Raw genomic sequence first — 72,089 nt, 5'->3', positions numbered from 1 at the left:
CGACCATGATAGAAGCACAATGAGACAAACATAGACACATAAAGCAAAAGTCAAACCCTAAATGTAAATGTAATAAAGCTAAATTTCACAGCAAGCTTTTAAACTAAAAATACAAGAAATAGACATAAAATACCAAGAAGCCATAGCCAAGGTGGCTTGGGAAGAAATGGTATTACCAATGTTGGTTGAGAATCAAATGATGAGAGGCTGCAACAAGGTATGCACCCCAAGCTATGGTGGCCAAGAGTATTCACCCTCTTAGATGGTGGGAGGTCGAGACCTCAAACAAGTAATGTTTGTAAAATGGCAAAAAGATGCTACACATGTTACACCTCCACCTTTTATACTTATCCCAGACTAAGGCATTTCTGCTTTATTACAAGCCATCCCGGCCTAAAAGAGCTTTGTCCTTAAAGTTGGAATTGGGACAATTGATGAAGAAAGATTACAAGGATAGCTTTGTAAGTGATGAATCCATATTGTAATGAAACTCCAAGCTAAAGAAGATCTCATATATCAATGAAGTATAGGTATGAAATTTGAATATATTGCTGGAAACTGTCCAAAACAGGTTGCTGCACAAGAATGGCCATAACTTGAAGAAGGAATGTCCAATTATCATGTATGAGCTATAGAAATGTAGAGGACAATCCCTAGTATCCAACGATGCCATAAACATTCAATTTTGATGACTGTAGAGCAATTATTTTTATGACAGAAATTTAATACAGCAAGCTGTCGTATTTAGATATTACTCTGTTTCCTACAAAAGCCATGGAAAAGAATCAAGTTGTGATGATGGTTTCCAAGTAGACTTCTCCATGGGCAAACCTCGCCATTTAATAAGATACTCCAGTAGCGAACGGCTCCTTAAAACTTTTTTTCTTTTGCCAATAACCTTTTCAGGCTCATAAATGATAAGACCATCTTCATCCATGGGAGGTAACTCTTCTAAAACCTTTATGGATGGACCCATATATTTCTTAAGTTGGAAAACATGGAAGGTAGAACGAATCCTTGTTGAAGAAGGCAAATCAAGCTTGTATGCAAGCTCACCAACTCATTTGAGAATTTGATAAGACCCATAGTAACGATGAGCTAACTTATTATGACTGCCTTTGAGAGAAGCATGCCTAGATTTAGGCACTTTGAGGAATACCCAATCTCCTTCTTCAAACGCCAAAGGTCTCCGCTTTTCATCATCATAAGTCTTCATAACATCTTGTGCCTTTCGAATGTTTTCGTTGCATTGATACAAAAGAGCTTCCATTTTCTCAACTTCAACCTTGGCTTGTGGATTCACGTCTTCATGAAAAAGGGCTGAAGGTATTTGTACTTTATAGCCATAGTAACGATGAGCTAACTTATTATGACTGCCTTTGAGAGAAGCATGCCTAGATTTAGGCACTTTGAGGAATACCCAATCTCCTTCTTCAAACGCCAAAGGTCTCCGCTTTTCATCATCATAAGTCTTCATAACATCTTGTGCCTTTCGAATGTTTTCGTTGCATTGATACAAAAGAGCTTCCATTTTCTCAACTTCAACCTTGGCTTGTGGATTCACGTCTTCATGAAAAAGGGCTGAAGGTATTTGTACTTTATAGCCATAAAGTGCTTCAAATGGTGACATGCCAATGCTCATATGATGAGTGTTATTATAACAGAATTCAACAAGATGTAACCAATGATCCCACAAAGCTTGAGTGTCATGGCAAAAATGACGAAGATAGGCTTTCAACCATTTATTGACACGCTCTGTCTGGCCATCGGTTTGGGGATGATATGCCGTGTTAGGAGTTAAAATTGTTTCCGTAGAAGTGAATAAACTCCTCCAAAAGCTTCCCATGAACTTAGTATCATGATCGGATACTATTTTCAATGGCATACCATGAAGCTTAAAAACACATTCAATGTACTGTTTAGCCACTTGCTTTGCTGTAAATTGAGCTTTGGTAAGAATAAAATGAGCTGATTTAGTCAATCGGTTCACCACCACATAAATGCTATTTCATCCATGCTTTGTTGTACGTAAGCCCACAATAAAATCCATTGTAATATCAGTCCACTTGCCTTGGGGAATAGGAAGTGGGTGAAGTAAACCATCGGGTAGAAGAGAGGAATCTTTATTTTGCTGACACGGAAGACATTGCATAACATAATCCTTAATATCCCTCCAAATGTCATTCCACTAGAAACTCTTATGGATATTGTCAAACGTTTTGAACAACCCATGGTGTCCTGCTAAGGGTGAAGAGTGCATCTCATGCAAGATACGGTCTTTGAAAGAAGATTGTAGTGTCAAGAATACTCTACCACGATACTATAAAAGATCGTTGTGCCATTTGAAATTTGGATACTCTTCTTCTTTGCCTTGCTGAAATTTCTTCATTATCTTTGATGCTTGCTCATCAATCAAATATTCCTCTTGAATATCATGGATCCAATCCTTATGCACGGTTGAAATGGTAGAAATGGAACATGCCTACATTCTTGATAAGGCATCCGTCACCACATTGCCTTTTTCAGTCATATAAGATATTTCAAAGTCATATCCTTGAAGAGTAGCTAACCATCTTCGTTGCTTGGGAGATAAATTTGGTTGTGAAAGAAAATATTTCAGTACACGATGATTGCTTTCGACCTTGAAATGGCTGCCATATAATGATGCCACTTTGATAGCATGCAATATTGCTAACATCTCTTGCTCATAAACATGTAATTGACGCTCCTTGTCATGAAGCTTTCGGCTTTCATAAGCAATGACTCCATGATCTTGACATAAAACAGCCCCAATTCCTCTTCTACTAGTATTCGTACATATGATAAACTCCTTAGAGAAATCTGGACATATAAGGATAGGTGTTGAAATTAGAAGAGATTTCAGCTCATTGAAACTTTGATCGGCAATGGAGTTCTAAAAGAAAGCTTCCTTTGTTAGCCTATCCGTCAATGGAGCCGCCACATGAGCATAATTCTTGATGAACCTTCTATAGAAGGATGACAATCCAAGGAATCCTCTCAAAGCGGTTGCATTTGTAGGAGCAGGCCATTCTTTGACACTTTTTATCTTATTGGGGTCCACTCTAATCCCCTGTTCTCCCATAACATGACCTAAGTATTTAACTTCATCTTCCATGAAAAACACTTCGTCATCTTGGCAAAGAGTGTGTGTCTTCGTAAAGTGTCAAAGACCTCTCTCATATGCTTCAAATGCTCATCCTTGGATTTACTATAGATTAGGATATTATCAAAGAAAACAAGAATTGTTTTGAAAACAAGAAGGGCTGCAATATTTTATTCACGAGGGCTTGAAAAGTAGCGGGTGCATTGGAAAGTCCAAATGGCATAACCAAGAAGTGGTATAACCCTCTTTCAGTCTTGAAGGCTATTTTAAACTCATCTCCTTCTTTCATTCGAATTTGATGATAACTTGATCGAAGATCTATTTTGGTGAAGACTTTTGCGTCTTTAAGCTTATCCAAAAGATCATCAATTCGGGGAATAGGATATCTATTCTTGACCATTGACTTGTTCAAATCCCGATAATCAATACACATGCGAAATGATCCATCATTCTTTTTGACTAAGAGCACAGGAGAGGCAAACGGTGATTGACTTTGCTGAATTAAACCCATTTGCAGCAATTTCTTGACTTGACGCTCCACTTCCTCCCTTTCAAACTTGGACAAGCGATAGGGAGGTCTGTTGATAGGTTTTGGATTGGGCAACAAGTCAATAGGATGGTCAACCTCTCGCTTTGGAGGTAAAGATGATGGTGGCTGAAATAAATCCTTATATTTCTCCAATAGCTCTTCTAATCTTGGATCTCTTTTCTTTGAAGAAGAAGATGGCTGATTTGTTGATTGTCCTTCATCTACTTTCGCAAGCAAAAGAGTGAAGATGCACGACTTTGCATTGATTTCTTTTCGCAATTTCTTCATGGAGATGAGTTCTATTTGTTTGTGGTCTATGCCTTTTAACTCTATATGGTGTCCTTGCCAATTAAATTCCATTTGCATTTGCTTCAAGTCCAAGGTAAAATTGCCAAGTGTTTTCAGCCAATTACAACCAATGACAATGTCAATAGGCCCCATATCCTAAGTGATCAAGTCTACTTTTATTGTGCAAGAGGGCGATAACTCAATTGAAGTACATGGACACACTTCTTTACTAGACTCATATGTACCATTGGCAACTTGTATCTGGAAGGAAGAATCCATATCAATGGATAGTAACTTCAGCTCATTCAAAAATTTGGTGTTGACGAAGCTATGAGTGCTGCCCATATCCACTAGAATATGTGCAACCTTACCATTAATGAAACCTTTGAGTCTAAGTGTATTTTCCCTTTGCAACCGGTCCATGCATCATATGAGATGGTATACAAGGAAACATGAGAATCATGATTATCACCTGGATCAAAAGGAAATCCATCCATGGGATCATAGAATCCTTTGTTGGTGGCATGCTCTTCTTCATGAATCTCTTCAACCATTGGATATGTATCAACATGCAGCAAATTTTTCTCTTGATCTTCTTCTTCTTCAACTTCCACTTCCTGAGTGATCACCATGTTGATTTTTGAGTTCTTAGCTTTACACTTCAGCTTATGAACTTGTGACCACTTCTCCCCACACTTGAAGCATAATCCTTTTGCATGCATTTCCCGAAGTTTGTCGTGAGGAAGTTGTTGTTAGAACTGTTTTGGGGCAGTTTCGGAGCATTTTCAGCTCTTGAAAAAGTACTTCTTGGCTCAGCCACATTTCTAAAAGTTTGCCCCTGTTTTTGTACAAAATTTTCATTCTGTTTAGAGGCATAAACAGTGGGAAATGTTGGCACTTTGCTGTTATAACTGTTTGGACTGTTATAACCTCTGTTTTCTTGTCTAAAAGAGTCTCTTGATTGGCTGAAAACTTGCCTATACTTTGTAGGTTGATTGAAAATATTATTGCCCATACTTCTTTGCTGAAAACTTCCTGCATCTCTTTTGTACTTCAAAGAGTATCTTTCAGCCAATTGTATGGCCTCATGTAATGTTTTTGGTTGTTGAGCTTCTATCTCCGATGATAGGGCAGGGTCAAGACAAAAAATGTATTTATTCAGCTTAGCAAAATCTGAAATACCTTCAACATACATGAAAAGATTCAAGTAGGCATTGGAATAGTCTCTAACGGACATTCCCCTTTGAGCGCAGGCATACCATCTTCTTTGAAGCTTTTATTTTTCCAAAGGAGATACAAAGACATCAATCATTGCTTGCTTGAACTTCTCCCAAGAGTCAAAATTTTACCCAATCTTTTGCATGTAACGCCACCAAGTATAGGCATAACCTTCAAGATGAAGAGCTGCAAAATTAATTTTGGCCTCTTCACTTCTAGGGTAAAGGGTGAAGTACAATTCAAGCTTATTGATCCACTCCTCCCATTCCGAAGGTGAAGCATTATCTCCTTTGAAATTAGTGATATTGATCTTCTCTTTATATCCTTTTTCATTGTAAGATGGATGCCCATGAGATTGTTGTCTCCATGAATCTTTATTCCATGAATTTTGTCTAAAAGTAAGTGGCCTAAAACCATGAGATGAGGGTTATCCATTTGAAACATGCTCTTGGTTTGGGATGTCATGGGTTGATAGCTAATGATAAAAATTCTTGTAGAAGGGGTCACATCCATAATAATCACTGTCCCATCGAGTGTTAGTCATGTTCCCCTTCATGTCTATGATTATCCTTTGGATTGCTAAACTGAGGCCTTGGGGTATGAATACCGTGAATTTGTGAAGGATGATGGTTGCCTCTCACTCTAGATGGCTCTCCCCTTTCAAAAGTATGCATTATTGGCTAAGACTTTTCTTTGCTTGGATGGGAAGGATTACAAAGGGAATTGCATGGGAGTCTTCAATATTTTGGGGCTCTCTTTGTGGTTTGCTTCCGATTCCTTTTATGGTTGAGATGAGCTCTTGGAATAAGGATTTATTGCTTTGCTGCAATTTAGAGATTCCTTGGTTTACTTGTGCCATCCCTTGCAACAAACCTTGATTCATATGGGTTAAACCTTCAATCAAAGCCTTCAAATCCTTAGAAAGGTCTTCATTGACATGTCCCAGCTCTTTTGACACTAGGAGATAATCATTCCCTGCATGCTCTTCATGTATGTCTTGTTGTCTTTGATGTGTGCTATAAGCAATCCCAATGCTTAATTCTTCATCTACTTGATTAACATTATGGCCTTCAGTTGTGTAATTTTGATCCTTTTGGAAGTCTCTGACACTATTATTCAATGCCTCAGTAATAGGGTCTTTCTTCTTATTCCTGGCCATTAAGAAACTATACAGTAGTAGTAGATAGTGTGTCACTTAACCCCTTGTTTCTCTCGGAATATGGCACCAATTCCAATGCTTAATAGCTCTATGGAAAGATTATTATATGGGGATATACCAGATTTATTAATATCTCAGCTTGCAATAAGGTATATGGGTAGAATGAACTCAAACAATGTATTCTAGACAGCTTGTTTAGGTGTAGTCCACTAGACCCCCTGTTAGTAAATTGGCCATAACTTTTGCTCCCAACTTTTTGATTTAAATCGGAGCTTAGGATCCCCTTTTCAAATCAAGCTATTAAGATCCCAAATCAGATCACTCTGTAATAGGAACTGTGTACTTGTCCAGAGAATTCCTGTAACCTGTTAACACCCTGTGGAAACCCTGTTTGACCTTGTGGGAATACCCTGAGTGAAGGAAACCCTTATAAACCATCGTAGCAACCAGGAAAGGATTATGGGGTACTTGTAGGGCTCAAGAACAACCTGTAGATGGGTATATACTTGCTGTTTTATGTGTCAAACACCTATAGGTGTCCTGAAAATAGGAGATGCTCTATCCCTCTTCCAATGGTTCACCAATCACTTGTGGAACCCTGATTATTGTTGATCAATGCTGTACTTGTGTCAAACTTTGATAATGGAAATGTACCTGCACCTAAATTTGAAAATAGCATGGGCTCTGAGACAAGGGGGGTGTGCAAAGTTTCACCTCAAGCCGGGTTGTGCACCCCTTTAGGGTCTTAATCGGGAAGAAAGGGTCACCTCTCTTTTGTCTTCCCGACTTGCCTGGCATCTGCTTTTCCTCGCGGGAACCAACATGGCAAGTACATTCTAATGGCTAATTAAACAAGAATGCTATGCATTGACTGAAAAAGCCTTTGAACTTTTAATGAAATGCAAGTGGGTATTGGGAATTGACTGAATTGAAAAGGGTTATGGATAGGGCATTATCCTTTTGCAGTGACTCACTGCTTTTACAATGTTCCCACTTACCCTTTTCATCATTGTTTCAGTCCTATAGCATCAATACTCAACCATCCAACAAAAATCCAAGTCAAGTAGGCAGTGAGTAGCATTTATGCAATCAATTGAGCTTCAACATTTGAATGGGCAGAAAAGAACTCATCAAGTAATCATAATCAGTCCTGGGTTGAATTCTACATGCTTTCAATAGGAATTAAGAGGTTTTACTACACTTAATCTCTCTTATGAACTATAGGACTGGTTCAACAATTGGATAAAAGAGAGATTAAGCTGAAAGTACTAGAATTACCTCTTTAATGCTGATGGAAAGTAGTGGATGAATCCAATCAATCAACCTTTAGCATAAGACACCATCAATAGACCAAGATTTAAATCAATAAGACCAATCTTCAAGAAGGATTTGTTCAATATGATTGCTCCCAAGTAATCTTCAGCTCTCGATCGATAAGATTACTCCAATGCAATCAAAAGAAGTCAATGGCTTGATCGAAATCCACAATAGCTTGTTGGAGAAGATCCTTTGAGCTTTGATGCATGTAATTTCTCATTAGAATCATGGATTCCATGAATTTTTAGACATTGCCATGTTCAAGGGGCTGAAAATGCTTTCAAACGTTAAGAATTCCTTCCATGTAAACCAAATCGTTGAAGAATACCTTCAATTGCACCTTTCCGGGGTTGTAGACAACAAAAGCCCCATGAAATTGAAGGAGATAATTCAAGAATTGGATTCTTGAAGCTTGCTGCCCTGTTTTGACTCCATAGCCACCATATTTTGAAGCTTCACGTCCAAGAAGGCTTCAATGTCAGTCCCTTGAGTGTTGAAGAAGCTCCAGGATACTTGTTAGAGTAAAAGCCCTTTGATTCTTTGCAGAAATTTCAAGAAAATCACTGCTGTCTTGAATCTGCCATAGCTAGGGTTTGAGAGCTCAAGAATGCTCAAGAGGATGGGCTTCAGTAGAGTAAGCTAGATTGGAGACTCAGAGATTGATGATTATGGATAGTACAGGCCATAGATGATGCCATTGACGGCTGGAAACGTGGAGAAGATGAGCAGGGAATTCAGCGCAAAATGTGCTAATTCAGCCTGCTGTCCTGGCTGATCATACTCATCAAATGTGAGTACTATGCTACTCAATCTGAAGCTTTTGATACAAAGAATCAGGCTGTGATGTCTCTTCAAGGGAAAATAGCTCTTGGAAGAAGATTTCAGCAATTGACTCCATGGATTCTTGGAGAAAAGCTTGAAAGGAAGAAGAGAGAGAAACTGTCCCTAAAAAGTAATCTCAGTTTAACCAATGTAACCCCACTTAGACTTCAGTTAGGGTTAAAAGCCTTCAAAATGGACCTCCATTTGACCACGTCCTACTATTTCGGCCAAGAATCTCCATCTTCCTCAAGATCTTTTTCAAGAAGCCTCAAAATTAGTCCCGACTTATTGCAGAGAACTCTGACTAGTCACGGTTTGAATTGTACCAAACCCTGTGACCAAATCTTGGTGCTCTTGTTAATTGGTTCTTGTCCCAATGACTAAATTCTCCAAGAAAATGACGCTTCCCATGGATCAAAGTCCATGCTCTGATACCAATGTAATAGAGCTAAATTCCACAGCAAGCTTTTAAACTGAAAATACAAGAAATAGACATAAAATACCAAGAAGCCATAGCCAAGGTGGCTTGGCAAGAAATGGTATTACCAATGTTGGTTGAGAATCAAATGATGAGAGGCTCTAGCAAGGTATGCATCCCAAGCTATGGTGGCCAAGAGTATTCATCCTCTTAGATGGTGGAAGGTTGAGACCTCAAACAAGTAATGTTTGTAAAATGGCAAAAATATGCTATACATGTTACACCTCCACCTTTTATACTTACCCCAAACTAAGGCATTTATGCTTTATTATAGTAAAACTCAAAACTCAAACACAAACAGAAGAAGGGATAGAAAGAACACAGCTTTGAAGTGAATGAATATTGTAAATGAATGTAAAGAGTATATAGTGTGCCCAAGGGTAGAGTAGTGTGTCGGAGAGTGTTCGTCGGAGACGGATCCGAAGTGTTGTGACTACCAATCGGAGTGACGGAGTGAGAAAAACACTAAATGTTGATCACCAGAGTGTGAGGAGAGTGAGGCAACTGTAAAGGATGATGCTCGATGATGTGGACGAAGCAACAAAATGTAGTAGTAGAACGTTGCAGTAGAATGTGGCAGTAGAATGCAGTAGTAGAATGCCATAGTAAAATGCCACAATAGAATGCTGCAGTAAAATGCCGTAGTAAAACGTAGTAGTAGAATCTCGTAGTAAAGGAGCAAACAAGGTGATGACAGTAGTCGCGAAGGCTGCCACGTGGTTGGAGACTAATAGCTAAGATTTGCACATAAGGGTGACGTGCATGGAAGAGATTAGATTGAATGGGGCAGCCTGTCTATTTATAGATGAGGATGGATTCTCCTAAATTAGGGTTCCATTGAACTCTCTCGAATTGCTCTCCGTTTTAGTGTTTTCATTAAATTAAGCTTGTTTTGGGGCTATTTAAGGGGTCAATCAGTATGGAATGCATTTCTTAGATCAACATACTCCACCATGCTACTCTTGAAGAAGGTTGATGATGTGGGGCATGGCTCTATTGGTGGTGGTATGGAAGGTTGGTGTGATACATCATATAGGCGCTTTGCATAAACCATCCCTAGGTCCTCAACAGGCGTATGGTTTGGGCTTTCTTAAGCTCCTTTATTCTATAGCTACATCTTTGCTCCTAAATTCTAGGGGAAGGTTCCAATAGTGTGTCTTGTCGTACTCTTGCCATTTCGAACAAGTAAAGTGTGTGAAGAAATGCTCTAAACGTAGAAAACACAAACCCAATTGTATGACAAAGCACTTATTGATAAACATAGATAGGGTTAGGGTTAGGGTAACTCGGAGACCGTAAACACAATGAATATTAAAGTGAATGAATATTGAATATAGAATGCTCATGCAACAAACACATTATGCAGTGAATATTGAACCTGGAACTTTCATATCTTTGGGATCAAGGCAGAGGTTGTGTGTCGTACTTTGAACGGATCCCGAATCGTAGCAACAAAGGCAGCTTTCCAGTGTCGAACACCAACAAAGGTAATCAAGGAAGGTTGGATTTTATGTAGATGGCAATGTAGGATAGAGGAAGACTAAAAACGTAGGTACCTAAGGAGAGAGAAATTAGCGACTGTGCAAAAGAGTTAAATGCAAGTTAACTGTGTAGGGTGATAGGTGGAAATTGATGGCGATAGTGCAAATGCTAATGGCGACAATTGCAGGAGAGAGGCTGACAGCAAACGCAAGCAGGATGATGATGGCAACAGCTCCTACTTATGGTGACTGGCCTTGGCAGTGGCAAAGGCGAATTCCTTGATGTTGGCGATAGCTCCAAGAGGTAGGTGACAAGTACAAAGGTTGGAAATAGGTGCTAGATGATAGTAAACCACCATGGAAGGCTCTGATTGCGATGTCCTCAGTGAAGGGGGTGTGGGTAGTAGAGATATGGCCCCTAAAACTTGCAAAAACGAGATTGAGGGAGAGTGGTGGGCTGCATTTCTATTTATAGAAAGTTTGGGGCACTCAAATTAGGGTTTTGCATATGGGACATCGTAATCCTGGAGGATGGCATTTCTTTTTAAAATAAGAAGGTTTTTTCATTAATTAAGTGTGTTTTGGGGCTGTTTAAGTCAGGATAATGCATTATTAGCTCAACAAAATGATGCCACTCTCTTTTGGCCTCCTCTATGATCAGCCCAAGTGCAATTTGCATCCGAAGTTGTCAGTACCGTGCCCTACACTCCTCATCGTACCAAGTGTTTTGGGGGTTGGCCCCATACCTTGTACTGTGTATCCACTGTATGCGATGGGGAAAGCTAAAGGTGGCTACTGAGTGTAGGATAGTCCATAGTAACATGGGATGGGGATGGGGAGGGGGAGGGGGTTGAGGACCGATTATGGCCAAAAGTAGGGGACAGGGGAGGGGACAACATACATAAATAACATTTTAAATTTCATAGTTACCAAATGTATGCATGTGATGTGGTGGGTGGATGTGTGGGTGAATGTGTACTACCAAAGATGATATTCATGTGCATGCATGCATACATGTATTTTCCATTGTAGGAAAACTGTGTATGTTATGTGGGCTGATTTGCTACGACTTCATACAAGAATATGCTGATTTTGTATGTGTGTGTGTGACGAAAGAGGGAGGAAACAAAGATAACTAGTATGTTAAACTCCTTGGAAGAAGGCTGAAAGACCCCAAAATATCAAACAGACAAAGAAAAAGTCCCTAGTCAAAAACATCCCCTATCAGCCATCCCTTACAACGTGATGGGGTAGGGGATGGTCAGGATACGGAAATGGCTGTCGAGGACGGGACAAGGACGCCCCGCATCCCATCTTGGCATCCCCCTTGTTAGGTCTGTTCAGGACAGTGTTTCTGCTTTGCAGGGCCCCAAGGCAGCCATCACTTGTTACTAAAGTAGGACCTAGGTAAGCTGTGAGGTGAGTATAGCTAGTGATGCTAATGGGGCCACCCGAAGGAATCCCTCATATATATGGTGTGTATAGATGCAGGCAAGCTCATGTGTAGAGTAGGTGGTGCGAGGTGGCTGTGGTGGGTTGTGTTGGTACTTTGTGTTGGTCAATGTGATAGTGAGGTATGTGTGGTCCACTCCTATGGACCTTGCTGGTATGCCAAAAGAAGAGACTCATAGTATGTAGTCCATCATACTGGATCTTGTGGGCTGGAAACCTGTTTGCTCCTAATGAAGGCCACCTCTCCACCCCATTATAAATAACAAGCTGATGCGTGCTCCCAGCTCCAGCAGATATCATCCATACCCTGTGTTATCTGGACCCCAATCCTCCATTGTCCTCCTCACCTTGCTCTTTGTTGGGTCTAGTGGGTGGAGTATCTTTGACTCCTCAAAATCATACATCTTGCATTGGTGATATTGAGTTGAAACATTGAAGTCCCCTACTAAGAGGACCTCCCCTAGGCTCGAAAAGTGTATGATATCCTATGATAGATCCAAAAAGGGTGATTGTGATCCCTTCTCCTCCTTTGCTATGTCCTATTCTCCCTCTCCCCTCTTCCCTCCTCCCCTAGTGAATTTAGATCCCTTCGGTGGGAAGTAGCATAGTGCAATATATATCCTTGGTCTTGGTGGTAACTCCACCCCAATCCACATGTCTGAGACATGATGAAGAGCCTCCCCAATAAATCCTGTTGACAGAGCATAGCCACCCAAGCTCACCCACATATCATGCTTTGCTGTCTAGTGCCCTCCCAGTAGGCTGACTCCTGTGTGTACTTTTGGTCCAAGGGAGTCCTCTCTCCTTGCTTTGGTGTCTCAATAACCTCCTCCAATCTCCCTTGGTGTGACCACAGTGGGGCATTACAATTCCATGTTGCCATGCTAATGTCTATCTCGTAGGCCACAATTCCCTATTCTATGGCCTCGCCATCAGTGATGACTTTACCATCCTTGTAAATAGCCTTCCTCCCTTCATTCTGTGCCTGTATGATCTGGGGCATGCATGCCTTATGGTGTTCATCACCCTCATGAAGGATGTTCTCTGCTCTTCATTTCTGAACTGAAGTGTAAGGGCCCTTTTCTTGTTCACCTCTTTTCCCACCCTCCATGCCTTGTTAAACAAGTGGATCCTCCTCCTTGTATCCCAACAGTCTACAAAGTCTCTTACCATCATCCTCGGGAGAGCTTTTCTTCAATGCCCATGATGTGGCATTGAGACGTTGTGCTTGCCTCAACCTCTCCTCCTCAATGGTGCTGTTATGACCACACAATCTTGTTTTTGCTTGGCTTCTTTTACCTCTTTTACATGTTTCTTCACCGTCTCCACCCAACCTAGCTGTTTGGCTCAAGCTGACCTTCCAATTTCTTGGTCATTTCTTCTTTCAATGCCATGATGACCTCCCCTGGTATTTCCTTGTCCTTGGGACATCACTTGATTATAGATACCTCCTCTTTTAATTGCTGAATGTCTGCTGTCTGTTTCCTCATTTGTGTTATCTCAGTTTTGATTTGTTCCACCTCTAGTGAAAGTGCTGCTTTCTCTTGCTTCGGCACCTCCATCTCCATCTTCATATTCAGCTCTTCCTTTTTCATATCTTCACCTTCAACTTCTCCACAAGTGTGTGTTTGGTGGTTGTAATGCTGTTATCCATGGTCTTTTTGTACTCCCAGAGCTTGTCTTTGCACCATTCTTCCAAATTTTGGATTTTATCATCCATTCTGCTGTGTAATCCATTGTCCTGTCTTGGTCTGGTTCTTCTCTCAGCATGAGAGAGAGAGAGAGAGAGAGAGAGAGAGAGAGAGAGCCTTTGCAAGTATACAAGAACTAAGTAATAGATTGAAGTGATAGATGATTGATACGAAAGTACAAATGTAGGGCTTTATTTTGTGTTGAAACACGGAGGTGGTTGAATAACTAAACACAACCATCTCAAATTTAAAGGAGCTAAGCTAAATTGTGTCATTATCCAAAAAGTTCCCTCATTTTGCCACCCAAACTACACATGTAACAAAAGTGCCCATGATGCGTCACTTCTTCAATTTGTTAGTAGAAGAGTTGATTACAAGTGTTAGCTTGCACTTGAGTTCTGGATGAATATATGAAGGTTGCTGATGAACTCGTGCATTTCTTAGAGAGTTTTAAGGGCTTTTCAGTACAACTGCAAAATTTGAAGGGAATTGTAGCTATGTATTCTCTCTGATGTTTGAAGTGAATTTCTTGTACTGAAGCAGATGTTAATCAGACCACTGCTGTGACATAGCTTTTCCTAATTATTGATCACTGACCATACCTCCCTTTCATATATAGTTTACAGCTTCTGATGCAATGAAAGACGTCACCCTTTATGAAACCATTGATAAAGAAAATCAGTATTCTTGGAAGGTTCGACGGTTGGGGGAGTTTTGTACAGAAAGAAAGGTATGCATTGGTAATTTTCTCAATCCTTTGATGCTAGGAGGTTTCTATAGTCCTAGCATGCATATGGCTGTTTAGATCAAATTAGTGATTCAAATTGATTGTTAGAAGTTTTAGTACTTGTTCTTTGTTGCTCTTTTAATCATGCCAAAGGAGTGGGACATTTTCTTTCTTTTTTACTCAACTGTAGGTATCCTATCAACAGTAACAAATGTGCCACTGGGTATTTCCATGTTGATGTACAGATTGATGACATAGATGATCCTCTATATGGGAATACAGGTGATGAGGAAGAACTGGTAAGTAGAGCACGTTGGAGATTTCTTCTCAAAATTTTATTGTGATCTTTCTGTCTTTTAAAGTCACGGCTTAATTAAAAAATGTGTTGGTATAAACAGGAACAATTGCATAAAGCTGCCCTTGATATCATTGATTCATGCAAAGGGTTGATGAAATTCTTGATGAGTATACTTTCGAGTCTCCAAGGTGTGCATTTGATCTTTTCCTAAGTAAAGTTTTCTGTGCACATTATGAGTATTGAGGAGCTGCTGCTTTTAACAGATACAGACAACTTGAAGCAAGGAATTGTTCGGTCAATGGGCCACATGGGGTCCACTGATTGGCTTGTACCTCCAATGCTGCAGTCTTGAAACATGGAAGGTGGGGACACCTGTTCTGTTTTTCTTACTGCACAAAGCACAGACCTTGACTCGTGCGAGGAGCCTGGCATGTGACTGATCTTTGGAGCTGAATGGAGCCATTTTCATCGCAATGGGCGCCTCTTCTCATGAGAAAGAACAAGTGCCTGCTAAAAGGAGAGTGCTGGGGAGGGTTATTTTTCCCGGAACTTCAATGGGAAGTCTAGAACAACTGTAATTATCTCAGGGTGACTTGCAAGGGTATTTGAGATCTGACAATTTTGTGATGTTCTGAGCTGTATCTCTGAAGTACATGCGTGAAACGGGTGAGAGGTGGAGCTTGCTCAGTGGGAATCTCAGAGATGCGTACAGGTATTTGAAGCAGGGAAAGTTTTATCCTCTCTATTGGCATTCAGTCTTTCATGTGCGTGGCACATATACACACAAACACACTAGTGGGATGTTGCAAACCTGCTGAAAGATGTAAGCATCCTAGGCTAAACAGGCCAATGCAAGCGTATGGACCCTGGCAGAGGTAGGACAGTGTGGTCTATCCCTCAGGGGTCGGCATGTAAATCCCCTAGGATGGGATGGATAAAACATTTCATTACCATTCATGTTTGCCTGCAGAGTATATAGTGCTTATTCAGAGTACGATGAATTCTGCAAGGCTACCTAGTGTTACCTAGTGTCAAATTAACTCCTTAGCAGCAATGGAGCTACTGTTGAGTATGATGAATATAGCATCTCTACCTAGCACATGCATTAGCTTCGCTTTTAAACTCGAGAATTGCCCAAGTTGTAAATTTAATTTTGATGCGAGTCTTGAATACCAAAACATTACAAAATGAGTAATGTTACATTGCTTGAAGTGAATTTAAAGAAAGAACATGGTGGGTTGCATTGAAGGGTAGAGTTACACTCGTGTGAACTCCGATGGATAAAAAGGATGTGGGCTATTATATATGCTATTTGAGTTAAATAGGCTATACAATGTGTTAAGAATCGCTGGGCATCAAAGCCCTGGTCCCCCAATATAGCACACCATGCTAGCAGCTAGCACACTAGACATAACAATAGCATGTGGTGGACTTGCTATGATGTGCTATTTGACCCACTTAGTTAAATGTCTTTAATATTCAACTCAACTAATGAATGATGCTCATGTATCTTGTGAATGATACTCGTGCATCTTATGAGGTAATTGTACTTGATCCAATAGATCTTTCCAAATTAGAACAATGGCATCCTTTCCAAGCTATAAACATTGATGGTGCCAATGGAAGCAAAGATCTCTTGCGCTTTAGAAGGAATCAAGGTCATGAACATTATAATTTTGTTTGTGAATGCTCCATGATATAAGAGTGAACATTAAGTTCCATTACATTGAAATAATACAATGCATATTTGTTTGCGAATTCCAAAATACATTGATTATTTGCATTGTGAGAAGTAATATGGGTTTGTTATCCTAAGCAAGTTCATGATTGTAAAACTCAAGTGATGTGGTGAACATTCTATGGTTAGGTGCTACTCTTCATTGACAGCCAATAAAGCAAGATCGTTGTTAGGATTGGGCATTTTATGATAACGATAATAATTGGATTGGTTCATTGCACTTTTATACTTTGATATCATTGAAGATGGTTTGTTCTTGCACACAATTGGTGAATTGAGAGGTTTTTGAACTTAGAATGTGCCTCTTGCCACTCCTTTGGACAAAGTATAGACCAAGTAAGGTTATGTTAAGTGCATTATGTTTGTAGCTAATTGTAAGGGTATTTGGTCAAAGAATGAGGAGTACATTGGCACGTGCAAGTAGAGACTCTCTAACAACCTATTGAACAACTAGTACATCTTGTGATGAATATGGTCTTGCTTTTATATCAATTTGATTATTTTTTAAGTTTATTCATAATATTCAGTGTTAGAATAAATCACAATCGATTTTTGGATTCAAAGTAGACTAGTAATCCTATGTATTTCATTTATGTTTACATTAACTTACTTTAACACCAGCATAAAATACATAGATGCTTTGTACTAATATATACGTAGTTAGTATGCAATTTCATCACTTGTAAAGGAATAATTGTATTTCATTTATATTTATGTTAATATGACCATAAAACAAAGAGGTGCTTTGTATTGATGTTGTAAACACAATTAGTATGTAATTTAATCATGTACCAATACAATGATGGGATTTACCCTTCTAATTTCAATACGAGTGTGTTGTTTTGTATGTTCATACTATTTAGTTAGAGAAGAATATTGGAAACATTGTTTTTTTGTGTGTTGAGAACCTTGAAGTGTAGATGTACTCATATATAGTTGCAAGACTAGGAATGAAGTTATAGTATTTGACACTTCACTAACTAGAATGCTTACGATGCTTCTAGATGGGAAACAACAAATTTATCTTTTTTTGTGAATGATATAGATTTTTGAATCTCATACATAAATTTAGAGGTTAAGCCAAGGTGTCACATACCAGTACAACATATTTACAATATTTAGAGTTTATATTGGATTAGAGATCACCAATAGTTGAATCAAGTAGGTTATGACACATCATGGTGATAAAGGAACTTACATCGTTGTTTGAAATGTCATAAAATGAGTCAAAATGCTTGCATAAGCCTGACCTTCATCTTACAATAAACAATCTTTATGACATACTTTAGTACGCATCATTATAAACTAAGTCAAAATGCTTACATAAACCCTCATCTTGATCTTAGAATCAATGATCTTTGACATATCTTTCATCTGCATGTACATCCCTTGAAAATCTCTGTTGCTTATTTGATATGTTTTCTATATATAGCAAAGCTTGTGAAACCTTTCTTGTAATTGGTCCTATCATCTCTTTCTTATGGATGTTCCTTGCACAATTTCTAAAATAGATCTTAAACTCAAGGCTTGCGTGTATTAAATCTAAGTAGCCTTAGATTTTTTAAGATGGTGTAATTTTATATCAAATTATATTGCAATATACCAAATAGATGAGTTAAATCGATTTTGCTTCATTCACTTTAAGTGCCATATTTGCACGGGTCACATGTAAAGCCAAAAACCTTTGCATAACACACTCGATTTAGAAATGTATGTTTTTGGATTTTCAACACTTCATTGACTTTCCTTCAATAAGTTTGCACATGCAAGTGAAAAGCATGATCTCTGTCTAAAGAGCAGAACCAACAAGGACCATGTTGTTTGGCACCCCATTATGTTGAAGTTCTCAAGATGTTGAAGCTTGGGATATCCTTTTCCCTAAACACTTGCATTGGTTTAAGATAAGCCCATACATATTAAGTACAACCATGTTGTGTAGCATTCATGGTCAAAGGAAGTACATGGTGAGAGGTTCTTGCTTTCAACATATTGTTTTGCATGTTCTTTGTGTGAATGGGCTTCTTTTAATGTTTAGATATTGTTTGTGTTTGCATATAAGATGACTTGGAGGTGCTCTTTGGAGCATCAACACCCCCAATATATTTAATAATTGCATCCCCAAACTTGGCAACAACACCATGCTTGCCTCCTATTGCCATCATTAATTACATTCTTTGGTCCGTGAATATCAACATGTGCCTTGTACTAGGTTGTTATAAACAACTAACTCATTGGATCTCTAGCCAATTTCAAAATGTTTTAGATAACAACATGGCTACTCCTAAAGTGGATTACTCAATCTTCTCTTGTTTAGCATTAACTAATGGACCCTTTGTATTATATATCTTCACCTCAAATAAGGACTTTAGAATGGGCACATTGAATGGCTCTTACACATGATACCTTTTCCATGTGGCATTGCAACTCGTGATATTGACAATAGACATATAGGGACGTACCATTGTAGATTTTGATCCCCAACATATTTCTTGCATTGTTAGGAATCAAATTAAGATGCAAACAAACACGATTATATACTCATATGTAGAAATCAAATTTAGATGCAAATAGACATCGTGCTGTATTGTTGCGTATGTAATGCTAGTACATGTGCACACAAGTCAATGTATAAACACCACCCATAAGATGGGATCCCACAAGTTGTGCATTGAGATGAACCACACATGATTACCAATTTCTCAATGTCATGAATGGCATTGGTAGGTGGTAATTTTTGCAATATGTGTAGGTGTTCCACCTTAGCTCTTGTCTTCACTTGCAAACAAAAAGTGGCATGTGCTTGGGCCACTCTTTTGGAACATCTCTCTAGCTTTAATAATGAAAGTAAGTCCAAAAAGAAGTATAAATAAGCTAGGAATTGAACAAATGTGTGCGTCAAATCTTTGCACTTAGCACCATCAAAGCAACTTATGGTACATCATAACAAAAACTCCAAACATAATGCAATAGCAAGTGTACGCATCATTGTTCTTATACTGTAAAAGTTTTCTTCAACTCTCTTTAATGGCCTTCAACGTGTGAAATTATTTAGAGAAGCTACTTTCAAGATTTTTGAGATCTTGATAACCCTCAAATGCCAATGTTAAAATCATGACTAGGCTAGTATTATGGCACTTTGACACATCGAGGTTCAACTAGCTTACTAAAATATGCATAAGATTTGAAAATGTATTACCACATTGGGGGCCACATGCATCACTATTGGAATATACCTCTTTATTATCCTCTTCGCTATATTAGGATTTATTTCCTCATATTTTCCCTTCCAAGTCTCATGATTAATATTACCTGTTTGTTAGATATACTCAATTCCCCACCCTCGTAATGTGCCACCAATGAATCCATGGTGCTCAAAGTTGTACGGCCGCCATTATGAGGAGAAGCCATGTGTGAGCTTAGACATTGATTAGGCAACTCCCCACTAGCTTAGGCAACTCCTCAGCCCAATGGTAAATGGAACGTTCCTTGGTCAACTATGTTGTAAATCAAAGTTGGAAGCATGAGAGAGTGTGCATAAGAGGGAGAGAGAGAGCTCAAGCACAAGAACAAGATCTTGTTTAGTCAGTTTCTCAAAGTACAACTAGTACACTCTCCTCTACTTGAGTGTGTACTTTAGGCTGTTTATATAGCCACTGGAGGAGTTAGGGTTAGGGTTTCCCCTGTCCTCCAGTCCATTTACACCTAGCTACCCTTATCCTATCTAGTCTAAGGAGAGTTCCTATGCTTATTTTTCAACACCCCCCCCTCAATGCCAGGTGGCATTGGATAAAACATAATAGGATACCTCCCCTTAATTCTCAATGAGATGCCTTTATAAATCATGCTACAAGAAAAGATTATAGGTAGAGAGTGTTACAAGACTCAAAAGAGTCGATCACTTGTGGATTGGGAGGCAAAGTTGACCTCCAATTTCTTAGGTACTTCTAGAACACCGGGACACTTACTGGTGATATGCCCGGTCTTTTTGCATTTATTGCACTTCATTTTGTCAAGATATTTCTTCCAGCAATTTCTCATAATATGCCCCTTTTTGTGATAGGAGGAGCACTTAGTAGAAGTTGTATGGACTAACACTTCCTCACGGGAAGTAAATGTTGAAGACCCTTCAATATTGTTTCTCTTCTCTTCATCTAGGCATGACTGGATGGTACTTGCTAAATTTGGGTTCGGGATATTAGTTAGGGTAGTCACAAGGGTAGGAAAGACCTTCGTCACAGACTTTAGCAGGATGGCAATGACATCTTCATCATGGATAGGTGCTTGAACGGAGGCAAGCTGTGCCATAAGCCCCTTCATATGTGAAATGAACTTGCTTAGATATTGTCCCTGTTTGTATTCCAAGCTAAAAAACTCAATCCTGAGAAATATCTTGGAGTTCTTCCATGTAGCACCGTAGAGCCTTTCGAGCTCATCCCACTTTTCTTTTGCAGTTGAGAGTTGGTCAATGTGATGAATTAAAGATTCATCTAAATGAAGCATGATGATGGCCTGAGCTCGTTCATCATCTTCTACATTAAGGGGATTGGATGGGTCAATTACTTTGGTCCCTTTTATGAAGGGCCAGTATCCTCTTTCCATCATTTTGTATTTGACCAAGACTTGCCAATGATGGAAATCTTTTCCATTAAATTTTTGAATTTGAGAACAGACATCAGCATATGTTATGGCCATTGGGAAGGTCTTACCACTTGTTAGAACAAGGGCAGTGTCTAGTCCCTTACAACCTTGCCACTGAATGCGGAAGCAAATCAAACAATTGATATCAGAGTTGTAATGAGGAGAAAGGCTGAAAATCATACATATGTAATATTTCAAAATATGACTTTGGTGGTTCTTTCTTATGTGCAATCTTCTTCCGAGGTTTAATGGTCTTTTTAGGCTTCAATGATGTGAACCTAGACTAGACTTCGGGCTCCTCCTTGTGGTATGGCTTAGTAGATGAACCTTGTGTTGGACAAGGATGGTCTATGATTTCAATGCTTGTTGCTGATGACTCCGAGGAGAGTACAATAACACTCATCCCTCTAATTTCATTGACCATTGTACTTGAAAAAAGCCACACATGATATGCAATACAAGTTTAGGATAGGATGGTCTATGTGTTTATAATTATACACATAGCCTTATAACATGAAGTAAAGCACTCAATTGTTAAAAAATTTTGATGAAAAAACTCAGATTGTGTAGGTACCAACAGTAATAATGATTAAGCAATGTGCCTTAGTGCTTACAAGCACTCATCTCTAGTTTATGTTGCTAGAGATGGTAGATGTCGGTCTTGATGAGCTTGATGACGGCCTTCCAAGTAAAAGAACCTCATAAATGAAGTTCATAGACTAGTAACTGACTCTGTAAGAGATGATTTAGTGATTAAAATCGTTGTTAGTGACCAAACATTGAAAATTTTGAAGGTTGAAGAATCTTGAAGCTTCCTGGCTATGGCTGCCAGAGACCCACTGTTAGGGTTTGACTCTGTGGGAGCAACAGAGGAAGAATTTCTGAGAACCCTCTTGGGTGGAGATAGCCCACTTGAGGGGCTATCAAAGCCCCATGGTGACCGTGCATATTATGTCTATTGCAGGCTGCGCTGCTATACGAACTGTCATGCTATCAGAAAACTGCATTGTTTTTTGCATTTGTGGCAATGCTACCCACCACGTCGACCAATGTCAAGGATTGATGCATGATGCTGAAGCGCCCTAAGCTGAGGATGAAGTCTCTAGAAGGAATCAGGGGCTGAAACTGCTTCTATTGCATACACCAGCTCCTCCAAGGTCAGGGGATCTAGCTGGCTATGATGGAAAGAAAGGTAACTGAGATGGCAAGAGTTCTTCTTGTGCACTTAGATGTGCATAGAGGCTGAGGGAAGCTGAAGGATCAGAGATGGCTCAGATACCATGTTGTAAATCAGAGTTGGAAGCATGAGAGAGTGTGCACAAGAGGGAGAGAGAGAGCTCAAGCACAAGAACAAGATCTTGTTTAGTCAGTTTCTCAAAGTACAACTAGTACACTCTCCTCTACTTGAGTGTGTACTTTAGGCTGTTTATATAGCCATTGGAGGAGTTAGGGTTAGGGTTTCCCTTGTCCTCCGGTCCATTTATACCTAGCTACCCTTATCCTCTCTAGTGTAAGGAGAGTTCCTATGCTTATCTTAACAAACTAGTGAAGGTTCATAACATGGTAGATCGAACATGCTGACTTGACCACCTTCATAGGCTATAAAAAGGAGACCTCCTCAAAACTATCATTATTTCTATTCTATGTGCCTTTAAGGTGTCTTAGAGGACATTAATATCACTTTCTTTCTTTCTTTCTCACCTAGTAAGAGTTCTTTTAACTAACCTTAATGTATTCACCTATCATCTATTTAGATCATCTTTGTATCATTGTTAGAGTTAAATAAGTTTTTTTCCTTCTCTTATTTGATGTGTAATCTCTATTTCTTGCTCAAATTTTGAACATTGCACCATGTACTTTTTACATGGTATTAGAGCTTAAGGAGCTCTAAGGATTGTAGAGTATATGAGAGGCAAGGGCTTCAATAGCAAAGAGGATAGATGTTGACATCTGAAAGCAATTTTGGAACATTAGGTAGTGATGTTATTGTACCAATAAATCAAACATTGAGGATTAAGCGAAGGTAAGTTAGATGGTAAAAATCACCTTTGTGGAAGTTAGAAATTACTACTATCCTTGGTTCTGAGTTCCTAGAGATGGTGCTGGGGATTGACCCAGAACCACAACTCCTCCTCTTGACCCATCAAATTTAAGTATAATGATTCCTCCAAATATTGATCTTTTGCATGCTTGGAAATGAAGAAATGTAGATGCAATGTGTGCTTTAGTTGTTACAAGTTGTTCTGTTGATTCGACAAGGCATTAGGGACTTGGAATGTACCAAAGACTCAGTATGAAATGCAAAACCAAAAAAGGATTTAGAACCTAAAGAATCAGCTACAATAGAGAAGTTTGCTAAAGGAGAGACAACATAAGCATTCATCACTCGGATCAAGAATTACATGACTAGGTGGTTGACACTACAATATAAAAGACTACCAACTAGCTAACTTGATGGTGTTTTCAGATTTGTTCACCAAACTTTAGAGCAGTAGCTACCCTTAACACTCAGGTGAGGCCTCACGCTTTGACATTTGAGGAATTTGTGCACTACTAATGGAAGAAGAGATGCAGCTTAAAGCCCAAGAAGGAAGCAATTGTGGAGAAGTGATGTTCTCCACCAACACAAAAGGAAAGGTGGTTCCTCCACTAAAAGTGATGGTGACAAAAACAAGAAGGGTGGTAAGAAAAAGTTTCAAGGAGAGTAATTCTACTATAAGAAGAAAGGATATGAAATTGCAAATTGTTTGGTCAAGAAGGTAGATGAAAATAATAGTACCTTGAAAAGTCAAGGCAAGGAGGCAACCAATATAGCTAAAGCAGAGTTGGAGTTATTTCAGTTGCTTCCATAACCTATCTTGGCTATGAAGTGATATTCACCAAAACACGTATAGAAATTCTTGATGATAAGAAGGAACAACCTGTATGAGCTAAGTGCTTCATAAAGCCACTATTGAAGTGAGAAAAAGTAAACTTTGATAAGAAAATTTTGGTCACATTGGATTTGTAGTGTTAAAGGAGATGCATAAGGTATGGTTGTTCGCCTACTTGTAGCGATCGAATTGAAGGGATTGTGTGAAGCTTGTATGATGGGTAAGAAATAGAGAAAATCTTTTCCACAAGAAAATGAGAATATAGTGAAAGCTCCTCCAGAGTTGGTGCATGCTAACTTGTGCATTAGGATATCTATACAAGTCTTGAGAGGATCTTCTTATTTTATGTTGATCAACAACTATAGCGGGATGATGTGGGTGTACTTTCTTTGTGATAAAGCTCAAGATTTTGATCATTTTAAAGAATAACTAAAACTTGTAGAAAATAAAACAAAGAAAAGTGTGAAGAAATTCAGAATAATTAATGGTGGTGAGCTCAACTGAAAGGAGTTTGAGAACTTTTGAAAGTGCAAAGGATAATGCATCAACAAATAGCACTCCATACACCTCAACAAAGGATTGCATAACCACTTTTAGGGGAAGCTTAATACTATAATTTCCATTCTCAACTAGAGCTTCATAAAGGCTCTCAATGGAGGGTGTTGTTGAATGTAGGACGCACACTCAAGGTACATGCTTAAGGGAAAGGGATTGCATAACCACTTTTGGACTAAAGCTTAATACTGCAATCTACATTCTCAACTAAAGCTAGAGAAAGGCTCTCAAGGGAAAAACCCCTCATGAGGCCTACACTTGTAAGAAATTATCTATCTCACAAAACTTTTGGGTATGAATGTTATATGCATGTTCCAAAGGATAAGTGGAATAAGTAAACCAAAAACTACCAAATGTATATTTTCAATTATGGTCATGAGTAAAAGAGTTACAAGTTTTATGGCCAAGAGACAAAGAAGATCATAGCAAGTCATGATGTGGTGTTTTATGAGCAACCACATATAATGGAGGAAAAGGAAATTTCTTTCACTGTCATCAAGTAAAAAAGTAGTTCACTATGAACCTATCTCAAGATTTATCCCTATTCTTAAGGAGGAGGGAGCACTGTCTTCGAAGGCTGAGAATAAAGTTTACCAACCTACCATCATGCCATTGAAAAATCCATTACCGCAATGGGTGAAGAAAGGTTTTTACTCACCAATCAATAGGGCCTTGATGGTGACTGAGATTATGAAGAAGTAAAGAAGCCGATTGACTTGGAAGGAGCACATCTAAATGTAGTATGGACAGCAGCTATGTAAGTTGAGTACGGAAACCTAACAAAGAATGATACTTGAGAGCTAGTGCATTGGCCTTCCAAAAGGAATATTATTCACACCATCTAGGTCTAGAAGGTAAAGTACAATGCTAATGGAAACTTACAAAAGTACAAAGCCAAATTTCTTGCACATGGATTTTCATAGGTTTAAGGGATTTATTTTGAAGAATCATTTTCTCCAACCACTAAATTGATCCCTATTCGCATAATACTTGTAGTGGCCACTCACAAGAAGTGGCCATTTCAGTGAATGGATATTGCATCAGTGTCCTTGAATGGTGATCACAAGGAGGAGGTGTACATAGCTCAACCACTAGGGTTTGAGGTCCCCCCATTTTGAGAAAAAAATGTATAATCTAAAAAATGCATTCTATGGATTGAAACGAGCCCCTAAACATGGTAACAACAATTAGATTGCCATCTATCCAATTGTAGCATATGCAATTTTAGCCCTTGGTCAACTTCCAACCCTAACTGATTTAGATGTGCCTCAAATGCTAACTTGCGTTTACAGGGATGGTGAAAGGTCCATATTAGTTATCCTTGAGCTCTAAGTTTGAAATCATCATTGTCTATCTCTCACCTTGTTCTTTTAGCTACCCTTAAGCTCTTCACCTATAATCTACCTAGATCACAATGTAAGTTTTACAGTGGAAGTGCACAAGTAGATAAAGCCATCTTTATATCATTTTGTTTAGATCTTTTTTTTTAGTCTTCTTCTTTTAATTGCTACATACTCCCTATTTCTTGCTCAGATTCCATATGTTGCATTGTGTAAACTTTGCACCAATTTTACATCCCTAAAGACCAAAGTTGGCTCATTAATTGTGAGGTCATTCAGGTTGGCCTTCATCATATGCCTAGTGTAGAGGCAAAGTTTGAGAAAGGGTTAGGTAAAACATTCAAAACATTGGTAACTAAGATGCCATGTGAAATAATTTCATCAAATATAGCAAGCTACTCCTTGAGTTCCTTGACTTTAATAAGAAACACATTTCTTAAGTCACCCTCATTCATATACTTTTAGAATCCCATTTTTTACATTGATAGCAATCAAAATATCTTAGATTATAGAATGTTAAGTACCTCTATAGCACAGACCTAAGCCCACTAAAAATGGTGCAACAATCAAACATCATTTACACTAATGAAAATGGTCATATAGAGAGGGGTAGATTGAAGGATTCAATATACCCATTATTGCGGATAGTGGCAATAAGAGGGAAAAGCAAGAATACAATCAAGAATAGGCAAACAAAGTAATAGCAAGAGGAAGCTCCCAGCTCTACTTTAAAAAATAATGAAAGAGAAGATATACCAAAGTTTTGTACACAGTAATAAAATAAAACAAGTGCAGGGTGTGTACAAGCTCAAACAAACCTCGTAAGGAGGGAAATTTTTGAGGAAATATTAATTGTGTTCGCACATCACCAATAGAGAAACACACATCTTTACTTGTGAGAGAACCTTTAAAACATGTGATATTATTCATGTAATACGGACAATTGAAACACTAGCATTTTAATAGTCCCAAAATGGCTTCATCAAACTAGTGATTAGATATTTTTTCTTTCATCCATGCATGTCCATCAAACTTGTATTCATACCACTAACTTTCCTAGAACCCCATAAGTAGGTGGGAAATCCAAAATATCTCCATTATATAACATTGGTACCCTTATCACTTGAACTCCTAGCTTACCCCACATTGTTGAGGTAAAAAATTCAATGTAGCCACAAATTATGTGGTAAAGCTTGAATCTTAGTCATGCATCATGCCATCTTCATGAGAGATCTATTATTTCTCTCAATTATACCATTTTATTGTGGTGTATATGCTATTGTACATTGGTGTTTTATCCCATGCTTAGCTAGATATGCATGGAATTCCTTAGACATATTCTTCCCACTCAGTTAGAATGGAGAGTATCCACTTTACGTCCTTACAAGTTTTTAGCCATGATAATAAGCTACATGAAGCACAAAAGTACTTTGGACTTAGCTCTCAAACCATATACCCATGTAGTCTTGAAGCAATTATCAATGGAAGTCACCGAGTACAAGAAGTTGTCAAACAAGAGTATTTACATTGGACCACAAATGTCATTGTGTACAAGCTACAATTTAAGAACAACTCTTACTCAATTATCTTTTGAAAATAAAGCACGCTGCATTTTACCCATTATGTAGCCTTCACAAATGTGTTTTCCAAGTTCCTCACAATTGGCAATGAAGCCACCATATCAATTTTCTGCACAAGCACACCAAACTAGTAAGATTCAAATGATCAAATGTGCATGTCAAAGCTTTGTATTTAAAGCCTGCAAATCTGCAACAACTGCATATGCCATGTCTTCCACACATTTACCATAGTCATTAATCTTGTATAGCCCACCATATAGTGAATCAAATACAGTGATTGTATCACCACAAGACAGATCATGAATTGTAAATCTATCATCTACAAACTTCATAATCAAGCGAATCTTGGCAAGTACAAAAACTGACATCAAATTCTTTTTTATCTTTAGTACATATAAAGCATCCCTAAGTGTGAAAGTACTCCCATTAATAGTACTCAACACAAAATTTTCAACCCCTTTGATAGGATAAGAGGAGTTATCAGCATGTCATACTATAGCCCTTAGGGGCTTGCTCAAGACAAAGTATTAATATGCATCGTGGCACTGCTATTAAAGTTTTATATATCTAAATCCACAATGGACATGCAAGAATTGTGTAAAGAAGAATCATAACCTGCATTATGTACTAAATTTCCACTCTATATATTACATGACATTTGTAGATTTTAACTTAGAAGGAGAGGTATCTGCAACATCCATACTAGCCTCTTTCTTAGCCTCTTTTACAGCCATTTTAGGCCACTTAATGACATAATATTTTTCCTTAAAATACTTGCAAAGGATTTTTCTATCATCCTTATAATCTTTCTTTATTTGAAATGTGTTTGCAAATTTCTACAATAGGAAAGAAAGCTTTTCTTTTACCTTCTTGACTAGCCACACAAGCTTGGTTTGCAACACGTATAACGAACTTGTTTTGCCAAGATTTTTCTTTTTGCAACAAAACAAAAACCAACTCATCAAATCACAAAGCATTTAGATTGCCTTTATTATCAAACAAATTGTAGATTCAAAACTCTGATAAGAATCAAGAAGACCATGGAGAACAATCAACATGAGTGAATTGTCCAACAAAACCTCATCTACTCCTTAAGATCTTTGATCTTTATTTAAAAACTCTCCATGGAGTCACATTCATCCATATGTTCACTTTGCAACTGCTCATGTAGATAAGCAACACTGGCCTCATGCAAGTAAGCAAATCTATGGGATCTTGGTACGTTGAGAAAGTAATATAATCAAAGTATGAGATTCTACATTCATGTCATCCCAACAAATCTACTGAGGAGTGGATGATGGTGACACTTTAGTGTTAATTGGAGCTAAACAAAAATTCATAGCATTCTCAATAGCACTTGTTTCTATTGTTTCTAACACTTGCAACTTTCAAAGCACCACGAGGACGTCTTTTAATTCCATGTACAATGTTCCAAAGCTCCTTTGCAACCAACACATGATATCATATAAGTCCATAGTGGATAGTTGGTTCCATCCAACTTGTCCTCAAAAGCTCAACATACGAAATACATCATTGTCACCAACCATGTCCATTGATTATACTTGATGCAAAAGTTGCTTGTATAGAGAAAAGTATGCACAAAACCAACCTATGCTATGTAGAAAAGTATAAAGGAGACTAGAAGGGCTCTTAGTCAAATTAAAATTTTGAAGATGCCAAGCCCTTATAGGCTCTCTTGCAGTATTTATTGACATGTAAATGCTTGTCAAGATCCCTCATCCCAATCTAAGGAAATCAAGTGGAGGTTGTTTACAACTCTACCCAAGATATCGAAGCCTCTGTGCTACTAATTGTTGGATTTAAGAGATGGTAGGAATGCAAATACATAGCTAGGGCTAGAAGAAGCTTGGGAGAGAAAAAGTGTATTGAGAATTATCAACAAAGAAGACAAATTAGAGTAGAAGAAGCTTGAGAGAACTCAAAGTGTATTGAGAAGTATCAATAGAGAAGATTTTACAAGACAAAGTATGTCCTAAAAGTGAAAAGGCATATATACAAGGTTGGGAGCAAAAACCTTTCTAAAGAGAGAAAAAGTGCCTTGATGGTAGTAAGTGCATTCACGCAAATCACTACCAAAATATGGTAACAAAATATTTTATTATATGGGGATGCCTTGCATAGATATGCTTGTACTCCTCCCATCTAATAGGAATTGCTTAGTCTCTCTCATCACTTTGGCCCTAGGAAACATCAAATGGATCCATCTATCAGCATAGTCAACATTTTATTTAACTTGATATTTGAATGGGCATCCCAATCCTATCTTTCTCCTTGCATCTTCATAGTTTGAAAGAAGATAGAAGAGTAGAGTGATGCTTTCAATTTCTACCATGATCATTTGCTTACATTTCCCCAGTGTAATGAGTATGGCTTGCCCCCATAGGGTTGAGTTTACTATCAATAGGCATTAGTTGTGGTTGACTAACCTTATGGCAAAAAATTTAAGGCAAAGTGTTAAGGTCAATCCTTGGTTGATGAGGTCATCAACATTGACTTCTTGCATTGCAATCAATCAGACTCAAAAGGTATACGGGAGGGATGATAGATATGTCCACAAGCTCAAAGCTTTATGTGAGCAAGTTAATCATGCTATCAATTTTTTTTTAATCACTCAATCGTCAACTATCTTGTTTGCTAAGCTAGATATTCAAACTTTGCTAAGTATAGATCACTTTCTATAACTTGGATTTATTAATTTAGTAAGGGGTTCCAGTCTTGGAAAATTGACATGCTTTACCTTCTTATTGTTTGAGATCCCCTGCTTGTCAAGTTGCTATCGAGGATTAGTAGCATCTACCAATACTTATTTATTTCTTTTGGAGTCTTTTTCTCAATCCTTGTGGCTTCTTTGGGTTTCTCTATTTCTTGTGAAGTTGATGGTGTTGTAGATAAGGATTTAGCATGGCATATTGGTTTCTACTTTAATGGCACCTTCTTTTTGGGTTTCTAGTAGTGATCGATAATGTCTTATGTACTCTATGGGAATTTTCCTTATTGTGCTTTGCTCTTCCAACCTATAGCTTCACAACTTCTTCCTTATTGACCACATAATAAGTTACCTGAGGTCTGAGGTCTTCTTTGTTTGATATTTGATGGCCAAAGGATTTTTAGACTTGCCTTATAGTAGTCGTGTGATGGTATAGGCACCAACCTTGGTTAGATGCTTTGTCTTATATAATACTTGTCTCTTTTGGTTGCTTTTCTTGTTGATGTTTTTCTTGTATTCTTCTCTGTTTTGGGAGGTTGATTGTCTTGGTGTCCAATTCTTCTTTCATTTGTGTTCCTTCCTCCTAGTAGAGAGTGTGATTTGGTTTGTCTCACTAATTGCTATTTTCCCTTGCTACATGGTATAGTAGGTTGTTATGGTCGATCTTCATGATTGGCTTAGCTATTGTGATTGAAAGCCATGAAATCCACAATGATCCTTTTGCTTGGAAGTGCTTTGTAATCGGAGCTTGAAGGAGTCCGATATGGCTACCAAGAGTGAGACCCAATGGTGTAGGGATTCGAATGAATGTTGAAGGAGTCACGGACCAAGCTTGAATGCTCAAGAAACCATGCTCAGATACCAGTTGAAAGGTGAGAAGAATCGAAGCTTCCACAATGATCCAAATGGGCACTCCTTTAAAGGTATTGAAGCATTCTTTTAAGTGTTTATTTCAGTTTGCAAGGTACAACAGGAAGGGGAACCATTGGAGATCCCCCATTTCATACCTTGGCTTCTACCTGATTAGGCTTAACAAGGCTTTATGTAGGCCTTTTTTAGGCCCTACTTGAGCCCCCCTTGCAGCCCATTAATTCCACATGAACTAGCAGCATACCCAGCAACATCAGCCTTGTTTGGGCTAGCTTAAAGACCTAGAAAATTTTGTTTTTTACTTCAGCCCTCCCTTGGCACTCATTGGCAACTTGAAAACACTTCATTTGGCACTTGGAAACACCCCCTTGATGCTCGGCATTGGTGGTTTATCATTGACATTGATTTGTGGACTAATTGACCTCAGTCCAGAACTATTTTCCACAGTCCATAGGCAGCCACAAATAGTGTTACATCAGCACTTTATGTTTATGCTTGGATAGCATCGCCCATTTGGTCCCCGATTGGTCCCGAATGGTCCTCAAATGTTAGGGGAATGTATGCCTATTGATTGGCCATCATTTGGAGCTGATTTAGTGGCTTGAAATACTCATTTTTACACAATAAATCATTGTTGTACACTCCATGGTTGAAGCTTATTTAGTCACTTTATGCTTTACCTATTGGTCTCACGGGTGCTTCTCGAGTGTTTCATATGACTATTGAGATGCAAATGAAGGTTGGCAAATGCTTTGGATGGTTCCAAAATATATTTTGAGACTTGTTTGAGCTCCATATTGGTTGGCATTTACTTGACATTGGTCTACACTGGCATGCTTTGTGACAGAGGTTATATCTATGGTCTATGTATGACTCGTTGGTACATGCTTGATGCTTATGTTACCTACACATGCTAGTTACATTGTTTGGACTTGAATGTTGCTGAAGCTTTGTTTGGGCTTGACTTTGGATATTCTAGAGCTTATTTTGGTCTTGCTTTGGCTCATCAGAGATTGATTGGGATTGTCTTCATGACATTGGATGCTATCATTGGATACTTGACTGCTCATATGCTCTGGATGTCTTATTGATGTATGATCTTGGATACTCCGTCGTTGGTGCTCTTACATGCTTTGTTTGAGCTTATTTGCTTAACACTTATGGATTTTGTGCCAGTGGAAGCGTCTTTGTATACTTATCAAACATTGAGTAGTGCGGGTTATGCATATTGAGCTTTTGGATCTTTGAGATCGAGATCTCCTCGTGGATGATGTATGGTTGATATACCTTGGTCCGTGTAGATGTAATTGGGCTAATTCAACTTTGTATTCACTGAGCAGACACTAACTTGTGTCAGGTCTTGGCAGTGGTATGTAGATTTTGCCCTGTTGATTGGGGGGTGTACCGACTTACTGACGAACTTTGTCTGACATGCTTGGATATTGGCTCATGTCAGTTTGACTATTGCATGATTGTTTATGCCCACTTGATGCTAGTTTTGCATTGACAATCAATGATTGACTTTGAATATTGGGTTTTGCCTACTGTCAACTCTCATTGTACACTCCTGTGATACATTATAGCAAGCATATATCTCCCGACTGTGATGTATTTTTCATGTTGAATCATCCTGGATTGATGTAATTTTTATGATACTTGGTGGGAAACATCATTAAATACTCGTTTCTTGCCATTTTGCCTTGGTTTTGATGGTTTTTTTGTCATTTCCTATAGTTTACAGCAAGCAGCTGTGAAAAGTCTACATTGTTTTAGTTTGCAGTATGGCATCTTCTTCCACTAATAGTGTTATCTTCAACATCACTAAGCTTGATTGTATGAATTATGCCTATTGGAAGAGCCAAGAAATCGCATATAAAGCCACTAATGTTGAGTGGAGAGTAGCCTGAAACTATGACTAATGACGAATGGATGGAGCTTGATGAGTTATGCAAGTCCACCCTCATCTTGTCTCTCATTGAACAAGTGCATTACAATGTGGTTGAGGAAGCACAAAGTGCTTGGCAGCTTTGGGATAAGATTAAGAACCCCTATGACAAGCAAAGTCCTGCAAGTCAAATGTATTGGCTGAAACAGCTTATGGATCTTCGCATGAAAGAGAATGTAACCATGTCAGCTCACATGAGCAAGTTTCATGCTATTCTTAAGAACTTGGTTTTGCAGGCCATTGATTTCAAAGAGAATGTCACTCTGTTATTCTTGCTTGGAACTCTTAATGAGTCTTGGGATGTATTCTGCACTGCCTCATGTGCTTTTGCCACTACTCTGAAGCTATCTGATGTTGAGAGCCCTCTTCTGCGGGAAGAGATAAACCATAAGAATTTGGATGCCTCTCATGTGTCTCATGCTTTGACAGTTAGAGGCCAACATGATGGAAATGCAAAGAATGACCATGGTAATGGCCATGGACGAGATTGGTAGAAATCTCGGTCCAAGTAGCGTGGCAAGTCACACAATAAGTCTCGTGGGAGAAATGCCAATTTGACTTATCATCATTGTGGGAAGAAAGGCCACAGTGTCATGAATTGCACAATGAAAGGCACAAAGACAAGGGGAAAGAGAAAGTGCAAGAAAAGTCTTCTGATAGTAGCATAGTACTTGCTAAGTCAAGTGTTAAAATTGAAGAGATCAATGTTATGTAGCCCGAGGATAGTGATAGGGATTATATCCTTGCAGCAGCTTCATCTAGTACTTCACAGATGACAGAGATACACTCTATGTATGCACACTGTTGGCTTTTGGATCAGGTGCGTCCTTTCATGTGACACCTTGCCAAGAGTGGTTCCATTCATACCATTCTGTTTCAGATTCTGTGCGCTTGGGTGATGACAAGTCTCTTGAGATTGTCGACATTGGTGATGTTAGGTTGTAGTTTCCTTCTAGTAGCTATTTTGTAATGCACGATGTACATCATGTACCTGCATTGACACGCAGTCTCATATTCGCTGGATAGCTTGATAACACATGATATCATGTATCTTTTGGAGACTCTTCATGGAAGATTACAAGAAAAGTCTTTATGGCTTGAAGCAAGCACCTAGGGAATGGTACCATAAGTTCAATACTTTTATACAGTCACAGGACTACAGTCGTAGTGCTATGGATCCGTGCTTATACATGAAGAAAGATCATTATGGATCTTTGCTTATTTTGGTACTCTATGTCGATGACATGTTATTAGCAGGGAAAGCTCATGATGAGCTAGATGTTATTAAGGCTCAACTCAAGAAGAGCTTTGAGATGAAGGATTTGGGACAGGCCTCTCACATACTTGGTATGCACATTAGATACAACAGGCATCAGGGACTCCTCTACTTGTCACAGAGAGAGTATATTCATAAAGTCCTTGAGTGCCTCCACATGCAGGACGTGAAGCCTATCGGCTGTCCATTGCCTTCTTATATGTGAAGGTATCACAAGCCGATTATCCACAAATAGATGAGCAGAGGACCGAGATGGCCAAGCTTCCCTATGCATTCGCAGTGGGCACTCTTATGTATGCCATGATAGCCACTCATCCAGATATTGCCTTTATAGTTGGTGTTGTGGCATGCTATGTGGCTACACTTGGCAAGAAGCATTGGGATGTCGTGAAGGGTATCATGAGGTACTTAAAGGGCACTATAGATATGTGCATATGCTATGGCAACCAGGACACATGAGTCGTGGGTACACTAACTCTGATTATACATGACATGCAAATAGTAGGAAGTCCACTTCTGGCTATGTGTTCACCTATGTTTGGAGGTGATGTCTCTTAGATGTCCAGGGTGTAGAAGTGTACAGCTCTTTCCACCACTGAGACTGAGTATGTTGCAACCACTGAGACTTGCAAGGAGGCCATATGGTTAGGTCGTTTGGTTCATGACCTTGGTATTTATGATATCCCTACACTGCATTCGGATTCTATGAGTGTTATTTAGTTAGCCAAGAATCCAGTCTTCCATGCGAAGACGAAACACATTGAGGTGAGGTATCACTTCATACGTGGGGTCGTTGAGGACAAGTCTGTTGACCTTGTCAAGATCTCAACTGACCAGAATCCTGCATATCTGCTCACCAAAAGCCTCTCTACGAAGCGCTTTGCCTTCCTTAGGAGATTAATGGGCATGCGATGAGATGACGTCTTTCCTCATCCTCTTGTACATGTGTATATGTTGTATTGTCTTTTCTTTTTCTTTTTCACTCCTCACTGGAATAGATTCACCTTTAAGTGGGAGGTTATTGGAGGTGAAGGCGTCTCCGCATAGCCGCCCGTGTATTACTACACTAACAGTACCCGCGCATGCACACTGCAGGCGGTGGGCGCCCGTCACCGTCACTTTATTCTTTTAGTGACAGATGAATAAAGGAAAGGCCGGTCACACATTATGACTATTAGAGTTCCCACATTATGAATATCTCTCTCTCTTGCTCTTGTTGCTCTCCCGCCATAGCTCTCTCGTGCAAGCTTCGATCCTTCTCACCTTTCAAAACCTTCTATACTAGGTTAATTGGAAAAGCTAATTGTGTATGTCTCATAATATGGTCACATAAACTACTTAGATAACTAAGGATTGTTGGGTGCATAGGGTAGAAAGTGGGTGGATGGAGGTCCTAGCAAGCCCATCGTAAGGAGGGGTGGATCTAATTAGTCATGTGACTTTCTATGTTATTGTTAGGATGAGAGTTAATCAATTGAGACCACCAAGTAGCAAGATAGCACCAATACTACAATTGTTCTAGGGGAGCATTAGTATTACTATTCTATTCCAAAGGGGTTGATGCCTAGATCCCCCTAATGCTCCCCTACAATCATTCCAGGGGAGCATTAGTATTACTATTCTATTCCAAAGGGGTTGATGCCTAGATCCCCCTAATGCTCCCCTACAATCATTCTAGGGGAGCATTAGTGTAACTATGCTATTCCAAAGGGGTTGATGCTTAGATCCCCCTAATTTCACACACTCCTTGAACAAAGTGTGTCGTTGGTTACTCCCATCCTTGAGAGGCTATTAAGTGGTCTCTTTAGGAGGGATGTTAGTCTATTATGTTTAGGAAGAACTTAGAATATTAGGGGACCTTATGTTTATTGATTTGCATTAATGCCTTGAATTTTCTTGTACGGTAGACTCAAAGGATATTTGACTAGCTAATTCCATGTATCTTATGAGGATCTAGATGGTGGCCCTTGCAAAGAGGTGTCTAAGCCTCCTATTGAATGTGTCCTCCTCTAGTGGTATCAGGGCATAAGTTGTTACATGCCTTCTTTTTATTTGATTTGCTAAGATATCAAGAGATTTGTTTTCAAAGGTACATTCATTCAAATTACTTGGTAAAAACAAGTGCGTGCCATTTCCAAGATAGGTTGATTGAGATGTGAAATTGAGTAGACTTCATGTGAGGTAAAAAATTTCCTAGATTAAGGGAATGGTAGAGATGGATTAATTGAAAATGAATCCATAGGCAACATGCAACCACTTGAGGTGATGTTCTTTGCTCAAGTTGACTTTGAATTTATGCTAGTGATAGAATCAAAGGTGCAATATGCAATATTTTAATTTCTCAATGAAAATCTAAACATCTATGATAAAAAGTATTCATGATGAAAAAATATACTTTTGTAAGGACCTATGTGTGTAGATGTTGTAGATGAATGGTTTGTACCTCCCTCAATTCTTGAAACTTGATCCTTTGCCTTCCAAGGGTTCTTAAAACTTGATCCTTTTCCTACCAACATGTAGTCAACCTAATTTTAAGAGCTCCTGGTGATCTATTGTAGTCAAAGGTGTGGGTTGTGGTGTGTTGGTGAGAGATTTTGAGCATGTAAGTTTGTCTTTTAAATGTTTGCTTTCAAAATTTATGCATTTTTCTACTTGGATGATAAAAAATTGGTCACAAAGATTTATGCCACTTGACAAGCACTTTTTCAGTCTTTTGCAATGATGGACACCTCTTCTCTTATGTTGCTAGGTCTTTTCACTTTTTAATGTAGCGATGGTTGATTCTAGGGACAACAAATTTAAAGCTTTTAGGTAACTCAAAGTGATTTTTTACCTTCCAAACACCTTCTAAATGCCATGGTGATGACCACTTTGAGTGGCGGTAATGAGTCACTATGGGTTATGATAATTTTTAACCTCTCAAATAGTAAAATTTACCCTTTGAATGCTTGTGAAAATGCATTCAAGCTTATGATAACCTTGAGTGAAAATGAGTCAAGGTGATGATGACCTTAGGTGGAATTGAAGGGCGTTACACCTTGATTGGAGGTGATCTAATCAAAATGATGATAGTTAGTCAAGTCTAAATGTTGGATGCAAGCTAAGAGAGATTTAACCTAAGTGAAAGAGGTCCAATCAACATAATGGATGCTGATTGGAAGTTATCTGGTCAAAGTGATGATCACCTTGAGTGGAGGTGATGGAATACAATTAAGGTAATTTCCAATCAAGTTGGACATAGTCAAGTTGATGTTGATCATAGATAACTATAGGTTTACAAATAATATGTGTGAAAGTACATGGATCTAGAGCATGACAGTTAGTTATGGTGGATGAAAGGAGAAGAGTAAACTCATGATGGAAAAGACAAAGACATTGTTTGTTACACAAGTGAATTAGGTTCCAAGATTGAGACTTGGACTCATAAACACAATCTTGTGTATGTTGACAATGACACTGACACTTTACTGATAAGAAAAGAGTACTATCATTGCATTAAGAAAAGGAAGCAAGTACAATGCTTTATAGGAAAGTAGGAAACTGCAGTAGGCACCACTGTGCATATGGGATAGGTAAGCCTGCATGACCTTGGCCCTGAAGCTCCATACAAAGAGGCTGTCAGTGAGTGTGATTGCTGAATCTCAACACCCCTCCTCAATCACAACTAGAAAGGCACAAAGTGTGTAGAGGCTGTAATGAGAACCATCTGCAAAGTGTGGGCACACCACAAACATGGTAGACACTAGAGGCTGTCGCAGAAAAGGCTAAGTGTGGGCACCAAAACATAATGGACATCCAGAGGCTGTAACAGGGGCTTCACAAAGTGTACAGGGACTGTAATGCCAAGTTACATGAGGAGTTTACAAAGCTTATGGCAGGAAGCATTAGGGCAAGGAAATACAAGGCTTTTAAAACAATCTATCAGAGTAATGAGAGTAGAAGGACTGATGAGGCTTGTCCTTCCGATCCTGGTGGTCTTCATCTTCTTCTTTTGGTCCATGATCTTCTTCTTCTTTCACAGCTGCAAGATAGGCCTTTTGGGACCTCTTCCTAGCATGATAGAACTTCTCAGTCTGTCTGGTCCTTTTGCAGAAGTCACAGAAGAGCGGTTCCTTTTTACCTTTGTACCTGTTGTTGACATATAACATTTGTTCATCCTTTGAAGTGCTAGGCTCTTCTTTGCTTTTAAGTTTCTTTTCTTCCTCTAGCAGAGAGGCTTTAATATCAACAAGTTGAGGATCAGGCATATTGGTTAGAGTGGTTGATACATTATCATAGGCAGGAGGCAGACTTTTTAACAAGACACCAATACAAACATCTTCATCCATTTTTGGCTTTATCCCTGCAAGTTGAGTAAGCAGGCTTTCCATGTAGTTCAGATGGGATGCCAAGGATGTATGAGGCTTCATATCAAGTCAGAAAAATTCAATCAATAGACCATACTTAGACAACTTTGACTGTGCACCAAGTAAGGTATCCAATTTGTCCTAAGTGTCATGGGACGTGTCACAGGCACCCACATGATGGATGTAGTTGTCATCCAATTCCAGCTTAATGATGGCTTGTGCCTTGTCATCATTCTTCTGCCAAATAACTTCAAGGTCCGCATCCCGAGGTTTCTTCTCTTTGCCATTGGTAATGGCCCAAAGACCCTTCTTCATCAGAATGAGCTTGATGCGGGTTTGCCAGGTGTGAAACCCGACTCCCTTGAACAGAGCATTTGGAGAGTCTTTTCCCATGTTGGATGGCTGAAGCAGCAGTAAATCAGCACCAATTTCTCAGATTTCAGCAGAAGAGTTGGTTGTGTCACAAGACACAAGTGCTAAGAGCACTAAATGAGTGTCAATGGACACTATGTTTGTATCTTCTTCCTTGAGTCTTCCAAATCAGCAAAATTCTTCAAGATCTTCAAAATCCAAATCTTCCCCTCCTTGATTTGATGCTGGGAAGTTCAAATTTAGTAGGCTTTAGCTTGGTTTAGTGGCAGGAGTGAGAAACTGAGAGAAAAATGAGCTTGGGAGATTTTGGCTATGGTGGAATTAGGGTTTCTAAGGCAGGGGCCTGGTTTTTTTCAGATTGCAGGAGCTGTACTTGATGATTTTCAAAACTTTTTTTATAGAAATATAGCTTACTTCAAGGGCTATCAAAGCCCCATGGAGATCGACTAGATCGTGGGCAGCTCGTCATGCGCAGAGCAGAAAGACGCAGGTAGACGCAATTTCGGACAGGAGGCGATGATTTCTGCAATGTCGATGTCAGGGCGCAGTAATGTTGGGCTTTAATGTGATGGAGAGTTGCGTGTAATGTTGGGGAACATCTTCCAAGAAGAGGTCATAAGCTAATTTAACCTATAGAGGGAGATCTCAGCCCTATATCAGAGGTATGTCCAGGCTGGCTATGGTGGCCACAGGACAGAAGCAAAGAAGAATGACAATGCTGGAGCTATAGGAACCTGCTGGAGCTATAGGAACCCAATGTCGGACTCTTATGCAACAGAGGGAAGCCCAAGGAGTTTAGGAACAATCCTCCAGAAGGAAGCATATGGAGATATTGCTTTGTTTGGGAGATCCAAGGCCTCAAAGGCAGGTAGGTGCAGGTTTGGCTATGGCTGCCAAACAGAGCAGTGAGAAAAAAGAGTAGAAGATGAAGTCTTGAGCTAGACTGAGCTCAAGCTGAGCTAGATGAAAGTGAAATGGAGCTGAAGGAGTAGTGCCATGCCCGTCTGGGCTCTGATACCATGTGAAAGTACATGGATCTAGAGCATGACAGTTAGTTATGGTGGATGAAAGGAGAAGAGTAAACTCATGATGGAGAAGACAAAGACACTGTTTGTTACACAAGTGAATTAGGTTCCAAGATTGAGACTTGGACTCATAAACACAATCTTGTATATGTGGACAATGACACTGACACTTTACTGATAAGAAAAGAGTACTATCATTGCATTAAGAAAAGGAAGCAAGTACAATGCTTTATAGGAAAGTAGGAAACTGCAGTAGGCACCAATGTGCATATGGGATAGGTAAGCTTGCATGACCTTGGCCCTGAAGCTCCATACAAAGAGGCTGTCAGTGAGTGTGATTGCTGAATCTCAACAATATGATACACTACTGACAAGTCCAACATGTGTAAAGACAAGCTCCTCAACTATTGTAGGTAGTCTTAATAAAGTTGTCATCAAGAATGGAGTCACAATATTATTATTTTTTCCCCTCCTTTGATTGTTGAAGTTGGTATACAACTTATGGAGGGATGTGTAAGCATCCTAAATATATAGCACTACTATGCCACCGCTCCAAAAAGGCACATAAGGACTTGTTGTTGATATACAATAGAATGGAATATTTGATCTCAAATTTGAATCCATGGAAGCTCCAATTTGGGAATTGGGATGGGGGAAAAGATTACTAATGAAGTTTTTCATATTTAATGTAGCACTCAAATGTTGTTACAATGGCCTCTATGGATAACATACTGTAATGATGAGCTATTCATTCATTGCTTACCCAAGAGTTTTTAACACTTATCACTTGTCATTACTTATGCTAGACAAAGTACCAACACTTGGAATATCCTAAGACTAATGTGTTAATTAAGAGGAAGTGTTGAAATTAAGATACAACTCTTTTGACCATAGACGCATGCAAACCTTTGTTCAATAGCAAGTTTTAGAGGTTTTAACACTTATCACTTGTCAATACTTATGCTAGACAAAGTACCAACACTTGGAGTATTCTAAGACTAATGTTGATTAAGAGGAAGAGTTGAGATTAAGATACAAGTCTTCTGAACATAGATGCATGCAAGTCTCTGTTCAATAGCAAGTTTTAGAGGTTAGAGCTCATTCTACTCAACAAAGTAAACTATACATTCTAAACCAAATTCAAATGGGAATGATTATTCCATCAAAATATATTAGGGTCATTTGACAAATTTTTGGTCCATGGATTAGTTTTAGAGGTTAAAAGGTTTTGGAAGCATGGCTAAGTTAGCTACAAGTGCAACAAGTGTAGCAATACATGCAACACAAATTTTTTCTAGGTGCTTGTAATTTTTGAAAAATTATTTTGATGTGACAATCAGACTTAGGCTCACTCTTATGCAATTTTAGTCAAAAAAAGAGTCACAAATCGAAGGGTTGTGGCAAGACATATGCGCTTGCTAATGAGGGATCCTACCGATAGGACCAAAGCCACTGGTAGAGTCCAAGGTTGAGTTGGTTGAATTTAATCTTGAACCGCATGAAAGTGACCCCTAGTTTTTTTATCTAACTAAGCAATTGGAGTCATAAAATTTAAAGATTCTCAAGCATTTGAAAACAAGATAGAATACTACATCCAATTGGCAACAAGAATCATGTTGGAATCCCCATGCCTTTTGAGAAGTTCAATCCATTAGATATATTACAAAGAGAAGTGGGAGATTTCCAAATGATCTAATTTGTGTGACAAGGGTTGGTTGTGAGAACATGAGGACTAATATAAAGCACATGAGGGTTGGTTGTGAGAACATGAGAACTAATATAAAACACACGAGGATGGATGAACAATAGTACTAATAAGTGATGACTCAAAATGAATGAAAATTAAATGATAATAATAATGAATGAATGACCAACAAAATAATAGAGCAAAGACAGGCTCAATGAGGATTGGATAAGAGAGGCCTTAATAAGCCTCCTCTCTCTCTCTCTCTCTCTCTCTCTCTCTCTCTCTCTCTCTCTCTCTCTCTCTCTCTCTCTCTCTCTCTCTCTCATTTAAAATGCTTACAAGTCTTGCATTGGTGACAAGAAAACTCCACACTAGTGGAGAGATCTAATAACCAAGACAAGAAAATCAAGCTTTAAATGAGATTGGGAGTGTGCACACGCACAGAGAGAGAGAGAGAGAGAGAGAGTTAAAATGATAGAAATGGGGAGTGTATGTGAGAGAGTGTGTGTGCACGCGCACATGTGCACACCCTTTTGACTAACAATTACACCTAAATCACTAGCTTCTTTTTATAACAAGGTTTATTTTTGTATTCTTAACTTAGAGTGGGTCCTTTGTATTTTCCATTATATGAATGATATGCTAAGAGAGAGAAACAAAGTTATTGTTAATAATAGGACTAATTTCCATGTCAATTAGAGTAGGAGAAATTTGCCAAGCAATTTCTCTAAGCAAACCCAAAAAATCCTGCAAAAAAACATGCATGGTTCTATGCTCATGCTAGTGCAAATGGTCGCAAAAGAATGGCACATTGAGTCTCACTAGTGCATATTAAAAAGGGCCTAATAACATCACAAGGTTGAAGTTGTATAATCCATGTCTAACCAAGATTCTACACAATGTACTAGCCACCTCATTTCCTTCACAAGAAACTCATGACATTGAATAGTCCACATCTCACCAAGGTCCTTCACAATAAACTCATGAAGTTGTATAATACACATCTCACTAGCATCCCACACAACATACTAGCAACCTCATGTCCTTCACAAGAAACTCATGACATAGAACATTGACTCTTCATTAGCGAATCTATCCCATCTTCAAAGGCTACAACCACAAAAGAGTTACCCTACTCCCACTCCCATATAGTCTCGCTCATGACAATCTCATTTGTCACTTTGTCTTCAATAGCCATGATGTGAACACAATACCATCATACCTCATGAAAATTACCCCGTCATGGAAACCAATCCCCCTATAGTGCCATCTCAAGCACCCGAAACAAAACACTAACCTTAAAACCATCTTTTTAATCCATGAGCACTCGGCCACAATGGCTTCACAAATCACAAAACTAAATCGATTATATATTTCACTATCCTATCAATGCATCCAAAACCATTTACTATACCTATGGATGAAAATTTGTAAAACTATACATAACTATTATATCCTCCAAAAATTTGTAAAACCTAACTATTTATTACATAAGCCCACCATACCAAGTTGTCTAATAAATAAATGAAACTCATTCCAATGAGTGGACATAGAAGTGTCCTCCATGCAAAAGTCCACAAGCTTCTTTAACCAATACAATTGAGATGCCAAACTTTGCTTATCAAAAGATCGCATATCTTTTTCCATAAATCATAAGCACATCCTTCTATCTCAATAACATTGAAATAAACTTGTTTTGACCACAACACGATAGTGGTGGACTTGCATAACTCATCCAAATCAACCCATGTCTCTACGTCAAACTTATTGGGTTTTATGCCTACACATCTTCCATTCCTAAATATCAACTTTGGTGTATAGAAGGCAAATCAAAGAATTCTACTCTAAAAAGATGAAGCATAGCTCCTTCCAGTTTGCCATTGCATTTGTTTTCCATTGAAGAAAACATTGGTTTCTTTTGTGGAACACTAATCTAAAGTTTACATTTACACTCGTGTTTTCTTATTGGTAGCGATAGTTGATATTGTTGGTAACTTCTTTTAAGGTTAAACCAAAGGCACCTACCACACTAGTATCATTGATATCATTAAACAAATCACAAGCATCCCCAAAATATTTAAGGTGAGAAGCAAATCGCCATTGAAATGATTAATCGACTTCATTTCATTCAAAGCCTTGGTTCTACGATACCTTTGAAAACTCCTATGCCCAATTGGTGTAACTTGAGATGGACATATGTGGACCATAACCTTGGAGGTAGGGTACACATTGGCTTTATGAATTTAAGTGCAAACTTCGAGGTCAAGTTCAATGATTCTAATGGCTTTATGGCAATAGGTGATGGTGCAATAGAAAATTGGACTAATAGTACTAAAACCTGCGAGCCAAAGTACAGAAACCCCTACTCGTGAATGTATTTATGGTGCTTAGCTAGCTATCCATAATAGAAGTGGAGTGTTTACTTCGCCGAGATGAAGTGGATCCAATCAGCATTGCAGATTCAAGCTCAACTCATGACTCATGATGATGGCTGTTTGCATAGCTACCATTGTTGCCATAGCTGCACAAACACCAAGGTTGGATAGGTTGAGTAGTACTCATCAAGTGTGAGGTGCACTTCAATTGATGATTGATTAACGAGAGACAAAAGGGACTCTCCCAGCAATGGGCTTTTTTTAGATATATTCTAAGCTTACTCGAAAACACTCACCTGGAGAAACGTGCAACGTTAGAGTCCAATAAAGTAAAGCAATCATGTTCTGTTTACATGAATGGGCCCTATTTTACATACTAGGAAAATTTGGTTAGCATAGAACAAGGGTACACAAGCGTGCAGCAGTATTTTCCTTGTGTTATAAGCACTCTTTCCTGAAGGTAGGCTGCTTTAATTTTTGAAAGAATCGCCGTGTGAAGATACCGTTGTGATAACGTATGCCCAAAGGGGCGATGCTAACAGTCATGCAACTAAGCATGTAGGTGATTTGGAAGGACCCAATGAAGCATACGTAGATACATATATCATGTTCCAGATGATAGAACCTTGGGTATGCCGAAAACAGAGGAGAAGAGCCTGTTCTTCTTCAAGGACGTGTGTCGGCGTTGCTGGCACGATGATGCATCATCTAAGCTGCTGGAAAGCTCCTTTGTGGCCTCCATCGCTGATCTACCATCAACATTTGCATCTCTGAGACGAAGGACCTCACGCTGATTCTCCTGCATCGTATACACAGGGAAAACTCGATACCATAAGCAAAAGCAGAGCACATTCCATACTGAGCTATTCATCAAACATTGGCGTTGAACCCATCAAAAAACTGGCTCTCTTACTTTTGTTTATTGCCTACTACTACTACTCACTCTAGTTGCAAGCTTGGAGTTCTCTGACGCAGGCCTTTTCCTCCCCTGGGCTGTTGACAGGCCTCCATTGCTCTGTACGTTTATAAAATTAAGAGAGGAAAATTACCAAAATGCCCCTATATTTTCAAAAGAAATTGAAAAAAATGGAAAATATCTCTCGAATTTCAAATTTTACTAAAATACTTCTCGTATTTTAATTCAACTACTACATGCTCGGCGAATTGCACATCCTTTCCATTCGATCAGAATCTTCAGAAATGCCCCTCAAATTTCAAATTTCAGGGTATTTCTGATCATTGTAAAGTTTGAGGAATATTTTGCAAAATTCGGGCATTTGGGTATTTATTTTAATATTAAGCGAGTAAACCTGATTTTCTTGATCTGACTCGAGGGCCTTCGTACAGGCAAGTGAATGAGAGGCCTGTCAGAAAAGCACACCTCCTCTTAGAACGCTTTGTAAAAAAAACATTGTTTTTACGTTGTACCAATTCAAACATGCCTTGTCATCGTCCGCACGGCTGGCAACTGCGTCCAGTTCAGCTGTCAGATTCCGAGTCGCCTCAGTCTTCCCACCACATTCTCGATTATTATGCTTTTCTGGCTTCTGCCCATTAGTTCACCATTACAATCACCATTGAGGAAGGCCTTACATTTACGAAGTCCATGTATAAGTGTATGAACAATGGAAGCCCATCAAACAACAGAGCAGAGAATACACAGAGTAGCCATAGATATCAACCCACCTGTTTGATCTGGGCTTCCAAGTCAGCATACAGCATCCGCAGGTTCTGATTCTCAAGCCTTAATTCCTCCATCACCTTCCAGGCTTTCTTCAGCTCTTCTTCCTTTCTGAATGCGAAATCCTGAGAACCTTGCTGTGATTCAGCTTCTTGATTCTGTGTGATTATGATATCTCACAGTGAAATGATCATCATTCATTAAAAAAATCTCAGTTATTCACTGCAAGCCACATGCAAAATGCAAAGTTCATCGAATGATCATGATCCACAAGAAGTTTAAGACAAATTTCCACTATAAATCTACATTCTGAATGACAGCGACACCATAAGCTTCTGAGAGGGAAGGACCGCATACCTAGCTAGGTGTGGTTGGGTTGGCCAGCAGGCCCCCGCCACAAACCGCACGAGCTTCTGAAGGTGAGGGATCCAATAACTAGCTAGGAGTGGTCGGGGGTGGGCTGGCAGCCCCCCACCCGCAACCACTCCTAGCTAGGTATGCGGTCCTTCCCTCTCAGAAGCTCATAATGTTTAACAAGGAAAAACAAGGGAGAACAGCCTCTTCTCCCACATGGGAAAATGTTGAACTTATTGTGATAGCCCCCGATATTTGTACCTTGACATCTCCACCAATCCTTTGCTCTCCGGCGGGCCCATTCAGATCTGTTGGTGAGCCTTTCATTGTCACAATCTTCGAACCGTTAACATTGTGCAATTTGGCCACCTCAATTTCACTTGATTTTATACTGGCAAGCTCTCCTCTAAGTTTATGCAGCTCTTCCTCCACTGTCTGCACACTGATCTTCAGCACCGTTGCTTCAACAGTTTTCTCATCATGAGCCCTCTGCAATTCCTCAACCTTCGACTGAAGCTTCTGTATATCTTCTTCAGCTACCTTGAGTTCTTGTCCTTTCCTATTGAGACGGCTACAGTAGTCATCTTCCATCATCTTCAGCTGGTTCCAAACGAAATTCTTCTCTCTGAGAAGGGCAGATACTTCCTGTTTATGTTTGGCACTTAAAGCAGATTGCTCTTTTTTCAAACTTTTCACCTCCGAGAGGTATTTATTGGTTAATTTGTCAAGATCTTCCTGATGCAAAAGAGCTTTTTCTTTTTGTGATGAATCTTCAGAATCCACATTCGACTCAAAATTTGGCTTCTTAGAGGCAGAGTCTTCACTCATTTTAAGCAGCTTATCCTGCTCCCATGAAAGTCAGTAATGAGCAAGGTACAGACTTACACATGGAAACAATATCAAATGAAATAGGAGGATACCCGTCCATACTTTTTCTTGAAGCTGCAGACCAAGGATATGAAGCCTGGAAGACAGAAGATCTACATCATCCAGAGCTTGCTCTTTGAGTGTAACAACCCAGAAACAAAACAGGTACATATGTTAAGTTAGCCATGTAAAAAAATTAAACCTGGTGAACCACCTATCATTGAAGACGACGACCTAATCAAAGACTACCAGAGCAAGTTTGAACAGACCCAATCTTAACTTGAAGCAAAGAGCCTCTTGCTGCTGAAAACCCATTGAAACTTTCAAGGAAGCAATCTCATACTCTTGAACAACAATGTTCCTCTGCTGGTCTCTTTTCACCTACAAGATGAAACAGACCCAGTGATTGTGTGTCAGAAAAAGCCCCATTGCATCTAAACACAGCTGCTTCTTCAAGATACTTACGACACACACTGCTTCTTCAAGTTGCCTTTTATCCATGTCCCACAGATCAAGGTGTATCCTCAGCTTCTCCTTCAAGATTTCCTTCTCCATCATAAGCACCCTTGCATGTTCCAGTGCAAAAGCTCCAGTTTGCTTTGACTCTTGTAAATCTAAGACTGCCATATCCAACCATTTCTGCAAAACAAGGGAATTGTGCTCTCTTTTTTTTTTCGTAATGGAATTGTGCTCTCTCTCTCTCTCTCTCTCTCTCTCTCTCTCTCTCTCTCTCTCTCGTGAGTGAGTGAGTGAGTGAGTGAGTGTAAATTAATATTGGAATATTTACATCCAGCCTTCAGGCCAACCAAACAGAAAGGATACAAGTCTCACTTTTTTACATCAAACCATCATGTCAGCAAAGAAAAAAACACAGATACAACTAAAAGTCTATCAGAACTGTAACTCAGAAATGTCACTCAAAAAGGACAGCTGGAGTGGGGCGAACAATATCCAGCCAGGGAGCAGCAATGTCAAGAAGAACCAGATCAGCTGAGACCATAGAGGAGATCTGCCATAATACTAACCATGAACACGGGCCACATAACCATGGATACCCAATACTGAATCAAAAATGAAGGCATTCCGAGTACGCCAAACATGCCATAGGGCTGTCCATCTAAGGAAATGGAACAGGCACGAATAATCTGAATGCAAAGAAGACGAGGAAATCATATTTCCCATAATCCACGAACGAACTGATATCCGGTGCTGAGTTGCCGCAGACACCACACGGGAAACAAAACTCCAAATTTATCTAGCAACAGGGCAAGAAACAAAAAGATGAAGCATTGTTTCATCGCATGTAGTATAGAACACACAATGACCAACAGAGATCTTGCGGGCTTGCAGCACATCACCAGTTGGAAGACCCCCAATTAGTAGCCTCCACATGAACACTTTACCCTGATACAGAAGCTTACACTTCCAAAGTTGGATGAATCTTTCCTGCCACTTCTTTTTGCTATCCCGAGTATGCCATACTTTATTAGCCTTTTCCGTGACCCATCTCTTGGCCTCCACCATTTGATGATAAATTTGGTTAGCTAACCTTTTCTCAAAATCGTCAAGAATCACAAGCTTGCAATCACGCCATGGAGAGGACTGCTATAATACTGGCAACGGGGAGAACCTCAGAAGTCTGTCCTGTATAGACGACCAAATGTCATGATAACCGCAAGGTACCCGAAGTGCTGACAGATATGCCAAAAAGAATAAAGACGAGCCTGTCCAAGAATGACACCATGAAGGACTGTCTACAACCCCAAACGAGCCATCCAATTAAACTTATCTCTGTGCAAATTTTTGTAAGGCCAATCCAACAACCTGGAAGTAGCCAGCACTTCTCCTTGCAACGAATTCTCCTCCTTGCAAGAATCAGGAGGGAGCAAAACTATAAAGCATAACATCGCCTGCCAAGAGGCAATCAAATGGGAAAGGAGAAAAGACTATGAGACCTTTACAAGTCTTGTGGAATTAAGCACACGCCACCAAGAAGCATGAATAACCGTGCTGCCATGAGAGGTTCCAACCTTTTCTATGAAAAAGTTTGTGATATCTGACCAAGTATGACTCTCTATACATAATGCCTGCAAAAGTGCTAGCCTCACGACTGCCATATGCAAGTTAGTATCCAACAAAGCTGCTCCCCCCATCCTTTTAGGAGTAGTAATATGCTGCCACGAAATCCACACCTACCCCAAGCAATTCCCTTTCTTTTTCCACAACATGAATCGAATAGGTTGAACCAATTCCAGAAGAGACTTCTTGGTCCAAGGAAGCAGAGGCAAGAAATACGAAATCATGCTGATCATGATGCATTGAGCAACCTTAAGTCGCACACGATGAGGCCACCCTTGAGACTTCCAATATATGAACCCATCATGAATACAGGATGACATCCAACCTAGCAATGTACGGGGAGCTACATCCACACCAATAGAATAGCCCAAATGTCTAGTTATGTTTCCCCTAGAAATCACAATACCATGCCAGCCCAGACCTGCAAATCATTCTCCGTGCAAGAAAGCAGTGTAGATTTCTGAGTGTTAATATGAAGTCCCGATACGATAGCAAAAATATTCCATGCAACCATTGCTCGATGCTGAGAGGGCAGCCTTGTCGAAGAGATCAAGACAAGGCAATTTCATCCGTAATCCCTCCATTAAGTGCAATGATGCGGGCAACAGCACCCTAATTAATATATCCACAAAAGAGATCATATGAGGCCCAAATCCCATGGTGGTCATTAATTGCCGCAAAAAAGACCAACTAACATGATCAAATGCCTCTTCAATATCAAGCTGAAGTATAACCACCTACTAAGCTAAAGCTTTAGCATAGTCGATTCCTAGTTGAACATTCAAAAATTTGTGCATTATATTCTGGCCCTTAATGAAATCGTATTGACGTGGATGAATCAACTATGGAAATATTTTCTGCAACCTATTGGCAATGATTTTAGAAAATATTTTATATAAAGAACCCATAACAGAGATGGGTCTCCATTGTTTCAAGGAGGATGGAGATGGAACCTTGGGCAATAACCGAATGACGACAATCTTCCAATCTGAAGGCATCTCACCAGAATTCCACACTTGCTGACACAGACATGATAATGGGTCCTTAAGTTGCTCCACATGGGCCGAAAATAGTTCATTAGGAAGCCCATCCTAGCCAAGGCTTTTCCTTCGAGGCAAATGAGATAGTACCTCTTCCGCTTCGTCCTCCGAAGTATCAGCCTCCATCAAATCAACCCATTTTGGCTTAACCTGGTTAACAACCAAATTGCAAATATATCTACAAGCAGAAAGAACCGCATTTGAAAGAGTCTCATATGGGCCCACCGTCGATTTATAAAAGTCAACGCACATCTGAATGATGGAAGTAGGTTCAATCACCATAACACCTTGCTCATCCATCAAGCGCACAATATTTTCACGAGCATATTTTTTATGCAATCGAGCAAAAAATTTATGGGATTGACGGTTATTGTCGTGTAAAGCTTCTACTCTGGCCAGCAATTTATATTTAGTATATTCCACTTCCTATAAAGATTGAACTCTGCCTTTCAACCATTCAATGCATGTAAGCAAGTCATCATTGGAGTCCCCAACTGACACAAAGACAACGAGTGGGTCAACAATGCTTGCGCATGCTGCAATTTAGTGCGTAAAGAGGAAGCATGCTGAATACCATACTGTCGGGATAACTGTCAGAAGTGGTGCAGCAATGGAAGCGTAAAGAATATGCTGAAATAAATGCTGAAACACAAGACAGAAGAAAGAATGAATGAATGAACACAGTAGACAAATGAGAACTCAGATGTATGCTCGGGAAATGGAATCCATATCGAACACGAGACAGCAGCATACAACGGTGAGTCACTGGCTGCGTGGGCTCCTCAGCACCGGCTCCTCTCTCCCAGAAGGATCTCCACTGATGGCTGAAGTACCGAAGACTGTGGAGGAGGAGCCCAATAAATAGCCACAAAAGTGGGGAGCATAAAATGCAGGTCGGCCAGCATTTAATGCTGGTCGGCCAGCAACAAATGCTAAAAAATACATCATAAATGGCCACAAAAATGTGCCATAAAATACTGCATAAAATGCCCAGCCTCTAACACAGACTCGCACCATGAGCTGACTAATATCTGCTAACACCCTCTCTCAGATCATGTGTGATCGGATACAATGAAATAGTACAATGATGGAGAATCATAAACTACACAACAAAGTAACACCAGAAGGACCATGGATGTCCAAGCGGTGAGTGGCCAGCCCACCACCAAGAAGCCTCGGAGAGTATCTGATGTCGATGTCGATCGTACCAACAACACCTGAAAATAGAGAAGAATCATAGCAGCTCTCTGTGTAATGTCACCTATGTCACTCAGGACATACAAAGCCAATCTGCCAAACATGTCTCTGAACATGTGACCATGGATTCCCCGCCTTTGGCCAAACCACCAAAGTGTCCCCTCATGTGAGCTCCAGACGAAAGCCTCTCGCTCTGGGTCAAGAAGAACAGCTCATCATGAACCCAGAAATCAACACCAGTCTCTAGGATTTCACTGCCAGATACCGTCGATGCGTCAGGGACGTCCCTCTCTGGAACCTGTGCACCTGTATCAAAATATAGATGAGGCACTGCAGCCCCACTAACACCCGCTCACACTCCCTCTCTGGCACCGAGGAGTCGTGAGGGATGACCGCATCACCACCACTAGAAAGCAGCCGAGGAAGGGGCCACCAAGCCCTTCCCGCAATCCGAAGAAGAGGATCCCTTCCGCGCCTTGGACTTCTCCTTGGTCGGAGGATCGGAGTCGGAGTCTGATGAAGGAGAGGACTCATCGGTAGAGTCAGCATCCCGCTTCGTCTTCTGCTCCTTCTTCCTGGAAGCCGCTAACTTCTTGCAGTCCTTCCGCAAATGTCCCTTCTTGCCACAGTGGTAACACTGGGCCTTCGACTTCTTCTTCCCGTCACCCCTCTCTAAAGCTACATAAGCCTCACCTCCATAATGTGCCGGAAGCCGCCCCTGTAACCTCAAGGATGCCTCATGCTCAAGAAGCATCGAGGTCATATGTGTAAAACTGACAGGAGACGATGATGTCTGCGCCCGCAAAGCATTGGCCACTCCATCAAACTCCGGGGGGAGCTTGTAGAGGACCGTCCCGACAAGATGCACCTCTGGAAGAGCAGATTGCATGTGCCGAAGCTGGTCCTGTACCTGCGTAACACGAAGAAGAAAAGACTGAATAGTATCTTTCGGCTCAAACTTCATCTGCTGGAGCTGGCCATAAAGTGTGACGGCCCGCATGGTGGAAGGTGCCTCGTACATCTGCTGCAACTTCTGCCATACTTCAGGAGATGTCCTACAAGAGGTAACCGCCGGTAAGACTGCTTTAGAAATACACCGAAGCAACGCCGAGTAAGCACGGGCATCGTCCGAATCCCATGTGAGCACCGCTTCCTCATGGTTGTCCTCATCAAAGTCTTCAGGAAGAGGAAAATGACGGAGAGGTCGAGCAAGAGCTCCACAGACGATGTACCATAGCTGCTTCTGCACAAACCAAGCTTTCATGACAGCACTCCATGTGAGGTAATCAGGTCCATGTAACTTATCTTCACTTGAGGTGCACGGAGGGGCCATCTGGAGGAGGTAGAAAAGAGAAGTAGAAGAAAAGAAGGTCGTTTGGAGAGTGAGCACAGCCAAAACGCAACCAAAAACACCAAAAATAGTGAGTTCACATGCAATATAACCCAAAGGCTGACCAAAATAAGCCAAAAGCTGCTGCACAAAGTGAAAAAATCAGTCAAAAACTGCCAAAAACAGCAAAAACGGCCTGAATAATCAGAAAAACAGACAAAAATAATGCTGTAAACAGCAAAACGCAAGCTGCAAACTGAAGAAACAGGGGCTAAAGACTGTTGCCAGCAGTTGGATGAAAGAAACACGGGCAGCAAAGAGTGGAACAGCAGTAAACGCAAATCTGTCCAGAAAAACGCAAAACGCAAATGCTGAAACACTGTCGCCAGCAGCAAATCAGCAGTCGCCAGCAGGAAGGACAGCTGGCTGATCAGCAAGAAGGGTGTAATTCCTGAAATCAGCAAGAAAACACAGCACAAATAGGTTGCAGCCTGAAATCTGATACCATGTCAGAAGTGGTGCAGCAATGGAAGCGTAAAGAATATGCTGAAATAAATGCTGAAACACAAGACAGAAGAAAGAAAGAAAGAATGAACACAGTAGACAGATGAGAACTCAGATGTATGCTCGGGAAATGGAATCCATATCGAACACGAGACAGCAGCATACAACGGTGAGTCACTGGCTGCGTGGGCTCCTCAGCACCGGCTCCTCTCTCCCAGAAGGATCTCCACTGATGGCTGAAGTACCGAAGACTGTGGAGGAGGAGCCCAATAAATAGCCACAAAAGTGGGGAGCATAAAATGCAGGTCGGCCAGCATTTAATGCTGGTCGGCCAGCAACAAATGCTAAAAAATACATCATAAATGGCCACAAAAATGTGCCATAAAATACTGCATAAAATGCCCAGCCTCTAACACAGACTCACACCATGAGCTGACTAATATCTGCTAACAATAACAATCGAGCATTATTCCTAAATATAGCCCAAGCTTGCATCCCTTCAATGAGGACCCTGGAGCTAAAAGAAGTAATCAGCAGCTGAATATATTCCAAAAACTGATTTTTTAGCAGAAATGACTGATTGAAACGAAGAGGCAAGTGGGCAAGGAGGGCCTTAAAGGCATGGACAGGTCTGTGATTCAGCTCCAAGACCAAAGGATAGTGATCTGACAAAACATGATGCCTCTCCACCCACATATCAATAACCTCAAGAAGAAAAGTATCACTCTAGCAAATATAGATCCGATCCGGTCGGGCCCAAGTATTTGGATGCTAAAGAGAGCGATAAGTATATCATGCCTGAGAAGGATGCAACCAAGACCACGTCCTGTTTCAAGGATATAGCTGCCAGAGCATCCCACGCCTGTCGTTCAAGACCATCCATGACCAAGTGCTATGAAGTTGCCTAATCCATAGATACACATGCATTGAAGTCACCCATAACAAAGCCTGGACGAGCCATGGCCAGGCATTGCAAATCATCCCAAAGTTGACAACATTCTCAAGCAATAGGAGGAGCATACACCCCCACTAGCCACAAAACCTCTCCCTCATATAGGATTTCCAGAATCATAAATCTACCGCGAGGGTCCTGAGAAACCAAAGATGGTTGCAAGGATGATTTGACGGCCAACATAACTCCAAATTTAAGTGGAATGCGTCCACTAAAAAAAACCGAATAATCCTTGTATACATAGGTAGATCCTACCAAAGCATGTTGTTTATGCTCCACGACACAAAAAACATCCCAATTTCCAATTAACATTGTTTTCCACAACCAATGCTACTTATTGCCCGAAGAAACACCTTTCACATTCCATAAAGCAATTTTCATGATAGCACAAAGAAAGAAAACTACTAAATCACCCCTTTCCCTTTCCCTTTTTCTTTCACATCAACAACTTTAGCTACCTGAAATTTTTCCATTTCACTTCAAATCACATCTACCAAATCTGCTCTCTACAAGCTAGCAATTGAATCACGGGAAGGAAACTGCTGTTGCTAAGAACGGTAAAGATTACGAAGAGGCACAAGCCTTCCTTGCAAATCAAAGCGCAAAGCAGAATCAAAAGCCCTTTTATCCTCCGCATCGATTGCAAGAGAACGCGAGGGTTGAGGTTTCATGTAGAAACCCCTACCTCTACGTTGAAAAGTTTGAGTGATAGGCAAGGGGGGTGGGTGGGCGGGAGACAAATGAGGCTCCCGTCTGGCATTGCGTCTAACCACAGTGACCCAAGAATTATCCTGCTGAGGCAAATTCCAACCAATGGAAATCGATGCATGCTCTATACCAGTTTGAGACACGTTCTTCTTTCCATCATCATCTCCATGTTGGACAAGCGGCTCATGATCCACTTCTAGCTATTGTACCATTTGTTGGGGATGATACTCATGCATATCCGTGTCAAGAACCATTAAACTCTGCAAAACATCTGGGCTTCTATCACATTCAGAAATGAAATGGCCCAATTGGCCACATCTGAAACAGTGACTAGCAAATGTTCCCCATTTCAGCTTGTAAACCAACGTTTGCAATCTCGAAACCTCAAACCGAGACTTTAGTCGGGCGAGGTTTCCATGTATCCCAAAGCATGCAGACCCTATTCCTGTTGCAGGAGGCCAACCGAGGCTCCACCAATACTTCACCAAAAGTTCTCAACACCAAAGGTAGAAGTCTCCAAAGATGCACAAGAAAATCAACCACCTCAACCCAAATAGGACATGCCTGCCGAAATACTTCCTTAAATTCCGCCATAGGTCTCCAAGGGACCATATGTACTAATTGACCATCCATAAACAAAGGGATACGTCGCATAATAAAAGCATGAACTTCAAGGGAGTGAAAAAGGACTTCGAAAAACCCCTTCGGCCCATCATAAATTTCTTCAACAAGTGGGCCCTGCACTTGTGCTGAAGCATCAACTTGACCCATCTCAGCACTGACAAACATAGATTGCAACCACGCACGAATTCTAGTGATCAAAGGCATCCTTCCCATGAAGTAGAAGATGGCTGCTCTCTCATGGAAAGTAGCAATCTGTTGTAAAACCAAATATGTACCCATGACAACTACCACATGTTCCCCTACTAGTAAAGAACTTGCTTTGCCCTCATTGGCTTGAGCATAATCCGACCTTAGATTATTAGCAATAGCCAGCATAAACTGAAAAGGCCCCTCAAGCTAAGAGCATTTGAAGCATGAACATTTCACTGAGGCAAATCCTAAACACACAAGTCCAGTTCATCAACCGACATTTTATCATTTAACTCCAGCAATATCTCCATAACCAGTCCTCTCTCTCTCTCTCTCTCTCTCTCTCTCTCTCTCTCTCTCTTTCGTGAAGATAATTGAATTAAGTAGAAAATATATATATCAAACCATCAGGTCAACATTCTCACAAAATGTCTTGCATTCTGTTACATCAGACCATCACGTCATCAAAGAAAGTGACGAAAGACTATCAAGACTTTAGCACAAAGAGAAAATCACACAACTGGAGTAGAGCGAACAATAGCCAACCAGGGGGTAGCAATGTCAGGAAGAACCAAGTCAACTAATATCATAGAAGAAATCTGCCATAGCGCTAAAACCTTGAACACGGGCCACATGACCATGGATGCCCGAGACCAAATCAAAAATAAAGGCATTCCGAGTACGCCAAATATGCCACAAGGCAGTCCATCTAAGAAAAATTGGAAAAGGCAGGAATAAGTAGAATGCAAAGAAGGCACGGAGGGCAGCTTTCCCATAATCCATGAATAGGTTGTTATTCGGAGCTGAGTCGCCGAGGGCCACAGGCGAGAATCTCTCTCTCTCTCTCTCTCTCTCTCTCTCTCTCTCTCTCTCTCTCTCTCTCTCTCTCTCTCTCTCTCTCTCTCTACACACACACACACACACACACACATTAATGTATGGAAATATTTACATCAGGCCTTCAGGCCAACCAAACAAAAAGAAAAACAACAATAATGAAGCCATCAGGCTATAAGAACAACCATTCTACATGAGTACCACTAAGAGATCACACCGAAAGGATAGCAAGAGTAGAGCGAACAATAGCTAGCCAAGGCGCAGCAATATCAGAAAGAACCAGGTCAGCTGATATCATAGAAGAGATCTGCCATAGCACTAAACCACGAACACGGGCCACATAACCATGGATGCCCGATACCGAATCAAAAATAAAGGCATTACGAGTGCGCCAAATATGCCATAGGGCTGTCCACCTAAGGAAATGAAAAAGGCAGGAATAATCTAAAGGCAAAGACGACATAGAAGGCATGTTTCCCATAATCCACGAACAAGGAAGCATCCGTTGTTGAGTCGCTGAAGGCCACATGTGGGAAATAAAACTCCAAATTTGTCGAGCAACAAGGCAAGAGACAAAGAGATGAAGCAATGTCTCATCACATGTAGTGCAGAAAACACAACGACCAGCACAAATCTTTCGGACACACAGCACATCCCCAGTTGGAAGACCCCCAATGAGTAGCCTCCACATGAACACTTTACCCTAATATGGAACCTTAGATTTCCAAAGTTGTATAAATCTTTTCTGCCATTTCTTTTTACTATCCCGAATATGCCATAGTTTATTAACCTTCCTAGACCCATTTCTTGGCCTCCACCACCTAATGATATATCTAATTAGCTGACCTCTTCTCGAAATCATCACAAAGCACAAACATCCAGTCACACCATGGTTGCAATGGCTATCATGCAGGCAAGGGAGTGAACCTCTGAAGTCTGTACTGTATGGATCACCAAATGTCACTATATCCCCACGGAACCCGGAAGTGCTGACGAATACGCCTGAAAGAATAAAGACGGAGCTGCCCACGAGTAACACCATCAACGATAGTCTACAACCCCAAACGATCCATCCGATTAAACTTATATCTCTGCAAATTTATCCGACCAGTCCAACAACCTAGAGGAGGCCAATACTTCTGCTTACAGCAAATTCACCTCCTCATGACTATCAGGAGGGTGCCAAACTGCAAAATGTAACATCTCTTGCCAGGATGCAATCAAATAAGAAAGGAGAAAAGACTGAGAGACCTTAATAGGCCTCAAGGAATTGAGCACATGCCACCATGGTATAACCGTGTTACCATGAGATATGCCAATCTTTTCTATGAAAAATTTAGGAATATCTAACCAAGGATGACTCTGTACACATAGGGCCTACAAAAGGGTTAGCCTCAAAGCAGCCATATGCAAGTTAACATCTAGCAAAGCTACACCCCCCATCCTTTTCGGAGTAGTGGCATGCTATCACGAAATCCACATTTGTCCCAAACGATTGCCTTTCTTTTTCCACAACATGAATCTGATAGGCTGGACCAATTCTGAAAGGGACTTCTTAGTCCAAGGAAGCAATGGCAAAAAAAACGAAATCATGTTGATCATAATACATTGAGCAACTTTAAGTCAGACATGTAGAGGCCAGCCTTGAGATTTCCATTACATAAACCTATCAAGAATCTAGGAGACCATCCAATCTAGCAAGGCACGAGGGGCTACATCCACACCAATAGGATATCCTAAGTGTCTGGTTATATTTTCTTTTGACATCACAATACCATGCCAGCCCAATGCTTGTAGATCATTCTCCGTACACGAGAGAAGAGTAGATTTCTGAGTATTAATATGGAGACCCGATGCCAAAGCGAAAAGATTCCACACCATCATTGCCCGATTAACATTAGTGCGATCTGCCTTAAGAAATATAAAAGAATCGTCTACCAAAGATTGACCCACAAGTTGGATACCAAAGGGAAGAGACAAACCAACTATCTCACTTGGATTAGCCAACTTATCTAGCATCGGATGAGTGACTAAAGCAAACAGCAAAGGGCTGAGAGGGCAACCTTGCCGAAGAGACCGGGATAAGGCAATTTCCTCCGTTATCCCTCCATTAAGTGCAATACGAGCCACAGCACGCTGACTAATGGTATCTACCAAAGAAATCATGCGAGAACCGAATCCCATTGTAGACATTAATTGTCACAAAAAAGACCAGCTAACATGATCAAAAGCCTTCTCAATATCAAGCTGAAGCATAACCACCTGCTGGCCTGAAGCTTTGGCATAGTCAATTCCCAATTGAACATTCAAGATGTTGTGCATTATATTCCAACCTTTAATGAAGCCATATTGACGTGGATGAACCAGATGCGGAAATACCTATCAGAAGTGGTACAGCAATGGAAGCATAAACACATGCTAAAATAAACTGCTGAAACATAAGACAATAGAAAGAATGAAGAAATGAAGATGAGAACTCAGATGTATGCTCGGGAAACGGAATCCATATCAAACACAAGATAAGCAGCATACGACAGTGAGTCACTGGCTATGTGGACACCCTGGCACCGGCTCTTCTCTCCCCTGAAGAATCCACAAGTAATGGCTGAAGTACATATAGAGGAGGAGGAGGAGCCCAGCAATAAATAGGCATAAAATGGGGGAAGCAATAAATGCAATCGGCTAGCATTAAATGCTGATTGGCCAACATTAAATGCTCCCCATCCCTAAAAAACACGCCAGAAAATGCCATATAAATACTACATAAAATGCCATAGCCTCTGCAACACAAACTCACAACTAAGTTGACTAATTTGCTAACACCCTCTCTCAAATCAGAGGTGATCTGATACAATACAATAGTACAATGATGGGGAATCATAAACAAGACAACATAGAACCACCAAAAGAACCATGGATATCCAAGCAGGGAGTGGCCAGCCCACCAGCAAGATGCCTCGGAGAGTATTTGATGTCATTGTCGATCATAACAGCACCACCTGAAAATAGAGAAGAATCATAGCAGCTCTCTGTGTTATGTCACCTATGTCACTCAGGACTGACAAGACTAATCTGTCAACCATATCTTTGAACATGTGACCATGGAATCTCCACCTTCGGCCAAAACTGCCAAAGTGTCCCCTCATCTGAGCTCTAGACGAAAGCCTCCCGCTCTCTATCAAGAAGAGAACAATCCATCATGAACCCAGATGTCAAATCCATACTCTAGGATTTCACTGCCAGACAACGACGATGCGTCACGAACATCCCTCTCTGGATCCTGTGCATCTATAGAAAAATATAGATGAGGCACGCTTACCCCACCACCACACCCTCTCACACTCCCTCTGGCACCGAAGAGTCGTGAGGAATGTCATCATGCCATCACTAGAAAGTAGCAGAGGAAGGGGCCATCAAGCCCTTCCATGATCCGAAGAAGTTGATCCCTTCTACGTCTTGGACTTCGCCGTGGCCAGGGGATCAAAGTCGGAATCAGGGGCTGATGATGACTCTTTGGAGGAGTCCACATCCCACTTTGTCTTTTGCTCCTTTTTCTTCCTAAAAGGCGTAAATAACCTTTCTTGCCACAATGGTAACACTCGGCCTTCGACTTCTCCTTCGTCGAATCCCTCTCTGAAACTGCAAGAGCCTCACCTGAACCTCCATAATGCGACGGAAGCCTCCCCTATAGTCGCAAAGTAGCCTCATGCTCAAGTAGCATGGAGGACATATGAAGAAAACCGACAGGAGTGGTAGATGTCTGTGCCCGTAAGGCATTCGCCACGCCATCAAACTCCCGAGGAAGCTTGTAGAGTACCGTACCAACAAGATGTGCCTCTGAGAGACAAGACTGCATAGTGTGAAGCTGGTCCTTGAGTTGGGCAACTCGAAGTAGGAATGATTGGATCATCTCCTTGAGTTCAAACTTCACTTACTGGAGCTGGCCATAGAGAATAACAGCCCTCATGGTGGAAAAAGCCTCGTACATCAACTGTAACTTCGACCATACGTCTGAAGGTATCGTACAGGAGGTAACCACCGGTAGGACTTCTTTGGAAATACACCAAAGTAATGCCGAATAAGAATGGGTATCATCCGAATCCCATGTAAACACTGCCTCCTCATGGTTGTCTTCATCAAAATCAGATGGAACAAGAGAAGGTTGTCGAGGACGTGCCATAGCTCCGCCAGCCACATTCCATAACTGCTTCTGAATAAACCAAGCCTTCATCACTGCACTCCACGTGTAATAATCAGGTCCATGGAGCTTGTCATCAATGGATGTGCATGGAGAAGCCATCTGGAGAGGATTTAGAAAAGAAGTAGAGAAAAGAAGGAATTGGGAGAGGGAACACAGCCAAACCACGAGCATAGACTGCAAAAAGCAAGAGTTCACATACAATATAACCCAAAGTCTGATCAAAATAAGCCAAAATCTGTTGCACAAAGTCAAAAAATCAGTTCAAATCTACCAAAAACAGTAAAAACGGCCTGTTTTGCCAGTCGCCCAACCCAAAATAGTGCTGAAAACAGCAGAAAACAGGCTGCACACTGCATAAACAGGTGTAGGGAACTATCGCCAACAGCCTGATGATGAAAACACAGGCAGTAGGAGATGTTGGACACGCAGATGATGCAGATGCTAATCAAAACGCAGAGTATGGAAGCCAAAAACTGGTCGCAATCAGGTTGACAGCAGTCGCCAGGGCAGCAAAGAGTTAAATCAGTCCTGAAATCAGCAATAAAACACAGCACAAGGTGTGCACAACCTGAAATCTGATACCATGTCAGAAGTGGTGCAGCAATGGAAGCATAAACAACATGCTGAAATAAACTATTGAAACACAAGACAAGAGAAAGAATGAATGAATGAACACAAATACAGATGAGAACTCAGATGTATGCTCGGGAAACGGAATCCATATCGAACACAAGACAGCAACATACAACAGTGAGTTACTGGCTGTGTGGGCACCCTCACACCGGCTCCTCTCTCCCCTAAAGAATCCACAAGTGATGGTTGAAGTACATACAGAGGAGGAGGAGGCCAACAGTAAATAGGCATAAAATGGGGGGAGCAATAAATACAATCGACCAGCATTTAATGCTGGTCAGCTAGCATTAAATGCTCTCCAACCCTTACAAACACGCCAGAAAATGCCATATAAATACTACATAAAATGTTGCATAAAATGCCACAGCCTCTACAACACAGACTCACAATTGAGCTGACTAATTTGCTAACAATACCTTCTACAATCTATTGGCAATGATCTTGGAAAAGATTTTATGTAAAGAACCCATAACTAAAATAGGTCTCCATTGTTCCAAAAACGTTGGAGAGGGAACCTTGGGATAACCTAATGACAACAATCTTTCAATCCAAGGGCATTGTTCCAAAATTCCACACTTGCTGACATAGGTGAGTTAATGAGTCCTTAAGCTACTCCACATGGGCTGAAAACAGCTCATTAGACAGCCCATCCCAGCCAGGACTTTTCCTTTGAGGCAAGTGGGATAGTACTTCTTCCACTTCATCTTCTGAAATATCAGCCTCCATTAAATCCACCCAATCGGGTTTGACCCGATTACTAACCAACCCGCAAATATATCTGAGAGCAAAATGAACAGCATCTGAAAGAAACTCTTGCAGACCCAATAAGGATCTATAAAATTCAACGCTCATCCGAATGATGGAAGTATGATCGGTCACCATAACACCTTGTCCATCCATTAAACGCACTATATTTTCCCGGGCATATTTATTTCTGGTGTAAAGCTTCAGCCCTGGCCAGCAATTTGTATTTTGCATATTCCTCTTCCTGAAGAGATTGAACCCTACCTTTCAAGCATTCGATGCATGTGAGCAAGTCATCATTGTAATCTTCTGCCTGACATAGTAACAATGAATGAGCCAATAAAGATTAAGCGTGCTGCAATTCAACTCGTAAAGAGAAAGCATGTTGAATACCATATTATCTGAAAAATGCTCAAGCATTGTCCATAAAAACCCTCCATGCATCCATCCCTCCAAATAAGGCCCTCAAGCTAAAAGAAGCGATCAATTGCTTAACACCATCCGAAATTTGATTTTGTTGCAGAAAAGATTGGTTAAAACGAAGAGGTAACCGAGCAAGGAGAGCCTTAAAAGCATTAACTGATCTGTGACTCATTTCTAAGACTAAAGGGTAATGATCCGACAAGACATGTTGTCTTTCCACCCACATGTCAATGATTGCAGGAAGAAAAGAGTCAGATTGGCAAATGTAGATCCTATCCAATGTGGCCCAGGTATTTGGATGCTAAAAAGAATGTTAAGTATATCCTGATTGTGAAGGATACATCCAGGACCACATGTCATGCTTTAAATACCCAACTGCAAGGGCATCCCAAGCCTCTCTCTCAAGGGCATCCATGACTGAGTGCGGAGAAGTCGCTTGATCCCCAAAAACACATGCATTAAAATCACCCATGACGAAGCCTTGACAAGCCATGGCAAGGCAGTGCAAGTCATCCCAAAGTTGGCGACATTCCCTTGGAGTAGAAGGTGCATATACACCCACCAGCCACAAAACCTCCCCCTCATAAAGTATTTCCAAAATCAAAAATCGGCCGCAAGCGTCCTGAGAAACCAACGATGGTTGCAGGAGCGATTTGACAACCAACGTTACCCCCAATTAATGTGGAGCTCGACCACTAAAAAAGACTGCACAATCCTTGTAAACATAAGAAGAGCCAACCAAAGCGTATTGTTTATGCTCCACAGCACAAAAGACATCCCAATTTCCAACTAACACAACTTTCCACAACCGATATTGCTTACTGTGCGAAAATTTACCTTTTACATTCCACAAGGCAATTCGCATCACAAATGAGACAAACTATTAAGCCACCTATTCCCCTCTCCCTTTCACATCAATGGCTTGAACTGCCTAGAATCTCTCCATTTCACTTCGAATTATATCTACAAGATCTGTCCTCTGTAAACCAGCAATCAAAGCACGAGAAGGAAACTGTTTTATCATCCACTGCCAATGTACGGGAAGATTAAGATTTCATATAAAACTCCTTGCCTCTGCGTTGAAAGGTTTGAGTGATAGGATGAGGCGGTGGATGGGCAAAAGTGGAATAAGAATCCTATCTGGTCTTACATCTACCCACAATGACCCAAGAATCCTCCTGAGGAGACAAATTCCGCCCCCAACCGCAAGCGACACACGCTCCACACCAACTTGAAAAACATCCTTTGTCCCGTCATCTCAACCATGTTGGGAAAGCTGCTCAAGATCCGCTTCTGGCTGCTGAAACATCTGCTGAGGATGGTGGCCTTGCATAACCATGTCAAGATCCATGGAGCACTGTAGTACCTCAAGCTTTTTGTCGCATTCAAAAATGAAATGGCCCAATTGGCTACATCTAAAGCAGTGTCCAGCAAAAGTACCCCATTTCAATTCATACACCAAGGTTTGCAACCCTGTAACCTCAAGGCAGATTTTGGTCGGGTGAGGTTTCCCTATATCCCAAAGAATACATGCTCTATTCCTATTGTGAGAAGCCAGCCGAGGTTCCACCAAAATCTCACCGAGGGTTCTCAAAACCAAAGGGAGGAGTCTCCAAAGATGTGAAGGAAAATCAACCACCTCCACCCAAATTGGACATGCCTACCTAAGCACCTCCTGAAACTCGGCCACAGGCCACCAAGGGACCATATGAACTAGCTGTCCGTCCATAAATAAAGAAATGTGTTGCATAACAAGAGCCCGCACGTCCGAGAAACAAAAGAGAACCTCAAAGAACCCCCTCGGGTCCATCGTAAATCTCTTCAACAAGAGGAGCCTGCATATGCCCAGAAACATCATTATGGCATTGTTCAACACTAACTAGTATGGACTACAGCCAAGCACGAATTTTGGTGATCAAGGGAGTCCTTCCAATAAAGTAAAAGATGGCTGCCCTCTCATGGGAAGCAGCGATCTGTTGTAAAACCATGTTCGTTCCCATGACTACAACCACATGATCTCCATCCTGTAAGGAGTTAGCTTTTCCCTCATTAGCAAGTACATAGTCCGACATAAAATGATTGGCAGAGGCCAGCATGAACTGAAGAGGCCCATCAGTCTCTGAGCAAGAAACATTGACATCTAGCTGAGGCAAATTTTGGGTTTTGTGTGGGGGTGCAACGCGCTTAAGACCGGTTCTTCAACCAACATCCTACCACATTTTCCCATCCCATCCCCATCCCCATCCATCAACTGCCCACTGTCTCCAGCTGACGAAACCCCATCCAAACCCTCCAAATCTTGGTCATTCCCTTGACCTGTATGCTGATCGAGAAAGGCCATGTCAATACCATTTGATTCCTGCAAATTCTCCATAGTAGCACCAGTTGCTGATCACAGACGTCTTACTAAACCCTGTTACAGATCAGGCAAACCACAGGCCTGCTCGATCTTCACCTTCCCACTCTCTGTGTCTGACGTCAGATGCCTCGAGAATGCAGGAGGATAATGTGCAAGTCGTCCAGTAGCAGGTCGTGTGAAGCAGGCAGGGAGGCGTAACCCTCTGTAGAAGTGAAAGGAGGAAGACTCAGACGCACCTGATTTATGACTGCTGCCATTGCCGCCGAATGGGACTCTCACACGCACACAAGTCTGCAAAAGATGAGCAGACGGGAGGCAGGGTAGGGCGCAGCAGCTGGCGTGTAGGTCAGAATCGTCAGGCTGGTTGGCGACCAGGGCAGCCGAACCCCTCGACTACTCTCTCTCTCTCTCTCTCTCTCTCTCTCTCTCTCTCTCATGTTTTGTATGGACCCATATTGCTCTTTGGATGAAATCAAAACAAGGTTTGGAGAAGTTTTTCATGCATCAGCAGCACGTGCCTTGTGGCTTCTCCACCCGCCCACAAAGTACTGCTCCACAAAACAATTTGTATGATGATGAGTGTCGTGAGACACACACAAAGTTAAAGCACAAGATAGCTACCAAAGACACTACACAAAGGCAAGCTCAATTGATCTTTTGACACTAGTATGCCGAAAGAAACGAGCACCTTTGATTACACTAGAGGCAAAGATATACCGATTGCTTTCGGGGAGAGATAGCGAGAGGGCATGGGAGATATTTTAAGAAAGGCAACCAAGCACCCCAATCACAACACTAGAGGCATGGTACAGGTATGTAGAGAACCTTTATGATTTAGAAGGTCGGTCCCCCTTTGTCCCCCCCGCAAGGGCCCCATCCATTTTGCAATGCATACTTAACTACAAGGATGGTGATAGACACAATTCTTAGATTTCAAATGGAAAGGAACAAGATCATAATGGCTTGTTGGGGAACATTTTATACATGCATGTGAAGTTCTTGCTCCCTTGTTGATGCACATTCTCAATTGAGCCATGTGTGAGGGCTTTCCGACAAGTTGGATAAAGCATACCATTGTACTACTCTTTAAGAGCGGTGACCTATGATACTAGAGAATTACAAGACGATCATGATCGGTCACTACTTGGCAAGATATATGGTTGCATTTTAGAGCATAAGCTTAGCATATGGGCAAAGAGACATGGATATAGAGCACAAGGGCATGAAAGATTCAAAAGAGTGTTCACTATGCTTGATCATACATTGACCCTCCAAGCTATTACAAAGGAAGATAGGGCGCATGGGAAGAGGGTTTATTGCTGCTTTGAGGATTTTTGCAAGGCATTCAACACATTGCCCCAAGCCAAGTTCATGCAATGACTAAAGGACATTAGCACTCTAGAATATCTACAGTGGGGGATTTATGCCTTGTATGAGTAAGTGACAAGGAGGGTGCATTGTCATGCTACTATGCGACTATGATGGGAAATTTTCATGCAAGTAAATTTTTGGCTTACATCCTAAGGGCATGGGAGTTGTCAATAACATTGCCCTATATTGTGATCATAAGCATTTTGAGTCGCTATCTCTCTTGGCATGCTCTAGAAATCAAAGGATGGGAGTGTCTTGATTCTCTTGGCTCTCCTTGGACTTTACTGCCAGGAAAATGTTTCTTTGCTTGGCTCCATTTTGAGTATACATATGGGCCTCCATATTTTTGTGGCTATGGAGATCCTTATTATGTCATTTGGGGGGAATGCACTTTAACACATAATGTATGGTCATAGATCTTTCAGAGGAAGAGAAGAAAATGGAAATTCAAAGATTGGAAAAACAAAAAGGCAAAACGACATGAAGAAAATTGTGCATATTACGAAGAAGGAAAAGCATCTGGCTGCTTTTGGAGGATGGATTATAAAGAAAGCAAGGAGGGCTAATATTTGTAAAAGGTGGTGATAATTATAGGGTGGCTTCTCCTCTCCCATATCGGTCAAGGGACGCACAAACAGATAGGCGAGTACCCTCTTGAGAATGGCAGCTTGCAGCTGAAGAATGGAAGAACAATGCATCACCGTCAGCACAGGCGCTATCGTACTGATTTCTGGGAGCCAATTGCAGTTAGTTGAAGATCGATCGATTAGCAAGTGGCTGGTCTAATCAAGAGCCGATTAGCAGGGACGATTGTATTATCCTGCAGACGTGATGCTGGTTATAATAGGTTAATGGGTCAATCACTGATCATCATAGAAACCAGAAGCGAGTTGTTGATTGCAACCCAAGAATCATCATGAATTACACAGGCAGCCAGCACGATCAGAGTTTTTGGAGGTAAGGTAGTACTCGTTGTGATGATGGAGGGACACCTGCCTTATATCGAGTCGACCTACTGCATTGCATAATGGCGCAAGAACTGGCCAAGGCAGCTGTGATTAATAAAGAAGGAGGTGGCCATGAATATGGAGCCAGCATAGCACTGTGAAAACCATAGCTCATGGCAGCAGCAGCAGCAGCAGCAGCATCGAACAGGGTGGCATGTGCTCAAGGCGGTGATTATTTCAACAAGGAGTCAGGATATTAGTCCTGGAGTGTGATCATATCAAGGATCAATCAGTTATGTTTCAAATAGACTTGACAATTTCACCACATATGTTAGAGCATCTCTTTTGTTCATACACTTGTGCAATCTGAGAGTAGCACAGTTTGGAATTCATGACAAGGCTGCAATACATGGGATTGACACCGTGATTCGAGCATACACATAAGCGCACATGATAACATAGAAACATATACTTACAATATATAAAATGACCTACATAACACTCATAGTGGATGTTATGAAATGCTTTGGATGTCCTCCATACCTACATTTTATGGATTCGCATGTATTTGTGATATTAGAGCACATCTTTGTATTATCATGAGAAGGATACCGAAAATAGAAGGAAGAACTCTCTTCTTACATGAGCATGATTATAATGAAGGTAGAAGATGGATTGCCAACAACAAAGATATCTACCGTAGATATAGATTCTAAGCTACAGTAAACTCTATAACCTATAATTCACACTCTTAACTAATCCAATCCACCTTAACCTTGAGTTTATTGTAGTTCAAAATTTATACTATTTTTGGAGGATGCTTAATCTTCTAAAAACATATAAATTCTAAGCTACAATAAGTTCTATAACATTTAACTCATCACCATATATGAGAGCCATGGCAAACTCAACAAGAACAATTGCAATGTTAGAATCAAACCTGATGAACTTTTGCCTACTCAATTGTGGATACATCAGATTATGTAGTGCTATCTTAGAAGATATGCATGTATCTATTGGTCTACAAAGCCTAGATTGATGCTCGAATATACTCTTCATGGCCTTCACACTATGGCTACAGTTTGAAGCATCTATTATAGCATAAGAACTTGTTTCTTGGAGAAAGGGGTGAAAAGATTATGTATAGGGATGACTAAACATCAAGCAATTGCTTAATGCTCATGGGTATTGGATATAGGGTTATGCTACAAGATAACAGTTTGGGAAATATCCCAATGATAATCTAAAGATTTGTGAATTGAAAATAAGTGTGTTCGCCTTCATTTTCTCTTTCTCTACTTCTCAAACTCTCACAAGCAAAGACCCAACATTTGCCCCCCATCAAGAAATACTCTTACGCAAAAACATAAATGAAAAGCATAAACTCAACAAAAAACAATTAACTTAACTACCAATTGACCTAATTCGATGCAATATATTTTTGATTCCCAAGGCTAGTGGAAACTTGATCAAGGGCAAGACCCCCACTAGTTCTCATATAAGGTATTTCGCTCTTAGGAGAGCAAAAATGCCACATCCATAGTGGTGCGCAAATTGGATGCTAGATGCATACGTAGTAGCGAGCGCTGGAAGGTCCCCATGAACAAAAGAACTCTACTAAAACTCATAAAATAAAAAGAAAGCTTTGCACGACATGAAAAAAAGAGACAAATTGGGTACAATCTCCCCCCATGCCTTGTGTGAGCGCTTCACAAGGCATGTATTTATAAATTAATTAATCTCAAAGCTAAAAAATAGCCCAATTTATAATTAGCATGCTTTTAGCTTTTGTGTTTACTTTTGTCCAAATAAAGAATAAAGCGGTTGGGCATCCCAAAAGTCAGGGGTTGTGCCCAAATACAATATCCAATAATGAAATATTTAAACCGAGCGCCTATGCGCATACAAAATAATAAATATTTGTCAAGCGCTTCAATAAATAAGCGTACCTAAATAATTATTAGTGACACGCCTTTAATGATAAGGCATGCGCCCATCAAAAATGATAATTTCTTCTAGGTAATATGAATACACGCTATCGCCCAGTGCTTCCCAACATCACCGCCGCCTGCTCTACACATCAACTGAAGTATTCATAATTATTAGAAAATAATAAAATTAAAATAAAAGTGAATACTTAGCAGTCTTCAGCTACAAAATAATAAAATAGGTTAGAACTCTATCCTAACCTTAATTTAATACGAGTGCACTCTAAACTCATAAATGTCCATTAATTTAAATATGTATTTTTGTGAAATTACCCGTTGTGGAATCACCCATGTGTACATTAAATTAACATGACGCCAGGAAAGGACAAGCGTCCCCATCAACTTCTCGTACAAAGAATTCATCTTGTGTACGAGCCCCAATAAATAAATATAGTTTTACGAAATCCACCGCAAGACCTCATGGAATCCACCGTGGAATATGCCTCCTGGCATCATACCCCCGGGGTGGAATAGCAATTGTCCTGAATTGCTATTAGCTCAATGTGGAGCGAGCAGTGAGGGATAAGCACTTAGGTCGCGAGCATGCATCCATTGGGCTTCTTCAACAAGATGATTTTTAAACTTAACCAAATATCTAGAATATCTACGGTCGGTTCTAGTGGTCATAAAATCTGTATCTAAAATAGTTTCAGGTTCAAGGATTTCAATTTCTTCTTCTAACAAATGAGGGTTTTCATAGATATGATGAATAGGTAATTGGCCTCTAAAAGGTCGTAGCAAACTAATATGAAAAGTATTGTGGATTTTCCAATGTGGAGATAGTTCTAATTTGAATGCATTATCATTGATCTTGTGAACAATTTTAACAAGTCCATAAAATCGAGATGCGAACTTAACCACAGGGTATTTCTCAACACTTTGCAATCTTCTCTTTTCAATGCGTAACCAAACATAATCATTAACTTTGAAACTCATGGCTTTTCTTTTCTTGTTAGCTTGTTTAGTGTATGATTGTTGGGCTTTCGCAATCATGTCTTTAACTTCAGCAAAAATAGTAAGATGCATATTGGCAATATCATCAGTAACTTTAACTTTGTTTAACAATTATGTAACATGTGTGTAGGCAATCTATGTCCATAAATGATTTCAAAATGTGCTTTTTGTGTAGTTGTGTGTGGTGTATTATTGTATGCAAAATTGAAGTAAATGTAAGTGTATATCCCATGTTTGTGGTTTTGAAATTGTGTATGCACGTAAAAGATCTAGAATTGTATTATTAGTAGCTTATGTTTGCCCATTTGTTTTAGGATAAAATGTAAAAGAAAAATCAATCTTTGTACCTAAATTAGTAAACAAAGTAGTCCAAAACTTATTGCAAAATCTAAAATCACGATCAGAAATAATAACTTTTGGCAAACTATGGTTAGTGAAAACAATTTTGCAGCTTGAGATACAATTAATGTTTTCTTGCATAGTAAAAAATATGCATGTTTGCTAAATCGATCTACAATAGTCCAAATCATATCATGATTAGCTTGTGTGTTAGACAAACGAGTTATAAAAGCCATTGAAATATATTCCCATGGTCGTTCAGGAATTGGTAAAGGCATTAACAAACCATATTGCTTACCATGGTGTCATTTGACTCTTTGACAAATTGAATACTCAAATACAAAGTAATTAGAAACATCAGATTCCATGTGTGGCCAATAAAAATCTTCAACCAATGTACGTAAAGTAGAAATAATACCTCTATGGCCTTGATATAGGGGACAATGAATTTCGTGCAATACAAATGATCTAAATGGAATAAGTTTGCAACTAGAATAGGCTATGGGATGTGAATCTTGCATAAGGACAGCTCCTATTCCAAATTTGCTAGCATCAGTGACTACTAGAAAGAATGGTCGATTAAAGTCGGGTAGTTGCAAAACAGGGGCATGTGTTAAAGCATGTTTTAGTAAATCAAAAGACTTTTATTGATTATCATACCAATGATATACAATACATTTCTTTAATAATTTTGTCAAAGGTAATGCAAGCAATGAAAAACTTCTCACAAATTTCTATAAAAGCTAGCAAGACCTAAGAAAGAACATAACTCATACACATATTTAGGGATTGGCCAATTTAAAATTACTTCTATTTTTTTAGGATCAACTTGAATACCATCAGAGGAAATAATATGTCCTAAGTATTCAATTTGGGTTTGAAAAAATTCACTCTTTTCAGGGTTAGCATATAATTGATTCTCTTTTAATCATTTGAAAACCAAAGATAAATGTTCATAAAGCTCATTCTCATTCTTATTGAAAACCAATATATTATCAAAGAAAACAATTACATAATGCTGATGCTTCAAAAATATGTGATTGATCATACGACTGAATGTAGCTTGTGTATTAGTCAAACCAAAAGGTATAACAAGGAATTCATAATGACCAAGTTGAGTTCTAAATGCAGTTTTGAAAATGTTAGGTGTATCCAATCGTACTTGATGATATCTAGATTTGAGATCAATTTTGCTAAAAATAGTGGCCCCTTGTAGTTTATCCATGAAGTCATCTACCCTAGAGATCGGATATCTATTCTTGACAGTGATCTTATTTAGAGCTGGATAATCAATGCACATCCTATAGGTATTATTTTTATTCTTAACTAATAGGACAGGTGTACCAAAAGGAGAACTGCTGGACCTAATAAGTCATCGGGTTAACAATTCTTCTACTTGGGGTTGGATTTCTTTTTGTTCAATTTGATTGTGTCTATAAGGTGCTTTACATGGTGGTTGAGAACTTGGGATTAAGTTTATTTTATGATCTTTTGATCGTGTAGATGGTAAATCAGGGGATAAATCAACAACAAAAAAATCTTTAAATTGTGAAAGAAATTGTGTGTGCCTAGGATGCATTTGATTTTCCTTAGCTTCAATTTCATTCACCCATACTAAATATGATTTGCTACATTTTCTCAATGCATGTTCTTGCACGTTCAGCCTGGGTGTGACTAAGTAATGGAAAATTATCTAAGGCATGTGTTCCATGTAATGTGATTTATTTTTCGTTAGAATAATTTTTCATTGAATATATGAAATAATCTATATTGGAATTATATTTGTGATGCAAAGCATTCCTAAGATAATGTCACTAGCTTGCAAAGGCACGACCA

At 40.1% G+C, this 72,089-nt stretch overlaps 2 protein-coding genes across 4 annotated transcripts in view; one reads left to right on the top strand and one right to left on the bottom strand.

The window, feature by feature from the left end:
- LOC148027738 (uncharacterized) overlaps positions 1 to 15,585 on the top strand; it is a 17,678-nt gene extending 2,093 nt beyond the window's left edge. For both annotated transcript variants that reach the window (XM_087689438.1, XM_087689437.1), the window contains exons 4-7: positions 14,179 to 14,289; positions 14,532 to 14,585; positions 14,685 to 14,772; positions 14,848 to 15,585. In XM_087689438.1, the coding sequence (XP_087545564.1) occupies positions 14,179 to 14,289; positions 14,532 to 14,585; positions 14,685 to 14,772; positions 14,848 to 14,936 (342 nt within the window). In that variant the 3' untranslated portion in view covers positions 14,937 to 15,585. The remainder of the gene's footprint in view (positions 1 to 14,178; positions 14,290 to 14,531; positions 14,586 to 14,684; positions 14,773 to 14,847) is intronic.
- A 28,644-nt stretch (positions 15,586 to 44,229) lies between these two features.
- Positions 44,230 to 65,126, bottom strand: LOC148027737 (uncharacterized). Of its 2 annotated transcripts, none has more exons than XM_087689436.1 (10): positions 64,891 to 65,126; positions 47,300 to 47,473; positions 47,104 to 47,215; positions 46,898 to 46,968; positions 46,229 to 46,810; positions 45,619 to 45,738; positions 45,375 to 45,479; positions 45,243 to 45,296; positions 44,876 to 44,947; positions 44,230 to 44,731 (listed from the first exon to the last, which is right to left on the bottom strand). In XM_087689436.1, exons 1-10 carry the CDS (start codon positions 64,909 to 64,911, stop codon positions 44,537 to 44,539), a joined length of 1,506 nt encoding a protein of 501 aa, XP_087545562.1. In that variant the 5' UTR covers positions 64,912 to 65,126; the 3' UTR covers positions 44,230 to 44,536. The 2 variants fall into 2 exon arrangements, with proteins under 2 accessions (XP_087545562.1, XP_087545561.1); XM_087689435.1 differs by having other exon boundaries at positions 45,619 to 45,771; positions 64,891 to 65,124.
- Between the last annotated feature and the right edge of the window lie 6,963 nt (positions 65,127 to 72,089).

The sequence above is a fragment of the Lygodium microphyllum genome, chromosome 12, assembly GCF_053477565.2.
Source record: "Lygodium microphyllum isolate KBCC chromosome 12, Lygodium_microphyllum_v1.1.10, whole genome shotgun sequence".
NCBI lineage: Eukaryota > Viridiplantae > Streptophyta > Polypodiopsida > Schizaeales > Lygodiaceae > Lygodium > Lygodium microphyllum.
The sequence above is the reverse complement of the archived record's forward strand: the minus strand, read 5'-3'. Positions and strand labels throughout refer to the sequence as shown.

Excerpts from the sequence above, each read along its gene's own strand:
- LOC148027737 (XM_087689435.1), bottom strand. The coding sequence starts at position 64,911 with ATGGCAGCAGTCATAAATCAG. Across the intron at positions 45,480-45,618 it reads TGGAAGCCCAGATCAAACAG|AAGCCAGAAAAGCATAATAA; the intron begins GTGGGTTGATAT and ends ACTAATGGGCAG. Across the intron at positions 45,297-45,374 it reads GCCGTGCGGACGATGACAAG|GCCTCTCATTCACTTGCCTG; the intron begins GCATGTTTGAAT and ends CTTTTCTGACAG.